The sequence below is a fragment of the Pseudorasbora parva genome, chromosome 13, assembly GCF_024679245.1.
Source record: "Pseudorasbora parva isolate DD20220531a chromosome 13, ASM2467924v1, whole genome shotgun sequence".
Classification (NCBI taxonomy): domain Eukaryota; kingdom Metazoa; phylum Chordata; class Actinopteri; order Cypriniformes; family Gobionidae; genus Pseudorasbora; species Pseudorasbora parva.
This window is the reverse complement of record NC_090184.1, coordinates 11,267,676-11,339,764: the sequence shown is the minus strand read 5'-3', so window position 1 is coordinate 11,339,764 and position 72,089 is coordinate 11,267,676. Positions and strand designations below refer to the sequence as shown.

The following is a 72,089-nucleotide window of genomic DNA, read 5'->3' as shown; positions in this document are numbered from 1 at the left end:
TCTGCTTTAAAGTTGAGAATTTTAACATGGGGCTCAAAGAGATTCTGCTCCCTTCTGGGGCCTGTCCCTAGTGGCCAGTTGAGGAATTGCAGTTTACATTACTTCCATATTGGCTTCAAGAGAGATCGCGGGAGGTTGCTGCTTGGTTGCATCGCATCCAACGCCTCCGGGCAACCTACTAACTTCCTAGCCCCCGAGGGCATATTCTTCAGGGAGGAGAAATCAGCACACTTCAAGCGACCAGCCGCTCCACACCGACCTCGGAAAGAACCGCCGGACACGCAGGACATTTGAACTCGGAACACACGCACACACGCGAGAAGCCAAAACTAAAGCAAATATTCTTATTTCTAAAATCCAAACTGCTGTTAAAAGGGTTGTGTTATTTTCCCGTTGGGACAAGTTAACTCCGTGAGGGCTGTGTTTGATGAACTGAAGTGAAGCTGCTTCCCCCCCCCACTCTCTCTTTCTCTCTCTCTCTCTCTCTCTCTCTCTCTCTCTCTCTCTCTCTCTCTCTCTCTCTCTCTCTCTCTCTCTCTCTCTCTCTCTCTCTATCTCTCTCTCTTTATCTCTCTAATTTTAGTCTATTCATTAGTTTCGTTTATGTACCATATTCTTTCGTTTACTATCTATATTTCTACTCTCTTGATGCATATATATTGTGACTTTCTGTGTGAATTGTAGTGTTATTATTTTTTTTAGTCTGTGTTTATTAAACTTCCAAAAGACATTCAGTGAATTGAATCTGTTATTCTTCCACATACACGAAGTCAATAACTGCTTATGCTACTATTTTAGTAAAGTAACTTGTACGACCATTTGAAATATTGACTTTGTCCTGATCAGTAAAGTTAATGATTCTTATGCGCTCGTAAAGCAGTAATCCCTTATTGAGAATTGATTTGAAAGTCTATAACTAATTTGCAGGACAAAATTAGTAGGATAATTTCAAGCAATTCCGTAAAGGGTTACTTGTATTTAATTAAACATTTTTCCCTATCGGAAAATTTTAATACGTAATGAACGACTAGCAAATTATATTCATAAATTCATGAATATTGAATATTGAATCCCTTTTGAGTTAATTATTCCCCGAGACATTAAACTCACATAGTTGTTTTTGTTACATCATATTATTAGAAATGCATCATAAGCACTGATCTATACAGAGAACAGTGATCATAAATTATAAATCTTTAAAAAAAATCCCTGTTTTTACTTGTGTTTAAATTCAAACCACACATGATTAAGTATTATTGGTTCCAGAGCCGTTGAACGACTCTGATTGGTTCCCATAATAATGAGCTCTCCTCAGAGATTCTGTTTATCATTCAGATGCTGTTCGTTTGTGCGTGTTGCTTGAATGCGATTTAAAAAAATCTAAATTTAAACGCGATGTCTCTTCAGAACCCTAGTGGAAAAAATTTATACTAAGTATACTTGCGGCCAGACTCATTTTCAGTATACTTGAAGTGTGTTAATGACTAGTTAACTTGAAGTGTGCTATTTTGACACAACTAATTTTGTACTAAGTATATTTAAGTTGTAATTAAATTGTGTTAAAGCACAACTTTAAGTGTATTTAGTGTACTTTTGTGTGCTAAATTTAAACAACTTTAAGTATACGTAGTACACTTTAAGTATAGTGACTAATTACATTCTTAGTGATATTAAATGTGCTTTATTTGTATTATAAGTATATTTTATTTGTGTTAAGTATATTTTATTTGTATTATAAGTATATTATAAGTATACTTTATTCGTGTTATAGTACACTTTATTTGTATTATAAGTACACTTTGTGTTATAGCATACTTTATTTGTGTTTTAATAAATTACAAATTAATTACCAGTATATTCACAACACACAAGCAATATACTATGAATATAATATATATTTTATTTACCTTGACTCATTCAAATGACTAAAAATATACACTTTGTAGTCAATAACAATACAATGTGTTATTACTTAGCTATACATATACATAATGTCACACAATACAGTATTTAAATGTGTTACATTACATTTTAATGAATTACTTACTGACTTACTTTCCCAATGTTGAATGGATTTGTTTTCAACGATTTTTATAAATGGTTTCACATGGTTTCAGCAAAGCTAAACAAAATTAACTTACTATGTTTTTCATTAAATTAACACTGGAAGATGTTGGAAAACATATAATTGAACTAATTCCACTGACCATCTCTATACATAAATATAAATTACACATTATATTCAATTTTCTGGTGAGCTGCTCATTACACTTGCGTCTGATGACCGCTTACACAGGGACAGTTGACAGCAAACATTCGTGAAGAACGCAATCTGTTAATAGAATATACGAGATAAGATCAGGTGCATGTTCATTCAACTTTTTATTCACGTTTAGTGACATTACATATTACTTACCTCCAAACAGAAGGACTTTTTCCGGTGCTTTTCGGGATTGCGTAACGTTTGGCCATTTTATTCCAAAACAGTTTATCGTCACCATCAAAGTCAGGCAGCGATGCGACATAATTGAACTGGTCCGAAGAATGAGTAATGTACTTTCCGTTCTCAGTGTTTTATTAAATAAATAATGTAATGCAGCATTGTACTTCACCTGCTAGGCTGCAAACCTCCCGCGAGGGAGCGCGTCTGATTGGCTGCAGGCATTGAGCAACACAATCTGATTGGTCACAGATCAATGAAGAGACATTTGAATTCCGATAAGAAACAACTATTTAACTCATATTTTCTTGCGTTGTATTTTAAGTTTGCTGTTGGATTCTTCTTTGCCAGTGTAAACTTATTAAACATATTTACACTTAAATCACAACTAAAGTAGGGCTTATAGCATATACTGCATATATTTAAAAATGGGCTTTTAGTCCATATAATAATTTATTTATATAATAATATTTTTTTTATCACTTATTTATTCATGCATAAGCTTGAACAGTTAAGCATGACTAAATAACCTTAAAGGTCCCATTCTTTGCGATTCCATCTTTCAAACTTTAGTTAGTGTGTAATGTTGCTGTTAGAGCATAAATAATACCTGTAAAATTATAAAGCTCAAAGTTCAATGCCAAGCGAGATATTTTATTTAACAGAAGTTCCCTTTCAAAGCCTACAGCGAACGGCCGGTTTGGACTACACCTCTGCACTTCCTGCTTTAATGACGCAACTAAAACTGTTTGTTGACGAACCCTCCGCCAACAAGAACACGCAAATTCGGGGGCGTTGTCCTTTTGCTCTCGCAGGTCGAGAATAGGAAGTGTTGTTTTTGTAGAGTGTGTTTGTTGCCATGCAATTAAAACGCTGTTATTTTCATCCCGGAGTCAAATCACCTTTGTTTGGCCTTCCCACGGACGATGTACATAGAGATCAATGAATCTATGTGCAGCACATTTTGCTGAGGACTGCTTCCTCAATCTCAATCAGTTGGTAATGCTTTAGATTACGGCCCGGAAAGTACTGCATAATTAAAGTGACTTTACAGCATAACTTTCTGTAATTATAGTGTAACTATAAAGTAAGTATATGGGAACAATATGTAATATTGGGGGAATAAAGGGGTAACTATCAGGAAAATTTACAAATTATTTATATGTAAGTATTAAGGGGTAATTATACTGTAAGTATTTTTTAATTAAGGGGTAATTATACTGTAAGTATTCTTTAATTAAGGGGTAATTATACTGTAAGTATTTTTTTTAATTAAGGGGTAATTATACTGTAAGTATTTTTTAATTAAGGAGTAATTATACTGTAAGTATTTTTTAATTAAGGGGTAATTATACTGTAAGTATTTTTTAATTTAGGGGTAATTATACTGTAAGTATTTTTTAATTAAGGGGTATTATACTGTAAGTATTTTTTTAATTAAGGGGTAATTATACTGTAAGTATTTTTTAATTAAGGGGTAATTATACTGTAAGTATTTTTTTTAATTAAGGGGTAATTATACTGTAAGTATTCTTTAATTAAGGGGTAATTATACTGTAAGTATTTTTTAATTAAGGGGTAATTATACTGTAAGTATTTTTTAACTAAGGGGTAATTATACTGTAAGTATTCTTTAATTAAGGGGTAATTATACTGTAAGTATTCTTTAATTAAGGGGTAAGTATACTGTAAGTATTTTTTAATTAAGGGGTAATTATACTTTAAGTATTTTATGTAGTTACGGGGTAAGTATGGATGTGCGGGCTGTAAATTAAAGTGGCTCTTGTTCTCCTCTTGTTTCATGTAATTACAGGGTAAGTACAACAAATACAATCTGATATCATTCAGAAACCTTTATTTAAAAAATGAAAAATAAAACCTTTTAAAAAAAAAAAGATTTAGAACACATTCATTTGCTTCATCCTCCTCATGTTCCTCTTCTTTTTCTTCCTTGCCAGAGATTAATCTTAAGAAGGATCCCACATGTCTCTAGCTAGTATTCTGTAACTGTTACACTGAAAATATAGTGCGCGCAGAAATGTCCTCACCGTTTACTCGTCTTTTACCCTCGTGCAATCCGAGATGTATACGACTTTATTTCCTCAGATGAACACAGATAAATAAATAATCTCTGCTAATTAAAACTTATTTGGGTTTCTAAGAGTTAAGGCATCAAACAGCACATACAGCAATAACTACAGTAATCCATACGATCCCAATGGATGAATCAATGTCTTCTGAAGTTAAACGATGAGTGTTTGTAAGAAAAATGTTCTAAATCAGTTTTTTTTTAAGTTTTAATTTTAATTTTTTAAATAAAGGTTTCTGAGTGATATCAGATTGTATTTGTGTTTTCATTGTACTTACCCTGTAACTACATGAAACAAGAGGAGAACAAGAGCCACTTTAATTTGCAGCCCGCACATCCATACTTACCCCGTAACTACATGACACAAGAGGAGAACAAGAGCCACTTTAATTTACAGCCCGCACATCCATACTTACCCCGTAACTACATGAAACAAGAGGAGAACAAGAGCCACTTTAATTTACAGCCCGCACATTCATACTTACCCCGTAACTAAACGAAACGAGGAGAACAAGAGCCACTTTAATTTACAGCCCGCACATTCATACTTACCCCGTAACTACACGAAACGAGGAGAACAAGAGCCACTTTAATTTGCAGCCCGCACATCCATACTTACCCCGTAACTACATGACACAAGAGGAGAACAAGAGCCACTTTAATTTACAGCCCGCACATCCATACTTACCCCGTAACTACATGAAACAAGAGGAGAACAAGAGCCACTTTAATTTACAGCCCGCACATTCATACTTACCCCGTAACTAAACGAAACGAGGAGAACAAGAGCCACTTTAATTTACAGCCCGCACATCCATACTTACCCCGTAATTACACGGATAATTATCCCTTAATTAAAAAATACTTGCAATATAATTACCCCTTAATTAAAAAATACTTGCAATATAATTACCCCTTAATTAAAAAATACTTACAGTATAATTACCCCTTAATTAAAAAATACTTACAGTATAATTACCCCTTAATTTAAAAAAATACTTACAGTATAATTACCCCTTAATTAAAAAATACTTACAGTATAATTACCCCTTAATTAAAAAATACTTACAGTATAAATAATTTGTAAATTTTCCTGATAGTTACCCCTTTATTCCCCCAATATTACATATTGTTCCCATATACTTACTTTATAGTTACACTCAGGGGCGGAGCCAGACGATGTAAACATTGGGGGCCTAGCCCAAACTTAGGGGGGTCCGGGGGCATACTCCCCCGGGGAGATTTTTTTTCCATTTACATCTGCTAAATGCACTATTTTTCAGGCTGTTGGAGATAATAGAATGCCTAAAAATCTATATACTATCTGGGAAAATAAGTTACTCAGTAAAAAAAAATTCAGCCAGTAGAGCCTACAACCTGTTTGGTATTTAACTGTTCTCCAGCTGTAGTGAATCCAAAACACCAAACATGTTAAGGATGACTCATTTTAACTCCTGGCAAATAAAAAAGGCAACCATTATCTGACTATTTTTAAGTTAGCCTGCATAGGTTAAATTGAGATTTGGTGTAAACATCATTATTAATCTTTAGAGTTCAGTTTGGTTTACTTTGCTTAGCTGACAGATTTGCTACATCAGAATCCATGACCAATCAGATGTTGTTTTCGGCTGCAAACTTTCGCGGTTGGTTAGTTCTACAAAGGAAATGCCCATATTTGGATTAGACAGCGCTGTGTGTGAGACTGAGAGCTTTATAATGACACCAGGCATGACATGTTTCTGTGAATGGAGACGGCACGGGAGCTCGCGTTAGAGTAACTTTGGATGATTTCAGGTAGAAATCTAAAGGCGCACGGTGACAAAGTATAATGAAATAACCACCTTAAATGTGTAATGTTGCCTTTTTTATTGTGACATGAAAGCTTACATGTTAAGGGAGTAAACTGGCCCAAAATCTCAAAATTGACTAATGTTATGTTTTCACCTGTCGTGTCTCGCCTTAATAAGTAAAGCCTAACGTTAACTCTAGCTAGCCAGCAATACAGTCATGTAACTCAAGTGTTACAACAGCGGATTCACAAACCTGTAACACGCTCGTCTGATGCATAATCTCTCTCTGGCCGGTGAGGTTTAGTGTTCCTTTAAAAAAAAATATGTAGTGTCCATGTTAACTATAGTTAACTACGACGCCGGTGAAATACAAAAGCCCGCCAATCCCTGATGACAACGACGAAGAAGATGTATATTCTTCTTCGTTTGTTTTTATTGGCAGTTGGCATTGGCAAACAAGCTGAGTGATGTGCGACAGTGCCGACTGCCACGCACACACACACACACACACGGTAAAGGAGCTTTTGTTTCATTTTTTGCCGCTCCAGTCTGAAAGACTGAGAGGAAATGAAACAAAATTATTTTTATTTTTTTTGTTTTACAAAAAGATTCGGGGCTTTTGACAAAACATTCGGGGCTTAAGCCCCATTAGCCACCCCCCCGCTCCGCCCCTGGTTACACTATAATTACAGAAAGTTATGCTGTAAATTCACTTTAATTATGCAGTACTTTCCGGGCCGTAATCTAAAGCGTTACCAATCAGGGTAATGCCGGATTCGCAGAAAGATTATTCTTAAAAGATGACGCAGTTCCCTCTTTGTCTGGAGAAGGCGTTGTTTATGAGCCACAACCGGTAAGTGTATTTTATTATTTAAGTTGGTCCGTTTAACAGTTTATGTAACTCATGACACAAAGTGCAACGCTGTTTAGCTTTGTTAACTAACGTTAGATGGTAATTGAAACTAATCCGAAAAACTTAGCATATAAAAGTGTAGTAATTCATTCAGACACCATCGATTGTTGGTGTTTGTAATGATCAGTTTAAACTACTGAATAGACAGCTTACCATTCTGAAACATCCAGCAAATGTCTTTCCTGAGCAGGTTGTAATCGATCCTCTTCGATATTCTCCGGGTCTGATTCCGGCTCAAATTGATAAGGCAATATAGACATTTTTGCAATAACATTGAGCATGGTAAGAGGCGGGACCTTTCCGGGCAAAGTGTGCTAAGCTGCTGTCCAATCGCAGCGCGGAAAGCGCTGGCCTAATCAGAACTCGTTACGTATTTTTGAAGGAGGGACTTCATAGAACAAGGAAATCATCAGGCCGTTTTTAGGACGGAGGAAACAGCGATATACAGATAAGTAAATTGTGTGAAAAATACTGTTTTTTTTACACGCGAAACATGAACTCATGTTATATTGCACACTGTAAACATAATCAAAGCTTTGAAAATATGTGAAGAATGGGACCTTTAAACAGTATTTATAACTTTTTATACAGCTTAATGATATTAATTATGTATTTTTAAAATATGCTTTTAGTGCATTGTTAACAATGACAATTTTGAGCATAAGTTTAAAATATATAAAACATATATTTTAAAGTAATGTTCAAATAAGTACACTTTACAAAAACACACTGAACCTTCATTTAAAGTATATTTTTCTAAAATATATTTTTAGAAAATATACTAAAATACAATTATCTTAAAGTGTGTAAAAAGTTGTATTGTGAAATATGATGCTAATATATTTTTTTATATATTTAGAAATGGTACACTTTTTGTAAGTATATTTCTAATATACTATCGGAAAAGAGAATATATTTGAAATACAATAAAGTATACTTTTTTTTCACCAGGGTCATTACAGCGACCGCGCCATCACTGGCTGCAAGTGAGGTCAAATAAATGAAACTTGCCGGAAGTGATGGTGCGTTCGCTGCGTTTGTACATAGTGTTATTTTTGAGGTAAAAAATTCTGTAAATTCTGTTGGGTTTCTTGCAGAAACCAATCGTTTGTGTCTTAAGACATCAATGTTTCCCCACGAGCCGTTGTGTTTAATATGGATTCGTATGTCTGTGTTTTTTACTCTCATAGAAATACACCCCATTGACATGCATTATATGAGCAACGGTTGAGTTAAAAATCTTCATTTGTGTTTTACTGAAGAAACAAACACACCTACATCTTGGATGCCCTGGAGGTAAGCAGATAAACAGCACATTTTAATTTTTGGGTGAGCTATCCCTTTAATCATTGGTTAATTTTATATACGTTATTTTTTCACTTTCACAGATCCTGTGATAAAGAAGTCTTCAAACATTACAGTGTCTGAATTGTAAGCCCTCAGTTGCAGAAAATGCAAGTCGTACTCAAAGAAGTGATCGTCCACTTTAAGATGATGTGGGGTGGCATTTAAACTCTTCTCTTTCTTTGTTTGGTTAAGACATTTGCAGGCTTGATTGTAAAGAAAAAATGCATTCTCACTTCTGCACTCCCAGGTGAAAAAGACACTATTAAATGTATTAAAAGTGTACTTAAGTAGTTTTTAGTACAATTCAAATATAATATAAACATATGTAACAACAACGAGCTTATGAGTTTAATGTCTCGGGGAATAATTAACTCAAAAGGGATTTAATATTCAATGTTCATGAATTTATGAATATGATTTGCCAGTTGTTCATTACGTATTAAAATTTTCCAATAGGGAAAATTGTTTAATTAAATACAAGTAACCCTTTATGAAATTGCTTGAAATTATCCTACTAAGTTTGTCCTGCAAATTAGTTATAGACTTTTCAAATCAATTCTCAATAAAGGGATTACTGCTTTACGAGCGCATAAGAAACATTAACTTTACTGATCAGGATAAGTTCAATATTTCAAATGGTCATACAGTTTACTTTACTAACATAGTAGCATAAGCAGTTAGGTAACGTTTAGATCGCAAGTTTCATTGACTTTGTGTATGTGGCAGAATAACAGATTCAACTCATTAAATGTCTTTTGAAGGTTTAATAAACACAGACTAAAAATAACACTACAATTCACACAGAAAGTACATACTAAATATGCATCAAGAGAGTAGAAGTATAGATATTAACGAAAGAATACATAAAAGAGAATAATGAATAGACTGAAGTTAGAGAGAGATAAAAGAGAGAGAGAGAGACAAAGAGAGTGAGAGAGAGAGAGAGACAAAGAGAGTGGGGGGAGGGTAAGCAAGGCATGCTTTCCTTCAGTTCATCAAATACGACCTTCACGGAGTTAACTTATCCCAACGGGGACATAACACACCCTCTTTACAGCAGTAAGAATAAGAATACTTGCATTCTTTTTGGTTTCGTTTTGGCTTCTCGCTTGTGTGCGCGTGCGTTCCGAGTTCAAATGTCCTGCGTGTCCGGCGGTCCTTTCCGAGGTTGGGAGGGAAGCGGCTGTTTGCTTTAGCGAGGCTTCGTGTTCTTGAAGATCGGATTGTAGAAGAGAAGATTTTTGGAAGGGCTGAGGCCTGCTTGGAGGGCCTGCATTGGTGGCATGGCTTAAGTGCCAGCCCCCCCCGTGTGTGTTGGCTCCCACAGGGAGAGAGTTGAAGAAGTAAGAGCCAGAGAGTTTTTCTGAGAAGAGAGAAGAAGAGAGCATCCGAGGTCCTCCTTTTATGGTCTGGCCGTAGTCCCACCCTCCAGGGTTAGACTTAACCAATGAGAGTGTTGGGATTTTCCCGGCGGGAAATTCCTCAGCAGATTTTATTGCCCTTTGTTTGAAAGTTCGACTCAGTGGGTCTCTGAGTCTTCATACTATAATTAATGCAACAAACACACACTGCATTTTCTGAATAAGTGATATACATGGAAGTGTAAGTCGTGAAGTGAGCATTAATTTGATAGGAGACATGACATATATGAGGTTATCTGAACTAGTACTTTGTTAAGACACAGACAAAAAGATGCAAAATACCATACAGAAGAAACATTTTACAAAACAGTTATGTGTTTACATATAATGTCCTGGGGTGCATGTTCATCTATAGATGGTTTGTCTATAATTTGAGGCAAAAGCTCTGTGTCTTAAGCTCTTTGTGTCTGAAACTTCATGTGGCCAAATTCCTTTCGGGGCCATAAAACATCTTATCAGATGGTTTCCCGGGGTAACGAAGAATCTCCCTCTGTTGTGTTGGGGGAAGGTCTGCCACCCAGCACACAGCTTTCACAACATATTTGTTAAATGTAACTGGCGATTGTGTGTTTGATTCGCCTGAGTCGCTACATAATCCCCCCTTTCGCTAGTTGTTGTCCCTCCTATGGACAACAACGAGCGATATCAAAGATTCAGGAAGATCAGACACACCATAGCCATGTTAGGCTCCAGTTGTTTGTGTCTCCTGAAGTGATGGTCGTTCCACGGCAGATAAGGCAGACAGTAGCCTAGTTCAGGTCTCTGTGCTTGTGCAGCAGGTGTCGAGGCAGCAGGTGCCCTGACTGTGCGTCACCTGTCATCCAGAAGTCCGTTTGTGTGGTGCAGGTGTGCTGTGGGCTTTCTGCAGCCCTGGGTGGAACCATGTTCCTCGCAATGGCCAGTCAGTCCTTTAGGTCTCCTGCCTAGGAAGATGGACTGTGCATCTTGACACTTTTATGTCCTATGGTGACTAGGAACTTTTCAGAGGGTGCCTCGCATTGTGGCCAGGCTGGGTGCCTTCTGGTGATCCACTTTGGTTTCTCTGTTTCAAAGTTCAAAGTCATTGGGGTTTTGAGAATCCCTTCAGAGGCGGCCTTGTGTTCGTTAAAGGCCTTCTTTCTCAAATCACATGCATGACATAGTGTGGGGCTTGGCAGTATTGCCTACAAGGTGACTAACTGGTGTTGGAGGAGAAGGTTCTTGAAGCTGGTGTAAGGTTAGGCAGAGGGCTTGGGCTCCTCCCCCCCTTTGCGTTTGACGGGAACGTGGTCCCTCTGTGTTGCAGTGGGGCTCTGTGGTTCGGGTTTGCTGGTTGGAACCGGCAGCGAACTAGCCCTTCTCTAACATACTCTGCTGCATCTTGATGCATCCCAGGCCCGTATGCCACCTGTTTCAGTGTGTCATACGTGGCTCTGGTGCCGTGGTGTCCAGCACATGGTGTGTTGTGGGCGTACATTAGCATCACCCCCCTTTGCGACCGTGGCACTACAAGCTGTGGCGCTGTGTTGCCATCGGGTGCACACCAGAGAATGTTGTCCATAATACGCATCATGTGTCTGGAGTTATGTAGATGCTTGTGGCTAGAGTCATCAATGAGCTCAGAGTCAGTGATAGGGTGGTTGGAGGGGTCTGAGAGGTGGTCAAGAATTGTCTTTATTGCAGTGTCAGAGGTTTGCATATCCGCAATATCGTTGTTGGAAATTTGCGGAGTTAGCGATAGCAGCTGCAAGGCCGGCATTGTAGCCGGTGTCGATCGCTTGCTGTGGGTTAGCACTGCAACAATGGGCCTGGATGTGGGGTTTGGGGGTGCCCACATGTCGCCGTGTGGTGTGTTTCTACTGATTGCATTGCACAGTGGTAGACTTTTGGTTGAGTTGTCTGCCCACAGTGCAGGGATACTGTTCGTTGTGGTAATGTCATTCAGCTGTAGGTCATTCATGACCTGGGGGCAGAAGGTAACAGAGTCTTTGGATAGCTGAAATGTGCAAAGTAGCGAACTTGAACTTGGCTTTGGGGCTGAGGCTGTGTTGTCACAGTATGCTGCAGGGGGTCCCGTGGCCTTTGTGACCTGGCAGTCTGGCTCTGTGGGAGTTCCCGTGACCTCTGTGACTTGACAGTCTTGCTCAGACGATGTGTGTGTCTGAAGGGGCAGAGGGTCACGCACTTGAGCCCAGACTTTCAGCTGTTTGAAGTCCAGTACGGGTTCGAAGCGGTCCAGAAGGTCTTTTCCGATGAGAAACGGATAAGTGTTCATAGGGGAGATATAGACTGGGTGTATCAGCCTCATAGGTCCAATTGTCAGGTGGATGGAAGCTACGTGCTTGAGCTGGATGTCGTTTTGGCTATACGACTGCACATTGAGCTTACAAGTGTGAAGGTTAAGGGTGCGATTTTTCCTCTGTGCTTCAAATCTGAGTCTTTCAAACAGTTGGGCGGATATAAGCGTGAGGTCGGAGCCAGTGTCAACTAGGGCTTCGAGCTTAAATTCCCTTTCCATAGTGATAGTCAGATAGAGTTTTCGAGCCATCCCCTTCTCGATTAGGTTTCCCAGGAGTCTTGGTGTGGGGACCTGTGTGTTGCTTGATAAGCCGTCTGGATATGTGTCAAGTGTCTCATTATGCGTGCAAACAACCAAAGCAGCGCTTTCTGGTACGCTGGGCTGTCCCATGATGCTGTCTTGATTAGAGGCTGTTGCTGTCAGCTGTCGTGTGGGTGTGCTGCTGACGTGTGGGGGTGCAACAGTTAGTACACTAGTCCGTGGTTGGGGAACAGTGTTCAGGGTGGATGATTCAGTTGCAGGAAGGGCGGGAAGGTTGATTTCAGGTATCATGTCTAGTCGTGCTGTACCTGGTCCGTCCTTCTTGTCTTCCTTGTGAGGTTTCTGTCGGAGGAGCTCTTTCAGGATCTTTATGAGCTCTGTAACTTCAGAAGCAGCTACACTTTCTTTGCCAGACGTGGGTTCAGGTCTGGGCCTACCATTGTCCCGTCGAGAGTGGCCTCTTCGCTGACTTTTTGGGCGAGGCGGGTCCCAGGATCCTTCAGAGCGATCGCTCTGGTACCGTGGACGGTCGCCATTATGACCACGCTGCCCTCTGCTGGCTTGGAGTGGTTTGGACTCTCTGTTGACGGGTCGGTACCTGTGGTTCTGTTTGGCGCCCTCTAGGGTTAGCTCTGGGTGGTGCTCAGAGACAGGGCAGATGGTGGGCTGTTTTACAGTCTTTTCAGAAATGGTTTTCTGTTTGACATAAGCTTTGTGAGCCAAGTCTCTTAACTGTTGCGTGTCCATGCTGCGCGGGCACGCCAGCACCCCCAGGTGGTAACTGATGGTAGGGTGCAGGTTTCGGAGGAAAAGAGTTTTGAAGTTGATGTCCTCCTCCATGCCTGGGTCGTTACGTGCCCCGAAGTAGGCACGTCGCAGTCTGTTATAAAAGTTCTGTGAGGTCTCACGTCGAGCTTGCTTGAGGTCCATGGCAGTGATGAACCCCTGGTCTGACTCGGGATCGGAGTACTCACGAATTAGAGCTTGTCGTAGATGCCAGTAGTCCGCTTTGATGGCCTCTGGTTGTCGATCCAGAAAGCTGCGTACGTCCCGATTAGACGTGGCCCTGAGCAGGTACAGTCTGTCCCAGTTGTTCGCGTGAGCGACAGTTTGCAAGTAAAAGTCTATGTCTTTTAAGTATGCGTGGATGTCGTGTCCTCCTGCCGGGTCTGGGCTGAAGGTAGGAATATTTCTGGCCAGCTTGTCAAGGTTCTTTGAGGCTTTGTGGCTGTCGACCTTGACTTCCTGGAAGGGCGTCCTTTCCTCTGCTGCTGACGGGGATTCGTGGAGACTGGCGGGTGATCTTTTAAACAGGGGGCTGTCGTCCCCCCTCGTAGCTCTTGCTTCGTGGCTAAAATGTGCGGAGTAACTGGTCAGGGGAAACTGTGTGTTGTGTGTTTCCCCCTTCCGGTAACGTTGCACTATATATGATTGTCTCAGTTCTCTTTGCACCATGTCAAGTTCATTTTTGAGCTCGTGTTTTTGCTGGATGAGCTCGTCGATCTCGGCTTGTGCCGACTGCAAATGTTTTGCATAGACTTTAGCTTTAATGTCTCTGTCTTTAAGTTCATCAGTGGCTCTCTCCATTAGGAATTCGCCACGCCGAAGCTTTTCGTCGAGGTTTTTCCTGGCGTCTTTCTCTGACTGTACTCGTCGGTCGGTGTCACGACGGAGCTCCTTCAGGGTCTTTTGAAGTCTTTCTATTTCTTTTCTTTGTTCTTTGTCTGTTTCGTCGTCTTTCTCTGTGTCTAGAAGCTGATCTAGACGAAGCTGGGTGAGGGCTTGGTCTCTCCGGGCCTCCTCGGCTTGAAGCTTTAGCGTTGCTGCCTCCTGTTCCAGGTTGGCGTAGCTCCCTTCACTTAGACGTGCCTGTGCGATGAGGACGTGGGCGAGGCTTCCGAGGATCTTGGCCACTTCCTTGTTGGAGTAGCTGTGCGTGGGGTCGTGTGTCATCAGCTGGTCTAGCTCGGTGTCCAGTTGCTCCTGGCTCGGCTGCTCCAGACTTCCTTGACTGGTGGCCGTTAGCGCTTCCAGCCATGTCGTTAGGCGGTCCCACGGGACGGCAGGGCTGGGGGCACGGGACATTACTGCGGAAGAGAGAAACACAGCACACACACACACACAGAGAGAGAGCCAATGCAAGCTTGTTCTAAGCTAACGAGCTATCGTACGGATAGCTGGGAATTTTGGCTAACTGATGTAGACAGTTAGATAATTAGACAATTCAGACAATTAGGTGGGCGGTAGCCCTGGTTGTCACTTGGTGAACTGCTGCTCGGTTGTCCCGGGACTATCTAATTCTCCTTGGGGTCTCTTGGTGAACTGAAAGAAACACAATCGTGATAGTCCAACAGTGAGGATGGGAAAGAGCACAGTGGAAACAAACACAAGATGAATTGGTCTGTAATGAAAGGAATGTCAGCGTGCGCGCCGGGAGTGTTAGGGAAATTAATTGGCTAAATGCTCAAGATATACTAAAATTCGGCTTGTACTATGGGTTATCCCATTTAGCTCATCCGGGGTGGATTGAGGTCGCTTAAGTGGAAGATTAAATATCAAGAGCAATTTAGAAAAAGGCAAAAGTTTCTGTCAAGTAATGATAAAACAAAAGCACTTTTGATACTGTTTGTAATTACCAGACTGAGCTTTATTCCCAATGGGAGGGGAAAAGAAATCTTTTGCAGAGAGAAAAAAAAAAATAATAATAATAATAATAAAAAAAATAAATAAATAAATAATAATAATAATTTTTAATAAAAAAATTAATTAAAATTAAAAATTAAAATTGAAAATTGAAAAGTAAAAATTAAAATAAAATTATAAATAAAAAATAAAATAAAATAAAAAAAATTAGAAGCTCAACTTAATTCAAATTAAATTCAAAGCAAGTTTAAATGAAATTTAAATAAGCCTGTAAGGAAAAATCAAATAAAAGAAAGCCAATCAAAAATCTTATCCTATAACGATTAATCTCTAAGTGGGAGTTATCCAAATAAAAGAATTAATCAGGAAGGGCGTAGGGATTTAGTGTTGCGCTGATGTAACAGGGTATAGCCACACGGTGGCGTCCTTCCTTCCAATTGGACTGTGTGACTTAAACCTAATTTCACTTTGAGTTAGAGGAAGTTATGTTTCTTTTTAAACTTCAAATTCGAATAAGGGTGTTTAATCAGCGAGAAAGGAGATTTGGTTGTTGCTAGAAAAATTGTATAAATGAAACTGTGTACAACAGTAAGCAATAAACAATTTATAGGCTCAAACTTATTTTGTTAAGGCAGAATCAAATAACGGAGAGTGAAACTATCCGAATTTATCCACACGATGGCGCTATTGCGCCCGCCCTAGACTAGAGTTAGTTAGGCGGAAATGCTCACCAGATGGCTTTGTCTGGTTCTAGAGTCGCCCTCCGGCGTGCTGCAAGCGGCGTTGCAATTCTTGAGTCGCCCTCTGGCGGTTTGCAAGCGGTGTTGCAATTCTTGAGTCGCCCTCTGGCGGTTTGCAAGCGGCGTTGCAATTCTTGAGTCGCCCTCTGGCGGTTTGCAAGCGGCGTTGCAATTTCTGAGTCGCCCTGGCGTTTCGCACTTTACTGGCTTTTGCAGATCATTTACAAATGACTGGTGCTCTAGATGCACGAGTAACAAAACGGGTGAACGCAGGAATTTTCCGTCTGCCTATTCACGCATTTTACATGGACTCCAATAGACATTTATCAATATGGCTGACGGTTTTCAGCATCTCTGATTCAAATGTTTTAGGTCTCAAGTCTTTGGTTAGCTAAGCCAGACTTAAACCAGGAGTTATCGTTTATCTTAACGATATAATAATTATTCTGAGGCCCCTTATATTGTACAGGAGAGTCTCGCCCTGTCCCAATCTTCCGCAATGATAGAAACTTTCCGTAGTTCAGATCAAGCGGGATAACGCAACGTACGTGTCTACAGACATCATCAAAATCTCATTATTTTGATGGAACACATAATATATTGCTCTAGTCAAATGTATGGATTTTCTACAATACATTCGTTTGGAAATCACGCGGATAACCCTATTGCGCCTACGGCCTGCAGAGTTATTCGGAGATCACGCGGATTTTTTCGTACCGTTCATATTTCATTAATATAATCCGGCTACTTCAACATTTCTCAGCATCTGTTTATGCTTGGGTTCGCTTTGCGCGTACCGTTCATAATTCACAAAACAAAACGAAACAAAAACGCGCGTGCAGGTTATTAATACTCCAAAATTACACAATGAATAGAATATGAATATCATTCACACATACACAAACGTTTGAAACTTGCCCGGTAATTTCTCCACCAAATACATATGTAACAACAACGAGCTTATGAGTTTAATGTCTCGGGGAATAATTAACTCAAAAGGGATTTAATATTCAATGTTCATGAATTTATGAATATGATTTGCCAGTTGTTCATTACGTATTAAAATTTTCCAATAGGGAAAATTGTTTAATTAAATACAAGTAACCCTTTATGAAATTGCTTGAAATTATCCTACTAAGTTTGTCCTGCAAATTAGTTATAGACTTTTCAAATCAATTCTCAATAAAGGGATTACTGCTTTACGAGCGCATAAGAAACATTAACTTTACTGATCAGGATAAGTTCAATATTTCAAATGGTCATACAGTTTACTTTACTAACATAGTAGCATAAGCAGTTAGGTAACGTTTAGATCGCAAGTTTCATTGACTTTGTGTATGTGGCAGAATAACAGATTCAACTCATTAAATGTCTTTTGAAGGTTTAATAAACACAGACTAAAAATAACACTACAATTCACACAGAAAGTACATACTAAATATGCATCAAGAGAGTAGAAGTATAGATATTAACGAAAGAATACATAAAAGAGAATAATGAATAGACTGAAGTTAGAGAGAGATAAAAGAGAGAGAGAGAGACAAAGAGAGTGAGAGAGAGAGAGAGACAAAGAGAGTGGGGGGAGGGTAAGCAAGGCATGCTTTCCTTCAGTTCATCAAATACGACCTTCACGGAGTTAACTTATCCCAACGGGGACATAACACACCCTCTTTACAGCAGTAAGAATAAGAATACTTGCATTCTTTTTGGTTTCGTTTTGGCTTCTCGCTTGTGTGCGCGTGCGTTCCGAGTTCAAATGTCCTGCGTGTCCGGCGGTCCTTTCCGAGGTTGGGAGGGAAGCGGCTGTTTGCTTTAGCGACGCTTCGTGTTCTTGAAGATCGGATTGTAGAAGAGAAGATTTTTGGAAGGGCTGAGGCCTGCTTGGAGGGCCTGCATTGGTGGCATGGCTTAAGTGCCAGCCCCCCCCCCCCCCCCCCCCGTGTGTGTTGGCTCCCACAGGGAGAGAGTTGAAGAAGTAAGAGCCAGAGAGTTTTTCTGAGAAGAGAGAAGAAGAGAGCATCCGAGGTCCTCCTTTTATGGTCTGGCCGTAGTCCCACCCTCCAGGGTTAGACTTAACCAATGAGAGTGTTGGGATTTCCCGGCAGGAAATTCCTCAGCAGATTTTATTGCCCTTTGTTTGAAAGTTCGACTCAGTGGGTCTCTGAGTCTTCATACTATAATTAATGCAACAAACACACACTGCATTTTCTGAATAAGTGATATACATGGAAGTGTAAGTCGTGAAGTGAGCATTAATTTGATAGGAGACATGACATATATGAGGTTATCTGAACTAGTACTTTGTTAAGACACAGACAAAAAGATGCAAAATACCATACAGAAGAAACATTTTACAAAACAGTTATGTGTTTACATATAATGTCCTGGGGTGCATGTTCATCTATAGATGGTTTGTCTATAATTTGAGGCAAAAGCTCTGTGTCTTAAGCTCTTTGTGTCTGAAACTTCATGTGGCCAAATTCCTTTCGGGGCCATAAAACATCTTATCAGATGGTTTCCCGGGGTAACGAAGAATCTCCCTCTGTTGTGTTGGGGGAAGGTCTGCCACCCAGCACACAGCTTTCACAACATATTTGTTAAATGTAACTGGCGATTGTGTGTTTGATTCGCCTGAGTCGCTACACATACTACTTGAATTTCAAGTGCATTTTTAATACATTTAATAGGACATCCTTTTCAACCTGGGCTTTGTTTTCCAGTAACTTTTATTCAATCAATCAATCAATCAATCAATCAATCAATCAATCAATCAATCAATCAATCAATCAATCAACCAATCAACCAATCAATCCATCAATCCATCAATCAATCAGTCAATCAATCAATCAATCAACTTTATTTATATAGCGCTTTTACAATCACCATTGTGTCAAAGCAGCTTCACAGTGTCAAACAGGATAATATTGCAACAAATTAAGATTTGGCTGTACAGTCGTACTGGAGAAAACAGTGATGATATCAGCTTATTTTAATTTATCATATAGCAACAATGTTGGCATATCAGTATTATAGTTTAAATAATGTCATATTCCAACACAATCACATGAGACTGTGTATTAATAGTATGAGTGTGCAATTGTGAAATGTACGCCAAAATGAGTTTTGGTGTGCATACATTACAGTTTTTTGTGTGCATATGATACACACTTTATGGCGTGTATATAATGCCCTTGGGTAGGATGGGGGCGGGGTTTGAGTATAATACGCCATAAAGTGCGTATCATATTCACACGAAAACTGGGTAACATATGCATGCAAAAACTAATTTTGCTGTATACATTCCAAAACATTGCACACTCATAGTATTTATACACATTTTTGTGAGAGAGTGCTTTTTAGTAATACAGGTATAACTGAAATGTTCTACAAGGTGTATGAAAATAGCTCTGCCATAGCACTTCATTGATCTTTCATTTATTATAATGTATTTGTCAAGAGATTATGTATGCTGCTGTACTTTTTAAATGTACTCAAGGAATTTATTTTGTAATGTATATGATAGAATGTATATGATATAGTACATTAAAGTTTTCTATATTTCAAAGTGTGTCTGTGTCTTAACATTTATATTTAATAATTTTGCACTTTTTATACCATTTTGAATACTGAAAAAACAGCATTATAGTATACTAGTAGTGTAAAAATAATGTATTTCTAATATACTGAGGTGCTATTAAAATGTTCTTGAAGTCCATTAAAATTAATTATTAAAAATATATTTTAAATACATTTTTAAATAAATACATTTAAATTGCACTAAATGTACTTAAAGTTGTTCCATTTTAGCAAAATTTAATATATTAAAATATATTGCAAATAGCTTAAAATTGAACTTAAGCATATCTTAAAATACACTTAATATACTTAAAGTTGTTTCAAAATAATACATTTAATATGCATTTAGTATAGTGTAATTTAAATATACTAAATATGTCCAAAAAAAGCACAATTTAAATATATTTCTTTTCGACCTGGGTTTGCAGCCTTAGCTAAATTAAGTATAATTAATACTAGGTAATGATCTGAGATGTCATCGCTCTGCTGCAGAATTTCAATGGTATCAACATTTACTCCATGTGACATTATTAGATCTAAATTATGATTACGGCAATGGGTCCTGATACATGTTGTCTAACTCCAATAGAGTTTAGAATGTCTCTAAATGCCAATCCCAATGCGTCTTTTTCATTGTCTACATATTAAAATCACCAACAATTAGTACTTTATCTGCAGCTAGTAATAACTCTCATAGAAAACAAGCAAATTCTTTGATTAAGTATTGTGTATTGTGCCCTGGTGGCCTGCATACAGTAGCGAACACAAATGTCAAACAGGATTTATCATTTACACTACACAACATTACATAAAGCACCAAAACTTCAAATGATTTATATTTGAAACTGGACTTCTGAGTAATACTGAAGATATGATTATAAATTACAACAACACCTCCCTCTTTCCCTTTCAGACGTGGCTTGTGTTTATACCTGAAATTTACCCAAATTGAAATTTACCCAAATTTATTAATCTTGGGGAGTGGACTCAATTAAAGTAATGTAGCAGCAACCCGAGCTTTATCATTTGTTCATCTGTATTATATCTGTTGTTTATTTGTTGGACATCAATTACATTTTTACTGTTGAATGGTTTTGAAGTTTGTGTTTTTTTTTTTTTTGTATTAATTCGGGGAATAGGCACAGTCTCTACAATAAAATCTAGGTGAAAGAGTCTCTATGTGTTGGGATTTATCTGATCCTGGTCATGCGAGACAGCTAGAAGACGGTCGGTTTAACCAGTTTGTCTGCTTCCTGTCCCTTCCTGAGTCAAGATTTAGCTCTAAGACTATGTGCCAAATTACTAGAGAGAAGAGCGGCACCACTCCAAGAAGGATGGATGCCATCCTTCTTCAACAGATCCGGTCTGCCCCAAAAGCCTTTCCAATTGTCTATGAACACTATGTTATTTTGCGGACACCACTTAGACAACCAGCCATTGAGTGATGATTGCCTTTTGGTTTACTTATGTGGGAATAAGAACTTTGTACCAGTTGAAATGAGACATTTCAAATGATACCAAACATGTATAATATTTTATAGTACTTGTTCACAATAACATAGATTTTGGGTAAATTTCAGGTCATCAATCAATCAACTTTATTTATATAGCGCTTTTACAATCACGATTGTGTCAAAGCAGCTTCACAGTGTCATCTCAACATGTGAAGAGAAGAGATGAGGGTGAGGGGGATAAAGGGAAAGAAATTTAAATTAAGGCAATACCTGGTTTATCAACCCAGTGTGATTTCGTCTTGAAAGGAGATACTTAATGCACAAGAGAGAGAGAGAGTTCAGATTTGCAGTCGATGGAGTATTGTGGGATGCACATCCAGGGCACAAAGCTCGCGTACCACCACATCCCAAAGATGCTCTATTGGGTTGATATTTGGTGACTGTGGGGGCCATTTTAGTAAAGTGAAGTCATTTTCATGTTCAAGAAACCAGTTTGAAATGATTCAAGCTTTGGCACCAAAAACCATGCCATGCTGGCACCAAAAACCATGCCACGCTCAAAATTGCTTACAGTTTTTCTCGATTGCTAAGGCATTTCTTGAAAGCTGCTCTCCTTTTCTCTAAACTGTGAACACAAAATCCAATTTTCAAGCTACATTCAAAAACTCTTCTTGCAAAACCAAACTTTCACCTTAAAACAATTCTTAAGCTTACATGACATTAAGACGACAAAAGTTTTACCTCAGAAACCGATGCAATGTACTCAGCTGACTCATGTTAGTTTACGTAGGCATGTGAGATGATAGATTATACAGTTTGTGATTACACAGAACCATACTCCCCTTATGAAAATTAAACATGGTTGTATGTAGGGATGTCACAAGTACTGGTATTTCGGTACCAAGTACATACTGAAATGTTAAAAATGTGACGATAGTATCTGTATAGCATCGACTCACAAGTAGACTATATTCGGTCCCGCAGCTGCGTTCAGTCCCGTCACACAGGGCTCCAGACTGTAGCCGAATATATAGTGTCTGTGTATATTAAATACTATTTAAATATTACTCTTCCACACTCTAAATAATTCTGGGTTATTTTTTAACCCACAATTCTGGGTTAAGACTGTTGGGTAATTTTTGTTGGTTTATTTGATCACATTTTAAACACCATTGGGTAGTTTCAAATTTCCAGTCATTGGGTTAAACCTGCTGGGTCGCAATGCTTGGTTGATTCTAACCAGCGCTTGGTTGTTTCACGTGCTTCCCGCCTTGACTTGTTTAAATTCGCTCCCAAACTGTCATTTTGAAAGGACAATGCAAAAGGCAAAGCTACTGGTTGCAGATGTTTTAAGATAAGTTAATATATTTTCATTAATAATCATTTTAATTAGCATAAATATCATTTTTCTTTTCTTCGCGGCAATAATTCTTAAGCTTACATGATGTTAAGACGACAAAAGTTTTACCTCAGAATCTGATGCAATGTACTGACTAGTGTTACTTTAGGTAGGCATGTGAGACGATAGATTAACACAGTTTGTGATTACACAAAACCATGATCCCCTTACGAAAATTAAACATGGTTGTATGTAGGGATGTCACAAGTACCGGTACTTCGGTACCAAGTAGGCCTACATAATGAAATGTTAAAAATGTGACTGTATAGAATCGACTCACAAGTAGACTATATTCGGTCCCGCAGCTGCGTTCAGTCGCGTCAAGAATAACCCAGAATAGCAAATCCATTAATGGTAAAAAATTGACTACATTTTGGGTTCCCTTTTGAGAGAGGTTCCTCGTATTGCGTATGGGAAAAACTCCTTTTCTCGAGAATATGAAGCAATATGAAACTTTATTAATAAAGGTATCCATGTAAAGCGCAGTGCAGCTGCACGGCCATAGCCCAGCGCGAGGAGCGCTCTGATTGGCCGGGCCGCGGCAATTGTAGGAACCTATGGTGAGGCGGCTGAGAGGAACGAACCAATGGGGGCGTTCCAGAAAAAACGCAGAAAAAGGTGCTTATATTTGCATACATGAGGCTATATAAGACCCTGATTCGCCATAGGTGTCAGATTTTATCTCCTTCAGCGACACCTCCGCTGACCTCCGGAAGAAGCACCGCCGTCGAACAAGCACCAGCGGAACCTGCAGCTGAGGACGTCGGATTCCCCCGGTCTCCACCTTCTCTGCCGTTCCAGCTACGCCATCCGGCGCCTGTATCCTTTACCTTTCTTTCTAAAAGAGCACGAGGCGTTGATACTAATGCCTCACACTTCTTGCGGCTCATGCAGTGCTCCTCTCCTCGGCGGCGACGGTCACGTCATCTGTGTGACATGCCTTGGACAGGACCACGTGCAGCTCGCGCTTTCCAGGGGCGGCTGCCCCGAGTGCGACGTGATGGCGCTGCAGACCCTTCGGGCTTGCCTCGCCACCTTCGATCAGGTCCCTCCTCCTACCACTGGGCCGCGCCGCAAAAACGCTGAGACCAGAGGCTGCCAGAGCGACCGGGCGACTGCAAGCCGGATGATTCCCCGCGTGCCTCGCGCTCGCCGGTCACCTTCACTCAGGAGGAACAGCGCCCATCCCTTGCGGCGGCCTTTTCGGTTTCCTTCGGTGGCCCGTCGCCAGAGGAAGACGAGGACAGCCTCTCTACAGCCGCTTCTGGTAGCGAGTGGTCAGTTTCTGTCTCGGAGCCCCCCGCTTCAACGCAGACCGCCATGAGCTCCAAAACCAACGCAGACGCGGAACTTATCCGCATGCTCTCTAAGGCCATGGAAGACCTCGGACTCGAGTGGTCCCAGCCCGAAGAGCCAGCGCACAGCAGACTGGACGAGTGGTACCTAGAAAGCCGCCGCCTCTCTTCTCCTTAGAAGCCCGTGCCTTTCTTCCCTGAGGTACACGACGAGCTTACTAAGTCTTGGAATTCGCCCTACTCTGCTCGCGCGAGATCCACCTTTTCCCCAGTGCTCTCTACTTTCGACGGCGCCAAGGAAAAAGGCTACGAGTCTCTTCCCCCCTCGAAGAGGCTGTCGCCGCGCACCTCTGCCCGCCCTCCTCCAGAGGATGGCAAGCCAGAGCGCAGCACCCTTCCAAGCCCTGCTGCACCACCTCTGCTCTCGCCGGCCGAGCATATACCTCCGCTGGCTAGGCTTCCGTGGCCCTTCACACCATGGCTGTCCTTCAGGTGTTCCAGGCCAGACTTCTCCGCTCTCTGGACGAGTCTGTCCCCGACTTCGAAGCTTTGAAGGACCTTCGCAGTGCGACGGACTTGGCCCTTCGTGCTACTAAGGCCACCACGCAAGCCATTGGAAAGAATATGGCTAACCTGACGGTCTTAGAGAGGCACCTTTGGCTGAACTTGACCGAGATGAAGGACGCGGATAAAGCCTCCTTCCTGGATGCCCCCATCTCTACTACCGGTCTCTTCGGTCCGTCAGTCATGGGCTTTGTGGAGCGTTTCACCGAAGTGCAAAAGGCTTCTCAGGCAAGAAACGCTGCGACCAGAGGCTGCCAGAGCGACCGGGCGACTGCAAGCCGGATGATTCCCCGCGTGCCTCGCGGGCACTTCCTACCCAAGCGCTCCAGCTCTTCTTCAGACCGGTGGCGCCCTCAAGGTAGACCTCCGCCCTCTTAACCCGCTAAGCCAGCTGAACCACCTTCTCGGCCTCGCTCCACTTCTGGAACACGCTAACGCTCCCGCTCCACGAACCGCAGCAGGCAGCCTGAACGCCGGGGACCTCGACCCAAGCTTGTGTTGAACCCTGAGCCTCCGAAGCCATCCTAGCCGCAAGGAGAAAGAGGAGATGGTTTAGGTCTCGCCTCGGCCGGACCCCCATCTCTCCCTCCCGGTCTCCCAGTTCCCTGCACCCAGGTGACTGCCGACCTCAATTTCGCAGACAACGAGCCCGTTGTCAAATGCACTCGCCTGCACACAAACGCCGTTATCACGGCGACCCAAATAAATCTCAAAAAGAGCTTTTTCTCTGTAGTAAATATGCCCACTTCTCAGTCTGCACTCCTACACTCATATACCCCTCTCGCCCATGCTATAAATGTCCCGGCGCCCACTCCACAGTGCACGTCGCCACACACAAGCATTACCCCCTCTATGTCACAAGCCCAAAATGGCAGCGCTACCGAGTTCCCTCTAGTAGGCGACCCTTATCCGCGCCAGCTCCAACCACTATCGCTTCGGGCTCAGGCCTGGCAGGCCATTCCCGGTGTATCAAATTGGGTTGTGAACATAGTAAAAAGGGGCTACTCACTACAGTTCACTCGATTTTTCGAAACTGTTAGAGAAGGGTGCGGTGGAGCCCGTTCCCCCATCCCTAAGCGAGTCGGGCTTCTACAGCCGATACTTTCTCGTTCCGAAGAAGGAAGGAGAGCTCAGGCCCATCTTAGATCTAAGGCATTTGAACAAAGCTCTGAAGTCTCGCTCTTTCAAAATGCTGACGGTGAAACAGATCCTCGCGCACATTCGTCCCGGGGACTGGTTTTTCACGATAGATCTGAAAGATGCGTACTTTCACATTCAGGTAGCCCCCCACCACAGGCCATTCTTGAGATTCGCCTTCGAGGGGCAGGCTTATCAGTACACGGTCCTGCCATTCGGGTTATGCATGGAAATGGGGCCGTCTTCCCGTCAAAGTGAACCACAGCTGTATCAGAGCTCTGGCTCCTTGGACAGGGACAGAGTGGTATCGGAGGGGTGTGCTTATGGGCAGGGTTACAAAGTTGAAAGTGGTCTTGACAGATGCCTCCACTCGAGGGTGGGGCGCTCTACACGAGGGCAAGCCGATCTCTGGCCTGTGGACAGAACCAGAGAAACGGCTGGACATAAACTGTCTAGAGATGAAAGCGGTCACCTTATCGCTGAGAACTTTCCTCCCACACATAAAGAACCACCATGTCTTGGTTCGTACAGACAACATGTCGGTGGTAGCGTATATAAATCGCCAGGGCGGCCTGAGATCACATTCTCTTCACCGCATGGCGAAGCATCTCCTTTTATGGGCAGAGCACAACCTGAGCTCCCTGAGGGCGGCTCACGTGCCAGGTTTTCTGAATCTGGGTCCGGATATGTTATCCAGGGGACCCATTCCCCCAGGGGAATGGTCTCTTCATCTCTTAATTTGGAACACCTTCAGCAGAGCGAAGGTAGATCTCTTCGCCTCAGAAGACAGCACTCACTGCCCAATATTTTTCTCCAAACGCAGGGACGCCCTGGCCCATGTTTGGCCCAGTCTCCCTCTATATGCTATCCCCCCCGATCGCGTTGCTGCCGCAAACCATCAAGAAAATCAGGGAGACAGTATCCACGGTGCTTTTGATAGCCCCGCTCTGGAGGAAGCGAACGTGGTTCTCCGATCTGATCCAGCTGTCAGACACAGCCCCATGGCCCATTCTGCTGAGGAAAGACCTCCTAACACAGGCGAAGGGGAAGATCTGGCATCCCAGTCCCGAGTTATGGGCCCTCCACGTATGGCCCATCAACTGGTATCGGGAAACCTCTCTGACAGAGTTATGAACACTATTTCGGAAGCTAGAGCCCCCTTGACCAGGCGGATCTATACTCTGAAGTGGTCTGTGTTTTCTAACTGGTGTGCCGTGCGAAATATCGACGCACGCTCATGCGAAACGGCAGAAGTGCTCACTTTTCTCCAAGAGCTATTGGACGCGTGTCGTTCCCCCTCCACGCTCAAAGTTTATGTCGCCACCATAGCAGCTAACCACGCTCAGACTGCGGGGCATTCACTAGGGAAAAGTGAGCTCATTGTACGTTTTCTTAAAGGGGCTAGGAGATTGAACCCCCCTCGCCCTCCCTCGGTCCCTATTTGGGTCCCCCCCTCGGTCCCTATCCTCAAACCGAGACATGGTTTTATACCCAAAGTGCTTTCTACCCCTTTTAGAGCACAGGTTATTACACTGCTTCTATTACCCTCGTCTCAGGGAGAACGGGACGCGAACCTACTCTGCCCTGTCAGAGCATTGAGACTGTATCTGGAGCGCTCCGCCCCCTTCAGGCAGTCGGACCAGCTCTTCGTCTGCTTCGGCGGCCGCACTAAAGGTTGTGCTGTCACGAAGCAAAGACTCTCACACTGGATACCCAGATAGCAGACAAACAGTGAATCAGTGTTGAATCAATGTAAATGCATCAACTAAAATATCATTGAATCAATGTTGAGATTTAACATTGATTTTTCATCAGGTTTGCACCCTGAAATAATGTTATTTCAACGATGAAAAATAGATCAAGATGGGCTTAAAATCAATAGTTTTTCAACTAAAATTAAACCACTTATTTAAGTGAATCAGTGTTGAATCAATATTAATGCATCGATCAAAATATCATTGAACCAGTATTGAAATTTAACATTGATTTTTCATCAGGTTTGAACCGTGAAATAATGTTATTTCAACAATGAAAATACAACAATGAGAATTTTGCTTTATGTACAGCAGGATTCTATAACAGTTAATTTGTCTCTTTATTTTATTCATTTTATTCAGAGACCATGTGTGGCTGCAATCGATATGATTTTGCATCAAAAAGTCACTCAAAGTAAACAACATCCTTCAGTTTACATGCAAATGTATTTATTTATGCCCCCACAGTTACAACAAGAAATCTCACATTGACTTAAAACAATTACATCTGAATTAATAACACAAATGGGAAGCGCCTGGAAAAACATGACAACTTGCATCTGCAAAATGGAAGTAAATACAAATGTAAACTTGCCAATAAATACAGAAATGACACAGTACTACTGAAAGAAAGAAGGAAGAAGAAAGAATGAAATACTCCAAACTCAGGGGGTTCCACCATGAGCAATGCCGCGAAGCCTTTCAGATTGTAATGGAGCCAGTTTGGCACAATCCCAGCAAAGATAAACTCTGATGCCTCCTTTTTATCAGCATTCACGGCATCTAAAACAAAGAGAAGTTAGAAAATATTTGGAAATGTGATTAATTATACACTACAAATATAGCCTACTACAAAATGAAGTGAAACTTGAAATTTTATCAAATTCTTGATATCCCAGTTAAAACGGTAACATTAAATTCAGGACTATTTAATGCATTTTAGTATAGACTTTAAAGGACCTGCAGACGCACAATGAATGAATGAAAAAGCAAAGTGAATATATCTAATAATAATATCTATCTATCTAGTTTTATCTAATAATGTTATTGTATTTAATAGTAAATAAATAGAGTGTGAAAATGAAACAAGTAAATGAATGACCAAATAGCTAAATTAAGAAAATAAAAGAGGAGCTGTATAGGCTACATGGTGGTTTGGAAGAGATTTTTTTTTCCATTTACAACACGAACTGGAGGCACAACTGTTTACTAAATTTCTGTAGTTTGATATAGCTGCCTACAGAACTTAAAGATCTCACTCTTTTCTTTTTTCTTGCTGCATTAGAGATTAAACTGTAATGATGTCATTGTGATCTGCTCTCGTGATGATATCTCACAGCTGAAGCAGAGCTACGAGCTGATTGTATTTCCCCTCATCGCGCTAACATGTCAATCAGTTCTAGCTCTGCTTCAGCTGTGAGATACTCTCACGAGTGGCGAACACAATTACTGACAAGCCAGAAATTCATCTAACCTTCCGATCGCCTCTCGTTTATACACTGGACGAATATAGGATGATTCAAAATTATTCATCTGTGCGTGCAACGCGTAAGATACCTTTGTGGACCCGCGCCGCGCATGCATTCATTGACTTGTGAGTCCATCCTATATGGTCTCAAAATCCAAATTAATCAAATAGGATCGACTCACAAGTCAATGAATGTATGTGCAGCACCGTTTCCACAAATGCACATTTTACTCGTTGCACGCACAGATTAATCATCTTAATACTAAAATCATCTCATTAAATAGATGAACACCTCACAACATACTATGGAGGACTAAATTACTCAAAATTAAATAATTCAATAAATAAAGATTTCAATAAAACAACTATTTAAATTTACCAGTTTATACTGAAATAATTAAATAATGAATTTAATTAATTATTAATTAAATAATTAAATAAATAAATGTATCTATTTATTTTGTAAAATTACATGAAAACACAACATTTATTGTTTAATATTTCATAACACTATTGTTATGTTTAAAAATGCTACATTTACAAATGATGCCTATTTGACGAATCATGCATTTCCAAAGCACAATTTTCCAAAGAGTTTTTTTTTTTTTTTTTCATAATAATAGAGGATATTTCACTAATTCCAATCAATTGGCAGTGGGCGGTGCCATTATTTCCTTATTTCAGAATAAACTGGTACATTTAATTGTTGTTTTATTGAATTCATTATTTATTTACTTATTTCATTTTGAGTAATTTGGTCCTCCATAACAAACAACGCACGACGAAAAAAAAAAAAAAAAAAAAAGTTGCACGAGTCAGAATTCGGACGCAATTCACAGTGTATATGCCAATCTTAAGAGAGAAAAAAATTAATACAAATATGATATGGTTTGGTGAAAAACAAACTGAAACTCAATGTATTAAGATTATCCTGGACGTTGGTTGTGTAACTTACGAGGGCGTTCATGTGACTCTATTAACATTGCAGTTCACTCTGACTCGCTCAGGAGAAGCACACAAGTTGTAAAACATAAAGATAAAAAAAAACTCTGGATTAAAATTGAGATGAATTTTATAAATATATTTTTGTAGGCCACTTACCTCTAAAAAACACGGTCGTTGTCCTGTCTCTTTTTCGCGATTGAAGTCTGTTCAGCTGTGCTTGCTTTGATCTGAGTGGTGGTTGTCTTGAAGGTGCATTACCACCTACTGGATTGGATTGCGGTGCATTCGATGGGGACACATATTCTAAACTCTTTATTAACCCTGTATTCTTTAGATAAATAATGAAATGCATGTACATTCTACATGATTTAAATAATAATAATAGCCTACATTTTTATTTATTTAAAACTGATAGACTAAATTTATGGTAGAAGTTCTTTTTTCTTTTTAATTATTTTTTTTAACATTTTTTATTATAATAACATGAAACACATAATGACAACATTACATGCCAGTAAGCAGGAAAATAATATACCTTTTAAAAGATTCATAGTTTTTACAGCTTTCTTATTGGAAAAGTCAGAAATCAAACACGCATACAATTTTAACTCTTCCAGAAAAAGGTTAAAGAAAGGCTTACAGTTTTTACAAAATTTACATTTATGTATTCTTTGTTAATCCACACACTCGTTGGTATACTCATCGTATCCTTTGAGGATAATAAATGTGCTCACATTCACACAAATGTACCCAATTGATTTGGACTTGCCTTAACATGTTGAATAATGTGACAGATAGATTGACCGTAAGCCTCACCGGTGGAGAATTAAGATGACCAAACATCAGCATTGATTCAATGTTTGTCTTTTCAACACTGAAAAGCATGACATTATCAACATTGATCCAATATTATTTAGCAGTGAATGTTCAACAATGGTCCAGTATGGTTTTAGCATTGAATTTTCAACATTGATCCAATATTACTTAGCATTGAAATTTCAACCTCAACCAAAATGATGATTCTGATGGAATTTCAACATTGAATCAATGTCACAATGCTATCTGGGTAGTGGACGCTATCTCGCTGGCATATAAGTCTAAAAACCTGACTTGCCCTATAGGCGTTAAAGCCCACTCCACTAGAGGCATGGCCTCATCTTGGGCTTGGTCGTGTGGTATTTCTTTGGAAGATATCTGTGCGGCAGCAGGCTGGGCCTCTCTGTCCACTTTTATCAGATTCTACAAACTGGAGGTGCGAGCTCTACAAGCAGGGCTTCTCTCCATCTAGGCTCTATCTTGACCCTGGCAACAGATTGCCTTGCGTTTCGGCCTATACACATTAGTCCTTAAAGCACCATTCACTCTATCATAAGATCCAACTATGTCCGATCGGCTGTTCAAACGATCCGACTCTTCCGGTTCTTCATTCCCCTTATAAGCCGCCTCTGTCGGTCTCTCTGGGTTTTTTTGACATGTGCTTAGGGAATACTGGGTCAGTCAGCACACACAGCGCTTTACATTGTGTTCCCATACGCAATAAGAGGAACCTATCTCGAAAGGGAACGTACTCGGTTTTCTTTCGTAACCTCAGTTCCCTGAGAGAGAGGGAACGAGTATTGCGTTCCGTGCCGTGTTCATGCTTCTCAGGTATCGTTTCAGTCGATCTTAAAACCTGACACCTATGGCGAATCAGGGTCTTATATAGCCTCCTGTATGCAAATATAAGCACCTTTTTTCTGTGTTTTTTCCTCTCAGCCGTTCCTCTCAGCCGCCTCACCATAGGTTCCTGCAGTTGCCGCGGCCCAGCCAATCAGAGTGCTCCTCGCGCTGGGCTATGGCCGTGCAGCTTCACTGCGCTTTACATGGATACCTTTATTAATAAAGTTTTGCTTCATATTGTCAAGAAAAGGAGTTTTTCCCATATGCAATACTCATTCCCTCTCTCTCAGGGAACCGAGGTTACGAAAGTAACCGAGTACGTTTTCTTAACAGCCCAGCCTGCTGGGTTAAATTGCCACTGGGTTAATTTAACCCAGCATGTGTTCTGTCCAATATTTACCCAGTGCTGGGTTGCCAATTGGGTTGTTTTTAACCCAGCCATTTTTAGAGTGTAGTATGTAATTGCTGTCAACATTTACATAATGTAGTATAATGCCAAAAAGAGGTAATGAGCTGTTCTCTTCTCTAATTCTTCGGATTATGGTGGACACAGTGAATCTACTGATGTTTGGTTCTACCCTTTGTCCAGCCTCCCTCATGCTCATATCATGTACAAGAACATGGTCAATCACAGTAGCTCTGATTTCATCAGATATTATTGTTCTTTGTCTTCGCTGACCACCTCAACCTCCTCTCACACAAACTCTTCCTGTCAGATTTCTATCCATTGTAGGGCCTCACAAACCAGTGCTCTCTGAACTGGCTTACTGTATTTGTTCCCTCACATCATTAGCCACAAGTGTGATACATTTTGAGTTGTTTTGTTCAAGTGGTGACATCTGTGCTTTAACTGTGACTTTTGTCACTTGTGTTCACCATTATGCAGCACGGGTACATCACAATGAAAATGTGTTGGCAAGTTGTGTCTAAACAGGTGAAACGTGCTTAGGGTTTTGCCAAAAGAGATAGGATTTAGTGTTTTAGCCATTGAGAAAAACTGTAAATCACCTTTCTGTTCCATTCTGACATTCAGTTTGGAGTTCAGGAGAATGTCTTGACCAGGACCACACCCCTAAATTAAAAAGGTCTTCCTAATAATCATTTAGGTGAGTGTACATTCCTCAAGTTTACTTGATTTACAAGGGTGTTTCAGTATTACAGAATAAAAACACAGAGGGAACCCTCACGAAAGGAAATATGTTATAGTATATAATTTTCCAATTATTATATTTTGGAAATACATGGAATAATATATTGATGGTACATATATTATACATTCATGTGATATATTGCAATATGTTGCAAAACATACAAATTATTTCCACTTTCAATATATTGCAATAGACTATATATATATATATATATATATATATATATATATATATATATATATATATATATATATATATATATGTGTGTGTGTGTGTGTGTGTGTGTGTGTGTGTGTGTGTGTGTGTGTGTGTGTGTGTGGTCTATGCATATGTTGCAATATATTGGAATCCCACATTAAATCCCATTTGAATATATTGCTTAATGTACATGATATTTTCCATTATACTGCAATATACTGTATTTTTGTTTCATAAGGGAAGGGCCTGTTCACTTCCAAGTCTCAAAGAAAAACACACTGCTCCTCTGAGATCAACACTAACTTCCTTTAACAATCCAATGCCAGTACTTTAGGGGCCCCACTAGCACTGGGAAGTGTTAGGTTGGGTTAGGTTGTTTTTTAGGTTAGGTAGGTTTTAGGTTGTTTTTTTACTTATTGTGTGTGTGTGTGTGTGTGTGTGTGTGTGTGTGTGTGTGTGTGTGTGTGTGTGTGTGTGTGTGTGTGTGTGTGTGTGTGTGTGTGTGTGTGTGTGTGTCTGTGTCTGTGTCTGTGTGTCTGTGTGTCTGTGTGTGTGGGAGTGAGGAACTGCACATCAGTGTTGCCAACTAATTTTCAGAGGAAGTTGCTAAAGGCAGATCGTTTTGTTGCTAAAAGTGGCTAAATGACATTGCGCCATGACATCATTACGTAATCGCAACGCAAAACTACATAGATATTATTTGAAATGCTAATTTAGATTTGTTTGTAAAACTTGTGTAGGAAATTATAAATTTGTCCTTTAAAAAAAAAAATTGTGACTTGCTAACCAAACAATTGTACTCTGAACTTTATGCATTTAAATTATTTTGCTAAAAATGTGAAATCCGTGCTACTGCTGGTGCACTCAACAAATAATTTTTGCCACAGCTGCTGCCTGCAGTGCAGCGGCAGTGCCTGACTATATATAGACCTGTGTAGCCCCGCCCTCACTCATTGTCTTTTCTCTTCCAGTTTTTACAGCTATTTCCACAGCGATCTTAAGGAATTATGAATCAACCACTCAGTCTATTTAACTAGCTTGTAAGTGTGCTGTTTTGATTAGAGTCACTTTACAAAAGTTGCTAAAAGTTGCCAAATAAATGTAAAAAAATGCTAAATTTGTTGCTAGGTGCTTTTTGGAAAAAAAGTTGCTAGTGTAGTCGGAAAAGTTGCTAAATCTAGCAACAAAATTGCTAAGTTGGGAACACTGCTGCACCTGGCATTATGATTGTGGAAAAGAATATTGAGTGTATACTTTTTGAACTGGCTTAACCTGTTTTTCATGTTGCGTGCAATGAACAGAGAGGGGGCGGGAGGGAGGGGGAGGGGGGGGAGGACATGATAAGCTGTGATAGATATATGACACCACAGCTTCGAGAAACATTTGAGGAGAACAGAACCAAAAGAACAACAGAAACAGGGAAAATAAAAGATTACGACAACTGTTATAAAGGAACACCTTTTCCTCACAATGGAAATCCCTGAATCGTCTTCAGTGAGTAAATAAATATTTTAAGTATAGTTGAAGAAAACCAGGGTTTCATTCACCCTTGAGTAAATATTTTGAAATGGATATTACTTTATAACAATGTAATTGTAAAGTGTATGTTCTGTTTGTTAAAGTGTATGTCATAGTCCCTGTCTTAAAAGGTTTGTAAATGCTTTTTTTGAAAATCAATTTTTTTGTGTATGTTTTGAATTGTACTTTTCTTTTGAAACCTGAAAATCCTGATTATTCCTACACAGGAATTAATGCAGTAAACCCCCGGCAATAATCTGAGACTTTTTTAAAACTTTAGATGAAACTCCCTGGTCGGCCTGAGCAGTTTGATTTTGAGGGTGTTTCTATGATCCACTATTTCACTGACAACTGGGAAAAGGTGAAAAACTTTCAAGCAAGACCTGATGACATTCTGATTGCCACTTACCCCAAAGCAGGTGAGGGTACTGTATGATTAATACATTTTTCCAGCATGTGATGTGACCACTGATCTATATACATTACTGTTCAAAAGTTTGGGGTCAGTGATATTTTGTTATGCTTTTGAAAGACGGCTTTTATGCTCAACCCAGCTGAATGGATTAAAAGACAGTAATATTCAGTAATTGTGAATAGGGATGCTCATTTCGGTTAATTTTCCCGACCGACAACCGATGCTCATTAATTGATTATTAACCGTTAACTGATAAGATTATAATATTGAATTGGCATTACATAAAAATACAATTGATGAGTGTCTGTGACCCCTTAAAAATACTTTTTTCACGTCTTTATTTTATTGTGCGAACAGCAGAATACAGAACAGCTCAACAACAGAACCTATATTCACACTAGAGCCCTGCATTTATGCCCGAGCCTGACGGGGCCGACTTTTTTACGCCCCTATAGGGCTGGGCTTTGGGCCAATTTTCACATCATACCTAAATGCGGCCGGGCTTCGGACCTTTTTTAGGCTTCCCCTTTCGTTTCATATTTATTTTATTAATAATAAAAAAAAAGTGCTGCGCTGATGGAAACATGAGACCATAATAGCTATACGCGACTGGGCTCTCACCTATTCCAGCAGCAGCGCGCGTTTCTTCAGCTGCTAGAGTTATGGCCTTTTTACAACTGGTTCCTTCATTCGTTTTCTCTGACCATCTGATTGCAAAATGACCAAGAGTAGCCAAATGCCTTCCGAGATTCTTTCGAGATGTATTTAATTCTGATTACTCAAACAAACCAATTCAGAAGGTGGTCTGAAAGCATTTCAGACAAAACCGGACAAGTTTAAATGTATCTGGTTGTTTAAACCACATGTGTAAATTTTACTCCTGGCAAATGGTTTAAAAAAATAAACGTGTGTGAGAGCGTGTCATGGTGTAGTCAGATAAGCTACGATGGTGCTACTGCAACACGCATTGCTGCAAATGAGTAAAGCAAGCCAACGCAAATGGCCGTAAATGAAACTTAAAATAAGTCTTAGATGCTCAAAAACACAATGATCTTTAATAAAAATTAACAAATGATCTTACCAGTGCTTAGGTCACTCTTTCTCATATTGCGGTCTTTGAATTTGAAATGAGCTGCCGAATAAAATGCATCTTGAATCTTTTGCTTTCATTGCTGTGGTCTCCGTTTAATATAGGCTATACCGCGGGAATTGAAGATCTGATTTATAGGCTATTCATTTTGCGGAGGTGTAAGGTTTAAGATTGTTTAGCTTATTTTGTTTGTGAGCGACCTTGCGAGCTGTATCAGCCTGCCTCAGCTCGTCCAAAATGCATTTTAACTATGGAGGTAATATTATAGTAGGCTAAATTAACTAACATTGTGATGCTTTTAGTGTTATATGTATGGATTTTATTATAGACAAGTCAAGAGTTTATTTGAGAGGCTAAATTGATTAAACGTGGTTAACTCACTGTCGGCCACTGGTCGCTTGGTCTTCACTTAAAAAAAATTAAACTTTAATTTAACAAACAAACAATTGCTCTTAACATTTTTCTAAATTAACTTAACAAATAAACTAAACGAAATATAACTACTTTGACATTAAAAACAAAACTGAACAATTTTAATGGCTGCAACAGTGTAAGCCAATGTAAAACAAAAAAAACAAAACAAAAACACGTGCTCTAGTCGGATTCGGGCCGAGATTTTTGATAAGCTGTCAGACAAAACCACACTATGAAAAACATTAAAGGGGGGGGTGAAATGCTGTTTCATGCATACTGAGCTTTTTACACTGTTAAAGACTTGGATTCCCATCCTAAACATAGACAAAGTTTCAAAAACTAATGTTGGACAGTTTGATGGAGTATTTCTGTGTCAAAAATACTCCTTCCGGTTTCTCACAAGTTTCGGAGAGTTTTTTTCGAGCATGGCTCGGCTTGACGTTACTAGAGCGGAAGGTCCTTGTATGAACCGTACGGGCTCTTCTCCTGGTAGGGTGCGCGTGCGCGCGTGTGACTAGAGCGAGAGAAGAAATGCACGCCCATACTCTCCCGCCGTGCTCCACTTTATTCCTATCTGTGACATCAAGCGACTTCAATGCTTCAGCACAGCAAGTCACTGCTGTCAGGACTTCACCAAATCATACCAAAGAAGTGTGTTTTTGACGGAGCGGTCCCAGCGATAAAGGTTCAGTCCTGCTTTGGAAGCAGCCGGTGAGTAAAACTGCTTCAAATGTCTATGCTGTTGTCACGTGAGTAAACATCAGTAAACAAACACAATCACGTGCTTCGTCATTCAAATGCGCTAACGGACTCCATTGTTTGTATAACGTTACACTAGTCTGACGTGCAAAACCGTTTTGCTTGTTACTGCTAAGGTTTAGTTGCATACAATAGTCCATAAAGTGAATCATGTCATCATAAACTGCGAGTAAACACACACAAATGTTGACAGGCCACTAAATACAGTACATACCACAGAGACGGATGTCCTGCTGCTGCTGTTTCTCCTGTTCAATTTATTTCAGCCTCCGAATGATTCTGGATCATATATTTATTAGCTGAGCTGGATAGCCATGGGGTTCCTCCACGCTTGAGGACGTCATCACTTTGCGCGCTCGTCATTCCAGGTGCTCGGTTTTTTCCCGAAAGACTAGGTACAGCCCATATTTCTTTTATAAATATAATAATAATAATAATAATAGATTTTATTTATAATGCACTTTTCATTCCGAAGAATCTCAAAGTGCAACAGGGGGGGGGGGGGGATAACAACAAAAAATGAATAACAAGTAAAAATATAGAATACTACAAACAGTCAACCAACACAGAAAACAGAACAGAAACAGAGCTGATGGTGAACAGAAACAGAGCTGATGGTGGACAGAAACAGAGCTGATGGTGAACAGAAACAGAGCTGATGGTGGACAGAAACAGAGCTGATGGTGAACAGAAAACAGCTGATGGTGGAAGTCTCTGTTAGCTCCGCAGCACACTGTGGTCCACTCCATGTTTCAGATTTCTCCCAGCGGCAGTGTCCCGATGACATCGCCGAGGCACGACAGCTGAAAACCAGATGATGGGTCTTCTTCATGATGATTCAAACGATGGGGATCGCCGCAGCACCATGCAGGAGGCAGAACATTCCTCCGGGCACTTCTGTGGACACACCGGGGCCGGCGCAGATGTCCAAGCCGCTCCACGGTCGCAATGCAGGACGGAACAGCGGCGCAGCCGAGAAGCAGAACATCCCACATCATGCCGGACGCCGACGACGAGAGCCCGGATGACGCTAGCCCGGTGCAAACTTCAGCCACCATGCAGCCCAAGCCCAAGGGAGACCACCAGTGAGCACCCGCGGCGAGAAACATCAAATGTCCTCCAAACCAGAAACCAACCGCAGCAATTCAAACGTAAACATTAGAGAAGCGGTTGAAAACGGCGAAACGACGAACAACGACCTCAGTGGCTGCCAGCAATCAGCAACAGTCCCAATTGTAGCTCTGACTGTTAGACTAGTCACAAACATAAGGAAATAAAATAAAATGTAAATCTAATAGTACATTAACATGATTTGTTGTGGGTGGAGAAGCGGCGAACAGAAAACGCCAGCGTCCTCTCCCCCACGTTGCCTAGCAACCCCAACATTTGGTATTAAATATATAACATTAAATATAATAAAACTAAAGACTTTTCGGAGATAGGAAGGATGCAATACCACTCTAAAGGTACTCAAGATTGACATGAGATTGACTGAAACTGAGTGTTTCACCCCCCCTTTAAACAAGGCTTCAGATGACACTGATGCGTGGGGAATACAGAGACGCCTCGCTAGAGCGGCCAGCCTCAGGAAGCGACTTTCATTTGCTTTCCTCCACCATCAGGAGCTTGTACTACTGCTGTATTGTAATACCGCATAGCTTATTTTGCACGTCACCCTTTCTGTCGAAATGGTCCCACACAGTATGCTTCTTTCCCACTGCTTAATTTTGCAAAATACGTCTATGTCATCACGTGTGGTTAGTTACATGTGTTGGAGCGAGTAAAGAAAAAAACTCCTTTAAACCGATAGTATTAATCTGTCAAAATTCTTACTATTGATTAATGGTTAAACGGTCAATATGAGCATCCCTAATTGTGAAATATCCTAATATTGTATATATAATAGTAATAATATAATTTAAATAACTGTTTTCTATTTGGATAATAAATTATTGAGCAGAAAATCAGCATATTAGGATTTTAAAGGATTATGTTACACTGAAGACTGGAGTATTGATGCTGAAAATTCAGCCTTGTCATTAAAGGAAGAAATTAAATATAACAAAAAATATTGTAATGAAGTTCGATCGTGATAAGGAAAGAAGAAGGCAGGGTCGGCTTGCTGGAGACTCTGGTTACTTTTATTATACTCTTTTTTCACAGAACATAAGTCCCACCCACTGGCGTTCACAATAAACTTAAATGTTTCTCAAGTCTCAGTCCAACGGCTCGCCAGAGCTTGGTAAATCTCCTGTTGTGGTTCCGGAGCCTCCAGAGGTTCCAGAGGTGAGGTGAGGTGTTCTGGGAGAGGTGTTCTGGGAGAGGTGTTCTCTCTCCCAGAACACCTCTTCCTGGTTGTTTATATGGGCTGCATCCGAAACCTGCCTTCGGAGGACACATTTGAAGGCAGGAAGGCATCAAGCTGCGTCCGAATCTAATGTTTGCTTCACTTCCTGTCTCCTGAGATACCTTCATCTGATCGATTTTTGAAGGCAGCATACATGTGTCCTTCGCTGCCTTTGATATCCCACAATCCTGTGCTTTCGATTCAATGACAGTTGAGCTGGGGAAAAAAGATGGCGTCCAGAAGTTGCGTTCACGGGTCAGTTTGTGTGTAAATGTAATTTTTACCAACATATTACACTTCTGATGTCATTTCTAGCGAGAAATCACTACTGTAGTAATTAAATATGTGTTTAGTTCTCACCAAAGCTCTGTCTATTTTGCTGTAGATGATTAAAGTGTTACACTGCCTCAGAAGTCTGTCAGAAATTTGTTTCGTGAGATGCCTTTATGCACAAAACACTGCCTTACAATTCCTTATCTGATGAAGCAGCGCGGCAACGAATCAGCAGCCTAGTTTTTCGGACGCAGCCATTGTCTCTCCACGCCCCTTACTGGAACAAGATGTCACAGAGTGACTTAATGTGGCGGAACCTAAAATGGCGGAGATTGTTCCGCCCGGACCGTTGTCCATGAAACACGCGACCAGTTCCGGTAACTCCGGGCAACTGAAAGGGAGGATTATTAAGAACAGGTGTGCGAATGGACGTGGCGATTGATGGTTGGACAATTCAGAGAAAAAGAGGCATATAAATAAGGTAACCGGAGAACAGCAAGGGGTGAAGTTGATTCCGGCCAACGCTGCAGGGTGGGTGAAGTTTACCCCGGCAAATGCCGTGGGCGAGATGGAGCGATCGGTGGGTTGGAGGGACGGATTGAGGTGGATGGTACAGACTGGGCGAAGTGAAAACACGAGTACTGGGCTGAAGAAAACACGGAGTTAAGTGTTTGAAGCATTCCCTTGTTGAAGCAACTGTGTTGATATGTATTATTACTGCCTTGAAGAGATTGTTTACATTGAGAAGTCATTGGGAACGTATTGAAAAGAGGAAGGAGTGTGCTGAAAGGTCGTGGTCTTGACGTTTTCATATGGTCATCCTCTGCACTGACCCTTTCTACTATCCAGGACCTATTTCCCGGCCCAACGTGGTGATCCTGACCCTAATTCACCGTGAGTGTGTGTGGAGTACAGTGGGTGAGTCTTTTTGATGTGTGTCCACCTGAAGAATTATAGTGTTGTGCTGTGCAAACGTTGTCAGCGATCCCTCCCCAGGCCGAAGAGAAAGCCCTGCATTAGAGGAAGCGAATTGGTGACGATGGGCGATTGTTGCATATATATGTATATACACCCGACTGTGACTCTTCAACCTCTTTCCCCCACCTGGTGGTGACGGGCAACTGTATGAAGTAAGAGCTTGCTGTGAATAGTATGTGGAGTATAAAAGGACGGGAAGTTTGAATTGGCTGATGCGTAGAAGGAGCTTATGCGCTGTCTCTGTATGATCATATGTCTGTGAAGTGCTTTCAGGACTGAGCCAAGGGCTCTGCGTCATCGTGGGACTGTTCTACTATGTGTGGGAAGTCAACGTCAACGTGTTCCTTAGAAGTCTGTCTTAGTGAGGAAGGCTGGAAGTCCGCTGTGTGTAAGCACACTAAAGCTAAGAGCCCAGTGTACCGCCTGTATACTCACCTGTATGCCTAAAGCTAAGAGCCCAGTGTACCGCCTGTATATTCACCTGTATGCCCAAAGCTAAGAGCCCAGTGTACCGCCGCATACCCACCTTTGCGCCCAAAACCAAAAGCCCAGTGTAAAAGCCCAGTGTACCGCCTGTATACTCACCTGCACGTCCAAAGCTAAGAGCCCAGAGTACCGCCTGTATACTTACCTGTATGCCCAAAGCTAAGAGCCCAGTGTACCGTCTGTATACTCACCTGTATGCCGAAAGCTAAGAGCCCAGTGTACCGCCGTATACTCACCTGTACGCCCAAAGCTAAGAGCCCAGTGTACCGTCTGTATACTCACCTGCGAAGAAGAGAGAGAGCTGGGAAGGTCCGTTGAGAGTCAGAAGCGACTCAGATCCCAAGGCCCCCAGTCCTAGAGGGCTGGTTCCCCCTCTTTTAGTATCCCTTTCTCCCCTTTCCTATAAATCTCTTTTTAAATTGATAAACATTGTTTTTAACTTACCTGTCCTCGTCTGTCTGGTCATTGGCGTGTTTCTGGGACCTCCTCGGGGTGGAAACTGGGGGAGGAGCGGGACTCGCGCGCTAATGTGGCGGTCCGCTCCGACCTGTGACACAAGACACAGGTGTTTATTATTTGCACTTGACCCACTTACTGCGCACCTGTCTCCTGACTCTCTCTCCTGTCCCCCCCTTGTAACCTCAAAGGGTCCTTGCCACTTTGCCAGTAATTTAGAGCTTGATGGCAGTAATACAAGGACTTTCTCTCCAGGTGTAAATTATCACAGTTTAGCACCTCGATTATACAGTCGGGTCTTTCTGTACTGGGCCTGCAAAAAATTCTCCTTTGAGAGCCACCCCAAAGTTTGGAGTTCTCTTCTTAGGTCCAGGACATACTATATTTTGTTTAAACTGTCTGAAGGACCCTCCTCCCAAGTTTCCTTTAGGACGTCTAACACCCCATGGGGTTGATGTCCATAAAGTAGCTTGAAGGGGGAAAACCCTGTGGAGGCTTGCGGGACTTTGGGAACAGCGAACAACAGAGGTTCTAACCATTTATCCCAATTTTTCTCGTCTTTGTGAACGAACTTACGAATCATGGTTTTCAACGTGTGATTAAATCTTTCCACCAGCCCATCTGTTTGTGGGTGATAGACGCTAGTGCAAACCGGTTTAACGCCCAATAATTCACGCTACTGCCTCTGGGTATTGATTTGCATAGTCCACTATCACTAATGCAAAGCGATGCCCTCGTGCAGATCATTCCAATGGCCCAAATGAGGTCCATACCAATTCTCTTGAAGGGGACCTGCATTAAGGTAAGAGGGTGCAATGATGCTTTTGGAGAGGCCGGTGGATTTACCAGCTGACATTCCCTACAAGACCACTTGCGCACATTCTCCTGAATGCCCAGCCAAAGTAAACAGGCCATGAGATGATTTAATGTTGTTCCCTGTCCCTGAAGTCCAGCCATGCGATTACAATGAGCCACCTGGAAAAGCATTTCCTGGCATTATTAATTGGTTGTATTTTCTTTTGTTTGAGTGTCTTGTGTCACTCTATACAACCGGTCCTTTATAATAGCAAAATACGTAAAAGAGAGCAGCTGATCAGGCTGGAGGGACTGGCCATCGATAGAACGGACCTGTTCAAAAGCATGTTTCAAAGATTCATCCTGAGACTGCTCCAGGGGAAAGTCATCGTGCTCTGAGAGTATCAGCCTCTCAATCGCGCTCGGTTCCCCGGGTTCAGCGCTCAGTGGTCCCGGTTCAGTCTCTCCCACCTGCACAGTCGCTGCCTTTTCTGGCTTCCTCTTATGACAAGAGACTTCCGCACACAAATACCCCAATAAGTCCTTAAAAGCTGGCCAATTTGTTCCCAGAATCAGTGGATGCCTGAGGTGCGGATTAACGGCAACCTCTACATTATGCTTTTGACCCCGAAAATGAATCACAACTGACACTATAGGATATTTCACCACATCCCCGTGCACACACCGTACTTGAACCATGCGGCTTGTATCCAATGCCTCGGGCTGAATCAGGCTTTGGTGGATAAAGGTTTGGTTACATCCTGAATCCACCAAAGCTGGATGTACCCCCCTTATTGGTATCTGATACCAGCCAGTCTGACCAGGGCAGCCTGTGGGATCCACCCCTCCCTGGAGGATGAGATCTGGGGAGAGGGACAGGTTTATGGGAGGAAGAGAAAACAGGGGAAGAAAAAGAAAAGGAGAGAAAGAGAGATGGTAAGGGTCCGTCGACCCCCGGGCACACCACCATGTGGTCCTCTGCCAGATCAACGTCGGTCGGTGGCACTGGACCCACTCGGCCGTTCTCCGTGGGAGCCGAGTGATGAACTGTTCCAGTTCCAATAGGTCGATGATTTTTTCAACGTCATTTCCCTCAGCCACCAGCCATTCGCAGAAGGAGTCCCAGAGCTACTGGGCCATCATGAAGGGTTGGCCACTTTCGCCCAACTCCAGCGATCTAAATTGCTGGCAGTGTTGCTCTGGGCTCCGGCCGACCCTCTGCAGGATGGCCTTCTTGAGATCGGTGAAGACCAGGAGGTTCTGGACAGGCAGTTGTTGGGCTGCAGTCTGAGATTCCCCTGACAGCAGAGGGATCAGCTGCACTGATCATTGATCCCGGGCCCATCCTGCTGCCGTGGCCATCTTCTCAAAAAGGTCTATGAAGTCCTCCAGGTCATCCTGCGGCCCCATCTTGTTCAGCGGCAGGTGGGTGGTCAAACTTGGGATCGCCGGGGTTCTGCCCGAACCTCCTGGTCCATCCAGCTCCAAAACCGTGGTCCTCCTGCTGGGCCTGCACGAATGCCTGGAAGGGTGCTCTTGGTCGCTCCTCAGGTCAAGCAGGGCCTGGTGTTGTTCCTGATGTAGGACCACGAGGGATGAGATAACCTCCGCGATGAAGTTGACGGCGATTGCACGGCGGCAGCTGCTTCTTTCGGCACCACTGTAATGAAGTTCGATCGTGATAAGGAAGGAAGAAGGCAGGGTCGGCTTGCTGGAGACTCGGGTTACTGTTATTATACTCTTTTTGTCACAGAACATAAGTCCCGCCCACTGGCGTTCACAATAAACTTAAATGTTTCTCAAGTTCCAGTCCAATGGCTCTCCAGAGCTTGGTCAATCTCCTGATGTGGTTCTCGAGCCTCCAGACAGTCTTTCTTCCAGAACACCTCTTCTTGGTGGTTTATATGGTCTCTCCACGCCTATTACTGGAACAAGACATAGGTGTTTATTATTTGCACTTGACCCAGTTACTGGTCACGAGGCATGGCAACAAGACGCAGCATCTCGTTCCCTATTCTCAGGGAACTAAGATTATAGACATAACCAGAGAGGTTCCCTTTCGAAAGGGAACTCACGCTGCGTCCCGAGAATGCTTTAGGGGAATGATATACCCACCCCGCCATGCTGAGGGGAGTGGCTAAACTGTCAGAACAAACACATTCAACTGAAATGCCAGTTGAAGCCACTCCCCCTCTGGTCACCCCGGGCTGTCAGTGACAGCATTCCCTATGATCATAGCCCAAACTATATGCCTAAAAGAGGACCTTAAAGCCGGAGACACACTGCAAGCATGGTGTGAGAAATGCATCAGAAATGGCTCACGCCACGCTTGCAGTGTGTCTCAGGCCTAATGATTAAATGAGATCTCTTCACCCTCAGGCTGCTCAAAGGCCTGGGATCAGCTACTTCAACGGAAGGGGTCCCTTTAAGATAATATCTGGCCCACAGCCGCATCTGCCGAATTCGGCAGACTGTTTTGATAGGTTGGTTCTGAAACATATCTGTCAGTGTAACGGAGGCGAGCTAATGAGAACTAAGCACATAAACTGCCATCATTTCAAGAGACGCTCGTCTTTAGAGCGTCAGGCTTCCGTGCGGAAAGACCTGAGTTTCGAACCCCGCTCAGAGCGGGTTTGTCTTCAAAAAAATATGACAACGTTTTAGTAGCAATGTTTTATTTTGGGATAAATTGAGAATTTTCAATTTGAAAAGTTCTGAAAGACATTCAAGAGTCTGTGGAATAGATCGCTAGACACGCCTCTTAAAGAGCCGTCCAGAAATATGTGGTATGATGATAAAATGAACAGTGAACCATTGAAATGTTTGCCTATATCGGAGGGCGTCAGCACCTTCTTTTACAGTCTATGGTCAGCACCAACTCGTGAACAATAACGACTCAAATTTAGCTTCCTTTTTTATCAATATATATATATATATATATATATATATATATATATACACAAGACAACCAGCAATAAATGTGCCATGCTTCGTCTCGTGGTGCCGTCTGATATTAAATTCTTTACAAACAGTGACAACTTCGTTGCAGATTAGACACACCAGCTTTGCATTCACAAACCTAGATAGGATGCATGCACAGATGTCTTCCAATTTTTCTTTGTATGCCCTATTTGCGTTGTTAACTTTCCTCTTTAGACTCTTTTATAGTACTTAAATGTTAACATCACTCTGCACTCGATGTAATAATAATTGTTTACCTAGTGGCAAATTTTAGCTTTAAGCAAATCTGCTTTAAAGGAATGTGACTAGGGGGCCTGAGGGCGCCCCAGCCAGTCACTTATTCAGGAAAATCTCACTGAATGCCACCAGGGGAGGCTCAACCTGGTGTCCCTCATACTGGACCCTACGGTTTGCCAACCCTGTCTTTTCCACGAACAGAATCTCCAGTTGCCTCTTCCATGGGAAGGGCATCCTGGCAGAGGGACTGCGAACTGCCAGTGACCAATTCAGCCTAGATCTCGGAGACGGGAATCCTGGAGAGCAGTACTCAACATAGCACTCTACAACCCTTGCCAGCGTGGGGAGTCTCACTGTTCAATCCATGGATCTACAAAGCCCCTCTGTTTCTAGGCGCTAAGGAGTCCGAAAAAAGGCCTTAGAATGCTGATATGCCTTATCAGATCATGTGAATACGATTGATGACCGAAAAATGGCACCACGATGTCTGAAGACCACTCTTTGATCTCCCTTGGGAGACAACAAGCAGGCTCCGTAGTGACTTTTATTGCCCCCCAAATGGCCCTGCTTGATATCTGACACCCCACACACACACACCCATAGAGCTCCACCAAGTATCAGAGGAATGTATGATTAAAAGCCACCCCAAAAACGTATTAAATGTATGCTTTTCTGCTTGAAGTGTTTTTATATGTGTCTGAAATAATTAGGAGGATTAAATGAATGTAACTCAAGCTGTGTAGGCCAACAGACAGTGGAAAGCCTGTATTTGTGTATTCCCAGATCTCAGACTTATCTCAGACTTGATCCATGGTATCCTTGTAATCAGAAAAATGCGATCGTACCGAATCTTGTAAAAGAATTTACAGAACATGCATTATTACAAAATTACCAGCGTTGTAAAGAAAAATGCATGAGCATATCTTCCCGGATAAGATCCAAGAGGAGGGACAAAGCTGAACAAAGAACTTTGTTTCGCGCCGAAAACGCTCTGATCGATTGGACCATCCAGGAAATGGGCGTCGCTCTACCTGATCTACAAATGCCAATGTGACCCTCACCCTTTCACCTTTTGCTTTGCGTCGCCAACGACGTAGGCAATCTGCCATCCGCTTTCCAGCCCCCGAGGGCATTCTTCAGAGAGGAGAATTCAGCACACTTCCAAGAGACCCGCCGCTCCACACCGACCTCGGAAAGAACCGCCGGACATGCAGGACATTTGAACTCAGAATACACGCACACACGCGAGAAGCCAAAACCAAAGCAAGTATTCTTTTTTCTAAAATCCAAACTGCTGTTAAAAAGGTCGTGTTATATTTCCATTTGGGACGAGTGAACTCCGTGAGGGCTCTGTGTGACAAACTGAAGTAAACGCTGTCTCTCTCTCTCTCTCTCTCTCTCTCTCTCTCTCTCTCTCTCTCTCTCTCTCTCTCTCTCTCAAGCAATTCCGTAAAGGGTTACTTGTATTTAATTAAACATTTTTCCTTATCGGAAAATTTAAATACGTAATGAACGACTAGCAAATTATATTTATAAATTCATGAATATTGAATACTGAATCCCTTTTGAGTTAATTATTCCCCGAGACATTAAACTCATAGTCATTATTGTTAAACTATGGTCAAACTTGCCAACTGAATCTTTAGGAAGGCTTGGTGGGGCCTACTACCTGATGTTGAGCCCAAGGGGAGGCCTACTGAGACCTGTCACCCACACACGGGTCAAAGGGAGCGTCTGGAGAGGCTTACTACCCTTCTTTTCCGTAGCTGCACACTGCACCAGCGACCCAAAGACCAGAACTCACCTATAGGCAGAGTATACCAGAACTCACCTGTAGGTCCCAGTGGACCTACTACTAACAGCATTCCTGCTAACTGCAGAACTAGCAGAGAACCCAGGAGCCAGCCTTCATGGAGGCACGTGAAGGCCTGCTTTCTGACAAGGAACTAGGCCAGCTACTATGAGCCCAGGTTCTCTGAGGCTCCATCTCCAAAGGCTCAAGTCTTAGACTTACTGGCTGAAGATCCATGCTGCTGGGGACTCATCTACAGGGAGGCCTAAAAAGGCCTTCCAGCTGAAGATAAGCCTACTGCTACAGGAAAGGACCAACACCACTGGGGAGCATATCCCATTTCACTTCGAGACAATGGGTGCGTTTACATGCTCACACATAGATCTGACTGAAGCAACAGCGCCAGTCTCTGCATACACAACACTCTTGAAAACCACTAAAGAGAGAGAAGACCAACTACCGATAACCCTGCAGTGGCAGGCCAAATGGTTAACATTCACAAAGTGAACCCAGAGAATGCCAGCCACTCTACACAGTAAAGGGAGACAAACATCGCCTCAGCAGGGGCAAAACCAAAAAAATCCAGCCGCATTATCAAAACACACACAGCAGAAACCCTACTGATGAAAATAAATATTGTTCACCACTTCAGGTCCCTAAACTTTCGATGACCCTCCAGAAGCTCCAATGATATCCCCCCCCCCATTCCTACAGAAGGAGCATAATCAGCAGAAAAACTTGCAGTTCTCACTCAACATGAATAAAAAATGGTTCTTACCAAAGTTCTTACCAATAAAAAAGGAGACTTACCAGCTTGCCTGCGGCGTACAAATGTTGAGTCACCACAAGCTTCACCAACCTGAATGTCTGCTTAGATGCAGATTCAGGGAACAAAGGCTACATATACTGCTCTCTTCATGGTAACTGCACTGAATACTGAATAAATGTTGCAAACCTGTAAATGCCTTGATCTGACATCACAAAATTGTGGAAGTTTGGTTTCAGGGTCACCAGGGTATGTAGGCCACCCTGCCCACTGTGTGAGTGAGGGAGGGTTTATTTAATGAAATCATAGTCATCAGGAGGGGGGCAGGAGAGTGTGTAGTTGTTGGTTTAGTGCAGTGCTTCTAAAAAAAAATAATAAAAAAAAACAGTCCTGGGGACCACATTTTGGATGTCTTCCCCCTTTTAACACACCTGATTAAACTCATCAGCTCATTGGTAGAGAGTGCAAGGTTCCCAGTGGCCTCATTTATAAAATGTTGCGTAGAAACCATCCTAAGTTTGATCTAAGATAAATTCTCAAATGAGTGTATACGTGTGATTCTGAAAAACTTACGCGCAGAAAAATGTGCGTACACCTCTCTTTCGCATACGAAATCTATAAATCGCAAATGATCTTGAAATTTTGCACTGAATGGTTTCAGAAAAATAAGAAAAATAATTTTAGCGAGGCCGAAATCAAGGTCCCTCTTAATAATATAACTTTAATGCTGTGTAATTATTCTAACAGTATTTTGAATGCAGCATGCAGTCTATATGTTTTATTTTGAACAAGTAGCTTCTTGTAATTGATTACTTTGTACAGATATTTTTCAGGCAATTTTTAAAACTTTTGCTGCATGGTACGCTAAATATCAGTCAAAACTGTGTTGATTAAAAAAAAAAAATTAAACCTGAAACTGCTGATTTCCTTTTATTTGTGTACACTCAAAATAAAAACTAAATATCATGCTTTATTTTGTACAAAAAATTCAAATTTTAAATTGTGGAACCCAGCCATTCTAATAGGGGCACACTGTAATGTAGTGTTACAACATGCCCCACTTGCACAACTGGGATTTAGTGTCTTCTGCTGGTTAGATCAGTATTAAAGAACCATCTCAAACGTTAAATTACATATATAAGATTAAACTAATATCAGATTTCTTATTTTAAATAAACACAAAAATAGAGGTGAAAAATTTACTTTTATTTTTATTATTATTATTATTATTATTATTATGATTATTATTATTATATATTTTCAAATACCTGCAGTAGGCTACTCTGACTGCCAAACAAAAAAGTGTGTTTGTCTGCTCAGAGACTGACTTGGAGGTAAGCTCTTCCATGTCAAAGACAATTTTTATAAATATGAACATTGCAGTGAATTTTAGTGTACGCGCACTCTAAGATAAAATCAGTGTTTGTGCACGTTTAATAAATGAGGCCCATGGACTGGTTTGAGACTTACTGTTTTAGTGGAGATTTTTCAATAAATGGTCTTTTAGGACGTCTCTTTAGCCTTGTTTGAGTTCTGAAAGTATTTATGTAACATTGTAGCAAAAATTGACATTTAAAGCATTTCTTATAATTAAATTCAAAGAAGTTATAAAATTGTTCTAAAACCTTAGATGAAGTACACATTACCCAAGATTTCACATAAAATGATGCAAAAATAATAACTCCCTATAGGGTTTTTAATTCTACTCTCAATTTTTCTTCTAGGTACCACATGGGTGTCTTATATTTTAGACCTGCTGTATTTTGGTAAGGATGCTCCAGAGCGCCAGACATCCCAGCCTATCTATATGAGAGTGCCATTCCTGGAGTCATGTTTTCCAATTATGCCATCAGGTCAGAGATTCCAGTTTAATTTAGTGTTTCATGTTCACTATAAAACTTTGCTTAACATTTTCACTATACAATTAATTACGAACTGAAGCAAGAGCACAGTTATTCACAGATTTAAATATGCTATTCCACAACAGCTCATACAGTGTGTGTGTGTGTGTGTGTGTGTGTGTGTGTGTGTGTGTGTGTGTGTGTGTGTGTGTGTACACCTACATACATACATGGGACATTGTAAGGGACATTGTCCTACATTGTAAAACATATTTTTGGTTTAACTTAAAATAGTAAGTAACCTTATTGCCTTAAAATTTTGAGTTTATTGAAATAAAAAAAATTAGTTGATACTATGAAGGAAATTGGTGTAATAAATAGAAACTCAAAATATTTTGGAACCGGACCATATAAAAAATGTGAATTGGGATCTGTTTTCAGAGATCTACTTCGAGTGATTAAAAACAAGCCAATAGATAATTGGCATGCGGTCCATGCATTTCACGCACCATGAGTATAAATATGAAAGTGGAATAGTGCATCATTGCTTTTCAACTGAGGAGCCGAGACTAGTGACTCGGCCTTCAGCTGAAGCACAGCACCTGCTTTCGGGACGTACGTCTCCGTTCCCTCCTTCAGGGAATGACGGTTACATACGTAAAACGAGACGTTCCATTTCAGTCGGTCACGTTCGACGTACGTCGGAACTGACCAACGAATTGGGATCCCTACCAACATGCCAGGGATGCTGGCCCTTCCAGCGCCCTGCCTGAGCTCACTGGACCCCTGTTGGAGTGGCAGTCAGGGCTTCCAGCAGGGAAGGTCAGTCACAGCTGTTTCTCGCAAGAACCACTCAGCCTGACTACTAGATAACGCTGGGAAAGCATGCCATCTCGAGAGATGACGTCCTTCAGCAGAAGGAGGGGTGGCAGATTACACATAAGACTAACCAGGAGGGTAGTGCAACACATGGCAGTCTCTGGGGTGGTTTCTGCCTGGTCCCAGGGAGGAAAGAACACCACCAGAATCGACAGAGTGAGCTCTGTCAAGGGAAAAACATGGGGCTTATGGGGTTACTGTTAGGGAACCACTATATATGGAACCCAGCCTACAATACAAGTTCCACATGCATACGGGTGTAAGCCTGGCATCAGACAGCTGCCACGTCTGACACTGCAGGAGGAGATCAGAAGGGTTCGCCATTTCTGGGGAACACTACTGGAGAATAATAGACCCATGTATCTGGCCAGGGGCAGGAGTGGCGTTGCAAGCAACACAAGAATGAGTAATTCACACTTACTAGTCGCTGGGGGCAAGTACACGGGAAGAAACTAGCACCACACAAAGGTTATAAAATCTAGCGAACATGTTAGGTGGCGCCCAGCCCGCAGCTCTACAAATAACTACTAGCAAGGAGCCTTAAGCCAGTGCCTAGGATGAAGCCACACTCCTAGTTTAGTGTGCCAGCACCTGAACACGCAAGGCACGTCTTGCGATTGGTATGCTAAGGCGATAGCAACCACTATCCAGTGGGCTAACCTCTGCTTGGAGACATCCTTTCCCTTCTGCTGGCCTCCATAACAGATGAAGAGCTGCTCTGAGGTCCTGAAGCTTTGAGTCCGGTCAACGTAACTGTGCAGGGCACGGACAGGACACAACAAAGCCAGGGCTGGGTCTGCCTCCTCCGAGGGCAGCATTTGGTGGCGCACGGTGGTGAAGAGGATGCCCCTGAACTTGGTAGGCTGGCGAGCGAAGCCGAGTCTGATGGTATGGATGAGCCAACGAGATGTCCTGGGAAGACCTAGCCAGGCCCCCAGAGACCAATCAAGCAGGACCAACAGTCAGCGAGGGGCAGCGAGGTGGAGTGCTCTAGCCTGACTTGGTTGGCCCGGGGGCAGTTCAGAGTGTTATCTGAGTATTTCAGGGTGGGGCAGAGTGTGGGTGAGAAGGCCTGATGGCATCCTCAGTGCCCACACTGCTGCCTCTTGGCGAGATGAGGGGAGAAAAGGAGCGGCAAGGCTCAGGGGCATCACACACTGCCAACCTGACCCTCTTGGGGCCCAGGGAGGGAGAAAACTGCTCTTCTATTAAGAATGTGGGTACCACTGCACTCCGGAGAGCCAGTGGCAGGACCGAAACCTAAATGTATTTCCCCCAAGCCTTTCTCTGGGGGAGGGAGGGGTGCGGACTCCGCCTCCCTGAAAGCAGATCCCCTTCTCACTGGACCACCCATTTCAGAGCCGCATGGATGGGTTGGGCGCCTCCCTTGCGCCCGGCCACCTGCTGCCCGGGTGGAAGCTGCTGCTTGGGTTTAGCAGGGGCGGAGGCGGATGCAGGGGGATGCCCTCTGCCACAAGCAGGCGGATGCACTGCGACCGATGACTGGGTGGAGGCAATAGCTGGTCGTCGGGACAAGATTTTTATTTATTTATTTATTTATTTATTTATTTATTTATTTATTTATTTATTTATTTATTTATTTATTTATTTATTTATTTATTGCCTCTGTCAGCTTCTGGGCCACCAAGAACTGCTGGGTGAAGTACTCAATGGTGTCGCCAAGGAGACCAGCCTGAACGACAGGGGCGTTGAGAAACCAAACTTTATCAGGCTCATGCATATCTGCCAGGTTTAGCCCGACGTGACGTTTTTGGACCACAAGTGTGGACATTGCCTGACCCAGGGAGCATGCAGTGACTTTCGTCGCCCAGAAAGCGAGGTCCAACACCGAACGCAGATCCTGCTAAACCCCTGGGTCGGGACTACCCTCGTGCATGCAGGACAGTTAAACACTTAAACAGATTATGGCCCATAAATACAGAATTGTTAAAATTAATAAATTAATAATAATAATAATAATAATAATAATAATAATAATAATAATAATAATAGTAATAATAAAGAAAAGAGTACTTCACAGCATTCAGGGATATACCTTGACCTAATGCAATTCTTGGTCTCAACCATAATTTTTAATGAATATAACAGTCACACCTCAAATACACAAACAATAGAAATATGATAAACTTACCTTAAAGAGCTCCGGCCAAACATGATAGCCCTGGGCTTGTTCAATCAAGCAAACAGACTCTAAAACACAAAATATGCATCCCAGTGAGACTTCTCTTGTAATCCTATAAACTTGCCTTGCAATCCTCCACACCCTTCATTGTAATTGCTGTTTTTATTTTAATTTCATGATTCTGGACATATCTTGGGCTTTGTACATAAATAACATTTTAAAATATAATTTAAAAAAAGGAGACCCACCACAGGGATGCAAGTAAAGTGTAGGTGTAAAAACATTGTTGCTTTGCTTTACGTTTGCTAGAACTACATTTTTCACTAACTTTTTCAGGAACAGAACTGGCTGATAATCTGCCCACTTCTCCTCGTATCATCAAAACTCATTTGCCTGTTCAGCTTGTGCCCAAGTCCTTCTGGGAGCAGAACTCAAAGGTAAAATATATGGGTATTTTCCCCATCTGGGAAGTGACAACACTGGAAAGTGACAACATGTCATTAATCTACCATAATGCATGATGATGATGATGATGATGATGATGATGATGTGAAAGCTCATTTAATAGAAACTGCCTTAATGAATTACAGTTTTATCGAAATTAAATGTTTAGCAGTTGCTTTTAAAACTGTTTGTTCAAATAAAAAAAAACACAAAAAACACAGCTGGAATTTTTTGAGGAAAACCTTCAAAAATTACATTACATTTACATTTAATCATTTAGCAGAAGCTTTTATCCAAAGCGACTTACAAAAAGAGTAAAGCAATAGAAGCAATGAAACAAACAAGGGCAACAACCTGCAAGTGCTATAAGAAGTCTCTGTTAATCGAGCACAGTACACAAACAATTTTTCTTTTCTTTTTTCCCCAAAAAAAACAAATAAACAGAAAATGTAATGGAATAGTTAAGTGCTAGTCTTTAGATTGTATCTTAAGATGTTTTTTGAAAATGGCTACAGACTCGGCTGCACGAATTGAGATCGGCAGGTCATTTCACCAGGTGGGAATGGTCCAGGAAAAGGTCAGTGAGGGTGATTTCATGCCTCTTTGGGATGGAATCATGAGGCGTTGTTCACTCGCAGAACGCAAGCTTCTGGAGGGTGTGTAAGTCTGAACAAGCGAGTTTAGGTAAGTCTGAACAAGCGAGTTTAGGTATATTGGTGCAGAGCCAGTGGTTGCTTTATAGGCAAGCGCCAGTGACTTGAATTTGATGCGAGTGGCCATTGGCAGCCAGTGCAGTTTGATGAAGAGAGGCATGGCATGCATGTCTCGTTAAAGACCACTCTAGCCGCTGCATTCTGGATCAGTTGCAAGGGTTTGATAGTGCATGTTGGAAGGCCAGCTAGAATAGCATTACAATAGTCCAGTCTGGAGAGAACAAGAGCTTGAACCAGGAGTTGTGCGGCCTGTTCTGATAGGAAGGGTCTAACCTTTCTAATGTTGTATAAAGCAAATCTGCAGGACCGGGCTGTTGCAGTAATGTGGTCAGTGAAGTTTAACTGGTCCTCAATCACAACTCCAAGGTTCCTGGCTGTCCTGGATGGAGTTATGGTTGATGGAGAAGCTGAATGGAGAAATTTTGATGAAGTGCTGGGTTGGTTGAGAAAACAAGTAATTCTGTCTTTGCAAGATTGAGTTGAAGGTGATGCTCCTTCATCCAGTCAGAAATGTCTGTCAGACAGGCAGCGATACGAACACTGACTGGATCATCTGGTTGAAATGAGAAGTAGAGTTGAGTGTCATCAGCATAGCAGTGATAGGAGAAGCCGTGTTTCTGAATGACAGAACCTAATGATGACATGCAGATGGAGAAGAGAAGTGGTCCAAGCACTGAGCCCTGGGGAACCCCAGTAGCTAGATGATGTGACTTAGACACTTCACCTCTCCATGACACCCTGTAAGGACCTACTAGAGAGGTAAGACCTGAACCACTGGAGAGCAGTTCCTGAGATCCCCGTCTTCTTAAGTGTTGACAGGAGGATCTGGTTGTTAATTGTGTCAAAAGCAGCAGACAGATCCAGCAGGATAAGCACTGAGGATTTGGAAGCTGCTTTTGGCAGTCTCAGTCCCTCAGTTACCGAGAGCAAGGAAGTCTCAGTCGAATGGCCGCTTTTGAAGCCGGATTGGTTGTTGTCCAGGAGGTTGTTCTGTGCAAGAAACATAGAGAGTTGATTGAACACAACTCGCTCAAGTGTCTTTGCAATGAATGGCAGAAGGGATACCGGTCTGTAGTTCCCTATATCGAGGGAACTTAGCCACTGCGTCGAAACGACGAATTGAGGATGCTCCCTAAGCATCAACGCATCTGAAGTATGAATGAAACTAGTCCAATCCTGATTGGCGTTACGTAATGACGTAGATGTGATGGCATAACCGGAAGCTATAAAAGGGAGGCCGGCGCATAGTAGCGTCAGTTATCGCTCTTCAGCAGTAACGCTCTGTGTGATATTGTTGTTTGTCCCTATATCACGCATAAATATTATCAAACTGCGACCAAGAGCTCCGAATTCAGGCGGTGTGTGCCTCCGTGCCCTCGTTTTATGTCGGGTGCGGACACACATTCGCTATGTGTTCTGTGTTTGGGTGTTCGGCATGCCACAGCGGCTCTCGAGGGAGCCTCTTGTGAGCATTGTGAGAAGCTGACACTTAAAGTGCTTCGCTCGCGGCTGGCCGTTTTTAATGAAGGCGGTCAGTCCCGTGAACCCCGTGGTTCTGGACCCGCGGCTGCCAAGGCGGCTCGGCGTCGCAGATCATGGGGTTCACAACTGGATTTGTCAGTGGAGATTGAGACTGCCGAGGCACTTTCTCAATCATCCGCTGACAGTTCAGATGACCGTCCTCCCTGTGTGGAAGCCCGCGCTGCGGCTTCTTCCCCCAGTGTGGGCAGTCCGATGCTCATGCTCTCTGGTTCTGAGGAGCCAGATGAGTTCGACATCGAGGCGGGGGATCAAGATATCCGCCCGTCAATGAGGAGCTAGTGGAGGTGTTGACCTGTGCTGTGGCTAAATTAAACATCGATTGGCCACAAGAGAGGCAGGAGATCCAGCCACCGAGTAGGCTGGATGATCGCTTTCTCTCACGCCGGGCTCCAACACCTCGCCAGGGCTTACCATTTTTCCCGGACCTGCACAAGGGCAGGGCATATATGACGGCTGGGCGGGCTGGTAGTTCCCTGCATACATTATCGATCTTGCAGGCCTACCAGGCCGACCTCCTTAAGGAATTGGACGAGGGAGAGGGACCCTCCCCGGAGGATATTTTAGAGCTCTGGAAAGCTGCCGATCTGTCTCTCCGCATCACCAAGGAGACGGCCCGTGCCATCGGTGTCAATGGTCACTGTGGAGAGACACCTTTGGTTAAATCTGTCGGGGATGAAAGAGAAGGACAAAACCTTTCTCTTGGACTCCCCAGTTTCGCCTTCGGGTCTGTTCGGCGATGCCGTTAATAACGTCGTCGACAGATTTCAGGAGGCGAAAAAACAATCGGCAGCTTTTCGTCAGTTCCTCCCTCGTCGTCCTAAAGGGAAGGCTGCCCAGAGTGGAGTGCAGCCTCAGCCATCCACTAGCTCTTCGCACCGGCAGGTGCAAAAGGAGAGCGTCGCCTTTAGAGCCCCTCCTCCGGGAGCTTGGCAACAAAGGTGGCGCTCTCAACAGCAGCAACAGCAGTCTTCGAGGCCGAAGGGCGATCTGAGGAACGTCCTTCTCGCTAAGAAGGCTGCTGGAAAGAGGTCCTAGCCTCGGCAGGGCTTCTAAGAGCGGTCCCCCCCACGCGGACGCAACCAAGGTTGTTTTCCGTGCGGCGCTCTTGGGAAAATGATGTGCTTATCCCGCCGTCACTGACGCTTCGGGCCACATCGGTTTCCCAGGCGCAAGTGCTGTCCCAGTCGCCTCAAAAAAGACCTGCGACGGGACGACACTTGTCCCCACACACCGAAAATCGTTACCAGCTGCTCCCTGCCGGGGCTCCGCTTCAGGGGGCTGGGAATGAGATTCAAATAACACCCGAGGTCAGCCTCGAGAGGCTGATTCCCTTAGTAGATTATCTCGGCGAATGGAAATGCCTTCCGAATATATCGAAATGGGTCCTGCATACTGTGAGATAGGGTACAGACTGCAGTTCGATCACCCCCCTCCAAACCCTCTTGGGGCCCCATTCAATGGGGTGATATGGACTGCAGTGGTGCCACAGCGGGTTCACTTCCGGAGAACTGGTTGCTGATGAGAGATGTTTTGTTTGTGAAAAATTATGCAAAGTCATCAGCTGTAAGAGTTGATGAAGGAGGGGGAGGAGGAGGACAAAGGAGAGAGGAGAATGTTTTAAAGAGTGTGCGAGAGTCAGAGCAATTGTTGATTTTGTTGTGGTAGTATGTTTTTTTAGCAGTGGAGACATTTGTAGAGAAAGAAGATAGAAGAGACTGATACAAGGTAAGGTCAGTATAGTTTTTAGATTTCCGCTGTTTCCTCTCTGCCGCCCTGAGTCCAGAGCGATGTTCACAGAGAACATCAGACACGCCAGGGGGCAGATGGGGTGGGGCGGGCTGGTCTGGATGAAAGGGGGCAATAACTGTCTAAGGAGGATGTAAGAGTGGAGCAAAGAGTGTCAGTAGCATTGTTAGCATCCAGTGCTGAGAACTGAGCAGGTGGAGGGAGTGAAGATGAAACCATAGTGGATAGGCAAGAGGGAGAGAGTGAGCCCTAGATTACGCCGAAAGCTAATCTGTGTCGGAGTGCATGTTGTATCAGGAGTCAGTATGAGGTTAAGAGTGATGAAAAAGAGGTCTGAGGTGTGTAATGGAGTAACTAAAGTGTTGTCCGTGGAGCAGTTGCGTGTGTAGACGAGGTCTAATTGGTTACCTGATCTGTGAGTAGCCGTAGTTGATACTAACTTAAGGTCAAATGAAGTAAGTAGAGTGCTGAAGTCTGTGGCTAGGTGTTTATCAAGATGGATGTTGAAGTCACCAAGCAGAATCAGAGGAGTGCCATCCTCAGGGAAGCTAGAAAGTAACACATCCAACTCCTCCACAAAGTTACCGAGGTGACCTTGAGGACGATAGACCACTACCACATTGATTTTAACAGGGTGAGCAATAGTAATTGAGTGCAATTCAAATGAACTGGCCGATAGAGATGGTAAGGGATCAAATTTCCAACCATTTGAGATAAGCAAACCAGTACCCCCACCCCTCCCAATAGGCCGAGGGGTGTGTGAAAAAGTTAAATTGGTTGAAAGGGCTGCAGGAGTGGCAGTGTCCTCTGGTTTGATCCAGGTCTCAGTTAGGGCAATGAGGCTGAGCTGAGAATGAGTCCCAATAGATGAAATAAAGTCTGCTTTGTTTACAGCAGACTGGCAATTCCAGAGACCAATTGGAATAGAGAGTAAAGTAGCAGAGGATTTTAGGAAATATTGCAAATTATTAGGATTGCGACGTCTCGTGCGTACAGAGCGTGATTTACGAGTGCTAGTAGTACTAGTTGAGATTTGAAAGCACATGGTGAATACAGATCAGAGAAAAGGCCAGATAGGAATTAGAAAAAACAAAACACAAATAATGAAAAGGAAAATGATACTCAAGTGTATTGTCGGGGTCCTTGCTCGGGAAGAATTGCACAGGGAAGAGTTGAGGTCTTTACACTCGTAGGTCTTCACACAAGGAGGGCTTCACACTGCCGCTTCCGCTACCGCGGACTATCACGCTATTTATAATCACCTGAGTATCGTTATTGAAAGCAGCTGGGAATGTCTCCAACAAACGCTCACTCACAACATGGCAATGACCAAACAAATGCTAACTCCTCCACACACACCGCGAGAATACACAAAAACTAATAATACACACCACTGTACTATACAGACACACTTATCCAACAACAAATGAACAAACAATCAAATGAGAAAAATTACAAACATTATAATTATGTTCAGTTATGCACTCAATACTTGGTCGGGAATCCTTTTGCAGAAATGACTGCTTCAATGCGGCGTGGCATGGAGGCAATCAGCCTGTGGCACTGCTGAGGTGTTATGGAGACCCAGGATGCTTCGATAGCGGCCTTAAGCTCATCCAGAGTGTTGGGTCGTGCATCTCTCAACTTTCTCTTCACAATATCCCACAGATTCTCTATGGGTTTCAGGTCAGGAGATTTGGCAGGCCAATTGAGCACAGTAATACCATGGTCAGTAAACCATTTACCAGTTGTTTTGGCAATGTGAGCAGGTGCCAGGTCGTGCTGAAAAACCAAATATTCATCTCCATAAAGCTTTTCAGCAGATGGAAGCATTAAGTGCTCCAAAATCTCCTGATAGCTAGCTGCATTGACCCTGCCCTTGATAAAACACATTGGACCAACACCAGCAGCTGACATGGCACCTCAGACCATCACTGACTGTGGGTACTTGACACTGGACTTCAGGCATTTTGGCATTTCCTTCTCCCCAGTCTTCCTCCAGACTCTGGCACCTTGATTTCTGAATGACATGCAAAATTTGCTTTCATTGGACCACTGAGCAAGAGCCCAGTGCTGCTTTTCTGTAGCCCAAAAGTGGCTTGACCTGGGGAATGCGGCACCTGTAGCCCATTTCCAGCACACGCCTGTGCACGGTGGCTCTGGATGTTTCTAATCCAGACTCAGTCCACTGCTTCCGCAGGTCCCCCAAGGTCTGGAATCGGTCCTTCTCCACAATCTTCTTCAGGGTCCAGTCACCTCTTCTCGTTGTGCAGCGTTTTTTGCCACACTTTTTCCTTCCCACAGACTTCCCACTGAGGTGCCTTGATACAGCACTCTGGGAACAGCCTATTCGTTCAGAAATTTCTTTCTGTGTCTTACCCTCTCGCTTGAGGGTGTCAGTGATGGCCTTCTGGACAGCACTCAGGTCGGCAGTCTTACCCATGATTGCGGTTTTGAGTAATGAACCAGGCTCGGAGTTTTTAAAAGCCTCAGGAATCTTTTGCAGGTGTTTAGAGTTAATTAGTTGATTCAGATGATTAGGTTAATAGCTCGTTTAGAGAACCTTTTCATGATATGCAAATTTTTTGAGAAGGACCTGTATATGATTTCAGTCAATGACATACAGTCAAACACTTTTATTTCAACACAAAACTAAACACTCAAATTATACTCCACATGAGTAATTTACAATTCCAACTTGATAGCAAACTGAACTTTGCCCAGAAAAAAAAATAAAAAATAAAAATGTTTACATTGAACAGTGTCATGGCCATCAATCAATAATTTAGATGTTTATCTGCTTACCCCCAGTGCATCCAACATGAAGGTGTGTTTGTTTCTTCAGTAGAACATAAATGAAGATTTTTAACTTGTGTGCCAATCATATAATGGCGTGAATAGGTAACAATTTTATGAGAGCAAAACAAACAAACACCTTGCTGCTCCTGATGACACATTGATGTCTTAAGAAATAACAGACACTTTGGTTTTTGTGAGAAACAGTATTTATGTTATTTTTTTTACCTCATATCCCGATGAGTCTCAAGTTTTCCCATCGGCTACTACTTCCGTCTAAAAAGGTCAAACTGGTGTGATCATATGTAGATGCCTCATTCCACCGATCAGCGCGGCCATTAATGAGGAATATATATAATTTGGTTTCTTACAGAAACTGATCAGCTCGTGTCTTAAGACATCAATGTGTTGTCAAGAGCAGCAGGTTTTTTTTGCACGTTGTCTAATGGGTCCTGCACACTGAGCGATTTTTCAAAATCCTTTGCGAATGTCCCTTGTCAGACTGTACGAACATGATCGCCATGTCACACTGTAAGATCTCAGTTGACATTAATGTCAGACTGCACGATAGTGAAGGCGCGCTAAAAACGGACACACGCAAGAAAACTCGTCCGGAGTTTTATATCATCAATGAATGACGCGTTCGGTAATGGTGAGCTGCATTACACGCGGGACTGAAATGCTGACTACAAAGAAATCTCTAGCTCTCGTTTTGGTCATAGTTTGTCTTGAAAAACGGAGATATTTGACTGTCATCGTAGGAGAAGTCACACTGCAGGATTGTGTGCCAAATCTTCTGACACTCCCAGAATTTCCTCTGAGGTCAAATTTGATCGCAGCGCTCATTAATCGGCTGCCGGTGAACATGTCAAACTAACGACCAAAGACATCAGATTTTAGCCTAGGATCTGAGGAATCTTTTAGGATTTACTAAATTTGTCTCAGACGGCACAGTGTGCACCCGGCTTAAGCATTTTTTTTTTTTTGCTCTCATATAATTTTATTCTCACCATTATATGACTGGTGCACAGCAATGGTTGGAGTTAAACATCTTCCTTTGTGTTCTACTGAAGAAACAAACACACCTACATGTTGGATGCACTGGGGTTAAGCAGATAAACATCTAATTTTCATTTTTGTGTGAACTGACCATTTAATACTACCCCATACCTAAGCTTAACAACCTATTTAATTAATGAGCAGTAATTAGGGGTTTATTGAGGCAAAGTCATAGTTCATAGGTCAATAAAAAAGTCATAGTTAATAGTTAGTTAATAGTGAGAATTGGAGTGTGACCATATTTCCTATTGTACCAAACCTGTATTGAACCGTCACCCCAAAACCGAGGTTCATCCCGAACCGTGACTTCTGTGTGCCGTTACACACCAATTGTAAAGCACAGTTCACCATATAAAGTGATCGGGTCTCTTCAGAACATTTGGACTAAACCGCTCAATTCATATGGACTAGTTGTACCATCTCTTTATGAACTTTTTGAAGCTTCAAAGTAGTAGGTGCATAGACAGTCAATGGGTGGACAGAAAGCATTCTGATTTAATTAAAAGATCTTCAGTTGTGTTCTGAAAATCAACAAACGTCCTATGGGTTTGGAACGACATTAGTCATTTTAAGAACTTACATTTTTGGGTGAACTAAACGTTAAAAATGAACAAAGTTTAATAAATACTGTAATAATATAATAATAATAATAATAATAATAATAATAATAATAATAATAATATTGCTCCTTGTTAGTTCATGTTAGTAAATACATTACAATAAAGTCTCATTTGTTAACATTAGTTAAATTTTTTACTACTCACATTACATAAACTTCTTCAACACCTCCTCTTCTTAACTGAACCAGTCCTCATGGGATGAAACAGTCTGTGGCTGAACCTGTGGTACGATTCTTCTTGCATGGTCTTCAAATGTTTTAAAGGTCCTGTTTTTCATGTGTTTTTGAAGCCTTGATTGTGTTTACAGTGTGCAATATAACATGAGTTCATGTTTCGTGTGTAAAAAAAAACAGTATTTTTCACACAATTTACTTATCTGTACACCGCTGTTTTCTCTGTCCTAAAAATGGCCTGATGATTTCCTTGTTCTATGAAGTCCCTCCTTCAGAAATACGTAACGAGTTCTGATTGGGCCAGCGCTTCCTGTGTTGTGATTGGACAGCAGCTTAGCGCACTTTGCCCCGGAAAGGTCCCGCCAAGACCACTCCCCCTTTTTTGCCTGTTCTTGTGGGCGGAGGGTTAGTCAACAAACTGTTCTAGTGATGTCATTCTTGCAAGGAAGTGCAGGGGTGTAGTCCAAACCGGCTGTTCGCTGTAGGCTTTGAAAGGGAACTTCTGGTAAAATATCTCGCTTGGCATTGAACTTTGAGCGTTATAATTTTGCAGGTATTATTAATGCTCTAACAGCAACATTTCACACTAAATAAAGTTGGAAAGATGGGATCGCGAAGAACAGGACCTTTAATATAGATCTTTCTGTGGAAGAAAAAGAAAGTCAGAAGTTTTATTTAAAAAAGTGCATTACTATTATTATTTTTTACCATTTTTAATCATTAGATTATTATAAGAGTATTATTTCAATTGTGATACCAAGGTTAGGCAAGACATAAGTTGCATTTGGCTTAAATCAATGTAAGCTGTATCTTGATAAAACTATTTTAAAAAGCACTGATGCACAATTGCATCTGCATGACAATACAAAATCATCTAAAACTTGTAAGAGAAGAGCAACAGTTAAATCTAGGTGAAATAAATTAATCTTTTGTTCATTTCCCATTTTATGAATGTACACTTTCATCAGGGAGGTATTAATTTAACTTAATTTGTATATTAATGTTTATCATTTAGGCGTAGTTTGCAGTGGTGCAGAACTGGACTGCTTTATATTAAAGGAGTACTTCAGCACTGGGAAGATGAATCTGTATTTAAACTGGGTCATTAATGTAGTAGAAATGTGAAATAATTATTTTATTTGATGCTTTCTAGACTGAGAAAGGACAGAAAATATATTTTTGTCTCATGGGGATAAAAGACAACAATTCCCAGAATGCTTCGCTGCCCTACAAAGCCACTCCCAAAGCCACCGCTACTAGATTACTGAATCACTGATCACTTTCCCACCGCGACCGCGTTCATTTTCATAAAATCAGTTCAGTTAGAGAACAGACATTACAATTAAAATCACAATTAAAAGCATATATATACATTTATATATATATATATATATATATATATATATATATATATATATATATATATATATATATAAAACCTTTGTAATCGTAAAAAAAATTCAAAAGTAACTGTAATTTAATGGCACATTTTTTTTCTCAGTAACTGTAACAGATTACAGTTCCATTTATTTTGTAATTAAATTACATAACGGTGTTACATTTAACTAGTTACTCCCCAACACTGTATCTATGTATATACGAGCAGCGAGGGGGAGAGGACGCTGGCGTTGTCTGTTCGCCGCTTTTCCACCCGATTGTAGTTTATATATGTTAATTATAGACTATTTTTATTTTACTTTTTGTCAGTATATAGTACATTCAGTCAGTGCTAATTTTGGGACATATTGCTTGGATCTTATCGTCTCGTATAGCTCTTCTCGGCTGTTGGCAGTTTGAATGGACTCCCTCATGACAGGAGAGGACTCTCATTGTTCACCACTTTTATACATCTAAAACCTTTTTTGTACGGATTTTTACGATTTTTCTCCTAATTTCAAAGACTTTTACTCACCCCCTGCTATCTCTTCTAAAAATCGGCTGTTTGCTGGGATTGCTGGGAGTTGGCGCATAAACTCCTCTGCTATAGTATGGACCATCATCTCGCTTTGCCTGACAGTGTTCCAGCTCTGTGTTTCTATAATGTATAGTGCTAGTCAAAACCTTCCAGCGGCCATCTCGAAATATTAAATATTCCATCCCATAGCTGCTAAATTTCAACGACCGCACATTTCCGGCGTGCATCGGGGTCATTAAGGAACTTGGACTTCTGTGCAGACCGCGTTACATCCATAGAGGCTCTAGCCGCGGGCTAGTTTATCATCAGCCTGAAAACTCTGCATCAGCCATACCATCCATCTGGACCTCCGTCGCACATCTGCCGCATCATCACAACAGTGTTACTCTCCATTTTGGTAACATGGGAACCACTGCGAGATCTCACCAATCTAAACTGGATGACGCAACGCGAGATCTTTTAGCACAGCGCAGGACAGAAAAGGTGGAGTGGATTTTAGTGTTTTACGGCCAATAACGAGATTCACCACCCCATCAACGCTCAAAATAGAACTTTTTAATGCACAATCCCTCACAAATAAGTCATCTTTCATCCAAGACCACATCATTGATAAGAGATTAGACCTTATGTGCTTAATGGAAACATGGCATCAGCCTGCAGTTTACTCAGCACTTAATGATGCCTGTCCTCCTGGTTACAGCTACCTGGAGAAAGCCCGCTACACTGGTCGTGGTGGTGGCTTAGCTGTAATTCATAGACAATCATTGGAGCTGTTTTTTGTCCCTCTGCCCACAGTGTCATCATTTGAATACCTTGCTTTTAAATGTAAACCCCCTTTTTCTTTGACAATACTGCTTATTTATCGGCCCCCAAAAACAAATTCTGTTCTATCTATCTCTGAGATGCATGACTTTCTCACAACACTCTGCTCTACTTCTGCCAACATTTTAATATCAGGAGATTTTAATATTCATGTAGATACCCCCTCCTGTCACCTGGCAGCTGAGTTTCTGCAATTATTGGACTGCCTCAATCTCCAACAGCACATGGTTGGCCCCACTCATTCTAGGGGGCACACTCTGGACTTCATTTCCAACTCTCCTCATATTAGAAACCTCTTGGTGTATGATCTGGGTGTGTCTGACCACCAGGCCATCTCATTGGAGCTGTCACGCCCCTCTTCCCTTGCCAAAGATACCCGTCAAATTTGCTTCAGGAACCTGAAAAAGATTAACCAAGACTCTTTAACTACAGACCTTCAGCAATTCTCCTCTGTTGATCTCTCCTCAGTCTCGGAGTCGGTTGACTTCTACAACAAGTCTCTGAGCAGCCTTCTAGATCTTCACGAACCTGTCAAAACTAGAATGGTCACCTTCTCGCGCTCAGCATCCTGGTACACCAGCGAACTGCGGAAGATGAAGATGGCTGGACGTGTACTTGAGAGGCGTCTCAAACTCTCAGGACTCACTGTTCATAGGCAAACCTATAGAGATCATCAGAAGGCCTACGCAAGGTCCTTGAGAGATGCTCAATCACATTTCTACTCTTGCATCATCAACAATAACCCTGGAAACTCCAAGAAGCTTTTCTCCACTATAAATCACATCCTCAAACTGCAAACTCACTCTTTTTCAGAAGCCACAGGAGAGAGGTGCAATAAGTTCATGACCTTTTTTAAGGAACAAATTAGACAACATCCACTTGCCTCTATCTAGCACCTCCGCTCTGCCTGTCCTGTCTGTTGATCCACAGCCAGGGACCTTCCAACATCTCTGCTGCTTCTCCATCATCACACAGCTCGAGGTTAAAGGGGGGGTGAAACACTCAGTTTCAGTCAGTGTCATGTCAATCTTGAGTACCTATAGAGTAGCATTGCATCCTGCATATCTCCGAAAAGTCTTTATTTTTTTTATAATTATATAAGAAAGATGCGCTGTTCCGAGTCTTTCCGAAAAAAGCCGAGCGGGTGGGGGCGTATCGTGTGAGCGGAGCTAAATAATGACGTGTGCGCGCCGCTGTTGAGTGCGTCGTAAAGCTGTGTCATCCCTAACAGCGGGAAAAACTTTATTCAAAATAAAAATATGGCTTTTAATCAGATACAGCCATACATCTATGATCCGGAATCAGACCCAGAGGCTGAAGTTGAACAGGAGCAGCAGCAAAAACGACTAGAGCAGGACGTCTCTATGTGGTACAAGTTATACACTAACTATATAATATGCTTAGCGACTTGTGTTATTTACATATTTATACTTGAATTATATCGTCGTATTTTTGTCTTTGAAGGTGTACATGTGGGAAGTGCAGTTGTGCACGTGTGTGTGTGTGTTTACGCGTGGTTTGTGTAGACAATTGTAACGTTATTAAGCGGACTGGTTTTGCACGGCAGGCTAAGTTAGTGTTTACATAGAAAGACACGGAATAGTAGCGCATTTGAATGAAGAAGCGCGCTTATTTAGTTCAACATATTTCCCCACTCTTTGTGTATTGTTGTTTGGAGTGCTTTTACAATACACAAACATAAAGTTACACATATAGTGGCCAGCTAAACAAATGTACACGCACTACACATCGCATGCTCCATTGATCAATTAACTATACGTGATCATGTTTGGGCTACTTGATGAGCATAGGCAAAAACACAGACATTTGAAGCAGTCTTACTCACCGCCTGCGGTTCTAACGTTGGGACCTTTATCGTTGGGACTGCTCCATCCTTTAGCATTAGGCGATTGGAAAATCCGGCGTCGAGCTGGGCCTTGTTTATAAAACAGTCAGCACCGAAATGCAGCGAACAGATATAAACATTCGCGCAACTCAGTTGCTGATCTGGAAAAGCAAATTCCATCCACTCTTGCCTTAACGCGGGTTTTGGGGGAATCTGTGCAGGACTGTCTTGGTCTGGCAACCAAAAACGCACTTTTTTGGTGACATTGTTAGTTGTGCACATCACCTGTGCAGCGCATCCTACAAGCCAGTGCTTTGATGGGCGTAGCCTGTTACTTTCGCTCTCTCCCTCTCTCTCTCTCTCTCTCACGCTCTTCCAGTAGAATTGTCTGTACGGCCCATACAAGGAAATTCCGCCCCCATTAATGTCAAAGTGGACGCATGATCGCAAAAAACTTGCCGAAACTTATGACTAACCGGAAGTAGTATTTTTGACAAAGAAATCCTCCCATCAAACGTCCACCTTAACTTTTGAAACTTTGTCCATGTTTAGTATGGGATTCCATGTCTTTAACAGTGTAAAAAGATCAGTATGCATGAAACAGCATTTCACCCCCCCCTTTAAGGACATCATCAGAAAAATGAAACCATCCACCTGTGCACTGGATCCTTTTCCTAGAGCCATGGTAAAATCTAACCTTTGTGTCTTAAGTCCATTTATAACCAAGATTATTAATAATTCCCTCCAGGCTGGCCTTATTCCTTTATCTCTAAAAACTGCTATCATCAGACCACTTCTAAAAAAACTACTTTAGACCCAGATGTTATTGACAACTACAGGCCCATCTCCAACCTCCCATACCTCTCTAAGGTGCTGGAAAAAGTTGTTGCTGCACAGCTTCAGGTCCATTTGGAGCATAACAATCTTTTTGAGAAATTTCAGTCTGGTTTCCGCTCAGGACACAGCACAGAAACAGCTTTGGTCAGGGTCACAAAACCAAAGCACAAACACTCTTTGGTTTTGGTCAGGGCAGATGCTGGTTCCCCATCCCTTCTCATCCTCCTGGACTTAACTGAAGCTTTCGATACAGTTGACCATAACATCCTCCTTCACCGTTTACATTCCACCATCGGTCTCTCTGACTCGGTCCACAACTGGTTTTCTTCTTATCTCACTGGGAGAACTGAATATGTTGTGTTAGGTGAAGCTACATCCCTGTCACACAATGTCACCTGCGGTGTCCCTCAAGGCTCTGTGCTCGGACCCACCCTGTTCATACTCTACATGCTCCCCCTTGGCCGTCTCATCAGCCGGCAGGGGATTTATTTTCACTGCTATGCTGATGACACTCAACTTTACTTTAGGACAAGTTCATCTCCCTCTGCTAACCTCACACCATCCACTTTGATCACTTGCCTGGGTGAGATAAAGGCGTGGATGAAGCAAAACTTTCTGCAGCTAAACAGCTCCAAGACTGAAGCTATCCTAGTCGGCACTCCACTTCAGGTCCAGTAGTCCGTTATCACCAGCATTGCTTTCTCTGGTCAGGTCATTCCACTTTCCACTTCAGTCACTAATCTGGGGGTCAGAATGGAATCACAGCTTACTTTTGAAGCTCACATCAATCACCTGTGTAAGACCTCCTTCTTCCACCTCAGAAACATTGCCAAACTTTGTCCCATTCTAACACTGGCAGATGCAGAGAAGCTTGTCCACGCCTTTATCTCCTCCAGGCTGAACTACTGCAATGTGCTCCTTATTGGCATCCCTAGCAAAAATCTCCAGAGGCTGCAGTGTATTCAGAACAGTGCTGCTAGGATCCTCATGAGGGCGCGCAAATACAACCACATCACCCCCATTCTAAAATCACTCCACTGGCTTCCTGTGTCGTTCAGGATCGAGTACAAGATCTCTCTCCTTACGCACCAGTGCATCCATGGTGATGCTCCCTCCTATCTCAAGGAACTCCTCACCACACAAACAGCCACTCGTAACCTCCGCTTTGTTTCTCTGTTTCGTCTTAAAACTCCCTCAACCAACTATGGGTACTATAGGAGATCGGGCCTTCTGCTCTGCAGCCCCCAGTCTGTGGAATGCTCTCCCTGACCACCTGCGGACTCCACAGACTATAGATGCTTTTAAGTGTGGTCTTAAAACCCACCTTTTTAGCAGAGCTTTTAATTGACTTGTTACTTCTTTATTTTTATTTTCTTTTTTTATTTATTTATTTTTTCAGTTTTATTTATTTTATTTTATTCATTTACTTATTTATTGTTGTTGATTGTTTTTTAATTCTGTAGCACTTTGAGATTTTGTTTAATATAAAGTGCATTATAAAAATTAAACATATATATATAACATTTATTGCGTGGAAACGTTCCACTTCATCATTGCGTGGAAACCTTCCGCTTCCTTGTTGCGTGTAAACTTTCCAATTCCTCGCTGCGTGATAACTTTCCACTTCATCGCTGCATGGACATTTTTTTTACTTTCTCGCTGCGTAAAAACTTTTCACTTCCTCTGTGCATGGAAACTTTCCACTGAATAATTGTGTTTTAACTTTCCACTTCTCATTGGAACGCTGGAAAACGGGAAAGAAAAGCATGGGTGCTTGCTGGATGGAGAGAAAACCACCCCGGTGGAAGACACAGAGGGTTTTAATCGATGAAATCATTTATGTGGTAGTGGAGAAAATAAGCCAGAGAAACTGGGCTCCTGTGGGAGATACAGGAGAAAAGAATTAGACAGACAAGTGAGAAACACGCTATGCCTTATTATTGCAGGATCAAATTCAAATCTCATTCAATTCATATGAGGGAGATCTTACAACTTTAGGAAGTGTTTGTATGTAACGTTATCAATCATATTTCATGAAATGGAGCTTGCCATTACACCCAGAGGGTTGTTTATGCCGTCTAGCTTTGATCCGAATTCTGATCGCAGCGCTTTTAGCTCGGTTAGCAACTCGGCCATCTTCGTCTTGCTGCTAGCATCCATGTTCTCGGTAGACGATGCAGTTTTTGCACTTTGAGTACTTGTTTTACGTTAATTCCGAAAAGATGTCGCACTCCTTAACTGAGAGGGGCTTAGACATAATCGAGAAGGAGTTGAAAGATCAGGTTTGTAAAAGTTAGGGGTAGTTTATGTGCGAAGTTGTTGAGAGCTCTCACACTACGCAGCCATCTTCATCGAGGACAAGTCCCCCCCCCCCCCCCCCCCCAGCCCCGCAGCTAGCTTTCTAAGCGAAACCCCCATTTCATCAGTACTGACAACGTCTCCATTCCCTTCCTTCATGGAACGAGGGTTACATACGTAACCGAAACGGTTAACACTGTGAAGCTGCTTTGAAACAATCGTCATTGTAAAAGCGCTATAGAAATAAAGTTGATTGATTGATTGATGGATTAATCCGCATCTGACAACACTACATAAATAATCTTTAAATAATATTACTTAACTGTCAAAGATACTTAGTTTTTGTCTCATTTTAATGTCCTGTTTCATGTTATAATTATATCTATTTTTTTCACTCATTCCAGATTGTGTATGTAGCTCGGAACGCAAAAGACAATGCAGTTTCCTATTTTCATTTTGATCGAATGAACATGGTGCAGCCTGAACCAGGAGACTGGAACACCTTTTTACAGAAATTTATGGAAGGGAAGAGTAAGAAAAATACTTTCAATATTAAAATCTTTTTGTAAATTACAATGTGAATTTTTTTAAAGAACCAATATCTGGGAAAAATAAATGAATACAATTATAAATAAATATAAAAATAATATTATAAAAAAATAAAAATAAAACATTAAGAGAGCAAAAGTTTCATTATGTGCAACCCATATATGAATCAATAAATTTATCACTGAGAAATTTGATTTAATATCTTCCTAGATGTTTTTGGTCCTTGGTACGACCACGTCAGTGGATGGTGGGAGAAAAAACAGACTTATTCTAACCTACTCTACTTGTTCTATGAAGATTTGGTGGAAGTAAGCTATAAAGCATAAAGTTTTTTATTTTATTTATTTATTATCAAGCGTGAAATAAATATGTTAAATGTGTATAAAAGTGTATATTTGTATGCCTTTTTCAGGACACAGGTTGTGAGGTGGAACGTTTGTGTTCCTTCTTGGGTTTGTCCACCTCTGTGGAAGAGAGAGAGAATATAACAAAGGGTGTTCAGTTTGATGCCATGAAACAGAACAAGATGACCAACTATTCCACAGTCCCAGTCATGAACTTTAAGATCTCACCCTTTATGCGAAAAGGTTAATAAACTACTGAATCATCCAATTTGGTCTGTCTAAATTCTCTTTCAACTTACTTTAATCTTTTCTTTCCAAAAGGTAAAGTTGGGGACTGGAAAAATCACTTCACTGTGGCACAGAATGAACAGTTTGATGAGATCTACAAGCAGAAGATGAAGAATACCACTGTCAAGTTCCGCAGTGAGATTTAATTTTAGATTAATGACCCACTAGCAGTCAATGGGCATTAGTCAATGGTCTTACTTTTCTGTATCAAATTATGCCAATCTATGTTTTATGTAACTGATTTAAAAAAGGTTTGAACAGAAAAGAAAAAAATATACAACGAGTCTTATCAGTTTATGCAACTGGTCCCAAGGTAACTGGATAAATATTTTGTATATTCCGATCCAATCTGAATTCTTACCTGTAATGCTGCCTGAATCATACACTGTTCGTTGGTTGGCCAGAGCAGAACTGGCTCCCTGACTGAGCCTGGTTTATCCTAAGGTTTTTTTCCCCCTCCATTCTATCACCTGATGGAATTTGTGATCTTTGCCATTGTCGTATAAATGTATTTTTGGTACAAAACATCTGAACATTTGTGAGAGTGAAATTTGTATCTGTAGAGCATATCCACACGTATATCAATAAATTTAAAGTAACAGAGAAAAATATTTTAGGAGTTGTAAACTTGTAGCTTTTTTTTCTCCCTTACAACAGTTACACCTTCACACATTATTTACTGCAGGTGCACAAATCCTATTCTACAAACACACATTAAGAAACTTCATGTGTGTTTGTAGTTTTGTATGGTACTTGGTTTTCCTGCTGTTACTGTACTAGCATCTTGTGTTATCTAGACAATGCTGTCTCTCTCTAAGAAACTTTCAATTTAATCAGAATTTGTTTAAACAGTCAATAAGTGGATAAAATCGCTACTTACTGCTTGCAGGAATAAAGTTGTCCCAAAGACCCTGAGCGAAGCTTGCTTGAATTGGGCCGAACAAACGAATGATCTTGAATTAAATTGTTGTGGTATCCGATTATAAACATCAACCATGACTGTTGACATTTTTATCTGTGGGAAGGGTAGAAAACATTCGGTGTCACTTCATGCTTTGAAGTGGCAAATCCTATTCTATGAACACATGAAGAAACTCATGTGAAACTCAAATGACAAGCGCGCTCTCACTTTTGCACCGTAGCTCGGCAGATCAGAAGAGCTCGATTGTACGGAGCTCCGCCCCAACGGGACGTGGTGGTGGTGGAAGATAGATAGATAGATAGATAGATAGATAGATAGATAGATAGATAGATAGATAGATAGATAGATAGATAGATAGATAGATAGATAGATAGATAGACAGACAGACAGACAGACAGACAGACAGACAGACAGACAGACGTTTCAAACAGCTCAGTATGTTAACAATGGATCGGTTAGTGTTTTATTTTGAACTTGGACTTAATAGCTAGCATAAAAATACA

At 41.9% G+C, this 72,089-nt stretch overlaps 1 protein-coding gene across 3 annotated transcripts; it reads left to right on the top strand.

Annotated features, from left to right (window-relative positions):
- The first annotated feature begins 33,879 nt into the window (after positions 1–33,879).
- On the top strand, positions 33,880–71,583 carry LOC137038531 (cytosolic sulfotransferase 3). Of its 3 annotated transcripts, none has more exons than XM_067413174.1 (8): positions 33,880–34,016; positions 34,321–34,465; positions 49,534–49,662; positions 53,009–53,109; positions 69,888–70,014; positions 70,243–70,340; positions 70,445–70,619; positions 70,698–71,582. In XM_067413174.1, exons 1-8 carry the CDS (start codon positions 33,993–33,995, stop codon positions 70,808–70,810), a joined length of 912 nt encoding a protein of 303 aa, XP_067269275.1. In that variant the 5' UTR covers positions 33,880–33,992; the 3' UTR covers positions 70,811–71,582. The 3 variants fall into 3 exon arrangements, with proteins under 3 accessions (XP_067269275.1, XP_067269276.1, XP_067269277.1); XM_067413175.1 differs by having other exon boundaries at positions 34,321–34,459; positions 70,698–71,577; XM_067413176.1 differs by lacking the exon at positions 49,534–49,662 and having other exon boundaries at positions 34,321–34,459; positions 70,698–71,583.
- The last annotated feature ends 506 nt before the right edge of the window (positions 71,584–72,089 follow it).

What these genes read in the sequence shown, in the direction of transcription:
- LOC137038531 (XM_067413174.1), top strand. Translation starts at nt 33,993, where the DNA reads ATGGAAATCCCTGAATCGTCTTCA. An exon ending in TTACCCCAAAGCAGGTGAGG is followed by an intron (nt 34,466 to 49,533) that starts GTACTGTATGAT and finishes TTTTTCTTCTAG; the next exon opens with GTACCACATGGGTGTCTTAT. An exon ending in TCTATGAAGATTTGGTGGAA is followed by an intron (nt 70,341 to 70,444) that starts GTAAGCTATAAA and finishes TGCCTTTTTCAG; the next exon opens with GACACAGGTTGTGAGGTGGA.